The sequence below is a fragment of the Pleurodeles waltl genome, chromosome 12 (assembly GCF_031143425.1).
Source record: "Pleurodeles waltl isolate 20211129_DDA chromosome 12, aPleWal1.hap1.20221129, whole genome shotgun sequence".
Taxonomy (NCBI): domain Eukaryota; kingdom Metazoa; phylum Chordata; class Amphibia; order Caudata; family Salamandridae; genus Pleurodeles; species Pleurodeles waltl.
The window spans coordinates 15,943,078-16,015,166 of NC_090451.1; the positions used below are offsets into that span (position 1 = coordinate 15,943,078).

Below are 72,089 nucleotides of genomic sequence, written 5' to 3' on the forward strand. Positions count from 1 at the left end.
CCCTCTGTGTAAATGTCACAATACATCCAAGGCAGGCATCAGCCTGGGTTTATTAAGACAAGGTGTTTGATACCAGACACCATAGGGTTCAGCAAAGTTATTATGTGACTGGGTCACTCCGGATGACCGAGTGTCCAGCATGTACCTTAACATGGCTTCCTTGTCCATTTGCAATGCCCGGCAATGGGGCTGCACATCGCAGGGTCGTATCTGCTCATGCAGATAGGACCACACATTGGATATAATACACCCTGCCTTAGGGCTCCAAGGCCTACTGTAGGGGTGACACCTATATTTAGATTCAGTATGGGTGACATGGCACACAATAGGTGTGCCATGTTGTGTTTTTGCCTGGCTCGCATCAGGACACGCAGACTGCAAAGGCAGCTGTGTACAGCTTGTTTTAGAGGGGTCCATGAGGGTGGGTGAATACATGCTGCAGTCCTTAGGGGCCCTCTTGTTGTAGTTTAGCAGTGATTAGATTAAGCATTAGCAGAAGACATCTTGTATTTAGCAACTATTGTGAACATTTCACGGAATCCATTTTGTATTCATGGCAGCCATTTTCTCTGCTACATGCTGCCATGTGCTCACCATGTGCTCTGTCCTACCTTTCTGTTAACTGCTCTTGAAAACCTGCCTAGTGACAAGTTATATTTAGCATCTCCCACTTTCGCACATGCTCAGTAAGGTCTGCAGCTCTTAGTCCTTGAAACTGTTAGCCCCTCCTACATGTCGACTGTGCATTTTCACATGACCTTATATGTATACAAGTCTTGTTTCTATAATTGTACCACCTCCTTTTAGCCCCTGCGTGGGTATAAAAGGACCATGCTCTTTTAGTTCAGTGTGCTACTTCAAACATTACCGAAGGGTGCTGTTTGAACTGCAGTACCACCTCATGAGGTTAATAAACTTTGTCTTTTATTTCAGTTTCTGTGCCAACTTCTTCCTATATGGTCTGAGGACTTTGTGCAGAGAAGGGCGAACCCCTTGCAATAGTAGGCCTTGCTGAGGCTTACTTCAACACTCTCTCCTGCCCATGTCCTAGCTACCAGGGCTACCACTTACTAGGGACTTACACAGGTAGAGGAGTGTGCCAATTGTAATTGAGAAAGTGCACTGACACTGGGGACCGGTTTAGCAGGGACCCAATGCACCTCAGTCGAAAAACCTCAGTAACAGTGTGCAAAAAGGGGGGGGGTGACTGTGTCAAAAGGGGCACTTTCCTACACCCTATATAACTTACTTTTGATTAGTTTTGTTTTGGGTGTATCATCACCTCTGCATGACACCACTTTCTAGATTAAGGCCCTCATTATGACTTTGGTGGTCAGCGGACCACCACGCCGACAATGGCAGTAGTACCGCCGCCAGGCAGTGATCCCTCCTACTTACAGCCAATGCACCGCTTGAACCACCAGTGCAGTCCGGCCACCGACCACAGCAGTTGCCATCTTCAGGCCGGCGAAACTCCATTCACCGCCCACCATATTACAACATAGCAGACCACCAGGATTTCCGGAATGGGACCACGCCACGAGAAGCCTGGTGAAAACGAGCCATATAAAAGGAGGCACACTTTCAGGGACACAGAGGAGTCCGTGGCCACCATGGAAGCCGTACTGGAAGTCCTGCCGATGCTGTGCCTTGCGATGGAAGTCCAGGAGCAACGACGTCTACGAGGACGACAACCGTGAGTACAGCCACCTAGCACACAAGACAGGGAGGGGAGAGAGGCACACTCACACGCACAACACACACATACCACACACATGGAGAACAATCTGCTGAAAAATACAATTACATAAGCCAGAAAAAAATAAAGGAAGGACAAATACCTGTGATTCAAACAATGTATTCTGGTGGGAAAAGCGCCCACAACAAAACAAAACCTTCAAACAAAGGGCCATTGGCCAGTCCAAGTGTCCATGCCAATACACAGGGCAACGTTATTGGCCCAACTTAACTCCTGACAGCCCAAGTGACTCCACTGGGCAGAGGCATCAATGTGGAAGGCAGGCACTTCATGGGGCAGGGAGTGGGGGGGGTGGGTGAGATGGTGTTTCCTCTTGGATGGGGGGTGTTTGAACTTTGGTTTGGGAGGGGGTGGGGTCTTGCTCTTCTGCTTAGGGGTCAGGGGAGTGGGTCTGGAGCAGGAGGTAGGAGTGGCTGCCTTGTGCTCTGTAGTGGAAGGTTTCTTAGCGGGGGATGGACATTTGAAACACTAGGGGAGCCATGGGAGGACTTGGAGCTGGAAGCACTGGGCTGGGGGAGCAGGACCTTACATTTAGGGAGAACACAGGGTGGGTCAGGAGGAGAGAAGAGGGCAAGGCGGGCAAGGAAAGGTTGATTAGGTACTGTGTGGCGGACTGTGGGAGCAGGTTTGGGAGTGGAGGTAGAGGGAATGGTTCTAGGAGGTGTAGGTGTGCTGGGCTGGGTTATAGGTGCATACAAAATGTGCTTGTATGAGGCGGATGACTTGGGTGTCTGAGTGGGAGCATTTATGTGTTTTGGGAGGAGGGAGGAAGAGAGGGAGGGAGAGGACAAACAGGTCGTGTGAATGTATGTTGGGGTGGTGTCTGCAAGTTAGGTGGGTGTGCTGCATGTGGTCGTGATGGTGGTGGTGGTGACTGCACATGTGGTGGATGGGGTGCTAGTCTGTATGTCTGCTGTTGTGGTGACTGCGGGCAAGGCTGAACTGGTGGAAGGATCTGGAACTGAAAATGCAGTGCTTGCAGGTGTGAGTGCTGATGTGACTGTGAGGGAGGAGGGGGAGACAGTGGACACAGTGACTGTTGTTGTGTGTGCTTCTGTGTGTATGCTTGTGGTGTGATCTGTGGGCCTTTTGCTTGACTTTGGAAGCCCTGTCTGTTGTCTTAAGTGCATGTTCATCTGATTGTGTGCTTGGGATGGGTGGGGGGAGAGGGGTCTGGGAGTAGGTATAGGTAATTGGAGGGTGTACGGAAGAACTAGGGACTCTGTCTGCTGTCAAAGAGGAGTCCAGAGCCTGAAACGATCTATGTAGGCCAGCCAAGCCAACGTGAATGACCTCCAGGTAGGCATTGCATTGCAGCATCTAGGATGCCAGCCCCTGGATGGCATTCACTATGGTTGCCTGCCCTACAGAGGTGGCTCTCAGGAGGTCAATAACCTCCTCAGTGAGGGCAGCAGGGCTGACTGAGGCAGGGGCTGAGGTGCCTGCGGCCAAGCAGATGCCCACTCTCCTGGGTGAACGGGCACGGGCAACTGGGTGGGGAGCTACTGGGAGGGCGGTGCTGGAACACGAGTTGTCGGAAAATGATGATGCTGGGGTGGTCCCAGAGGGGTCCGCCACTACCAGGGAGCTCCCATCGGAGGAGGAATCAGAGTCAGTAATATCAGCTCCTGTCCCCCCGTTATGCTCCCCTCACCCTCCAACCCATTGGTCCCCTTGGTGTCGGTGGACACTGCCTCCTGGGTCCCGTGAGCTGCAGCTCCCCCACTTGCCGATGCCCCTGCTCCTTCGCCAGATGATGCTAATGCACACAAGGACAGGGAGGGTGGGGGAGAAAGAAAGGGAGCACAGGGTCAATAACAGCAATAACAGGCACAAAAGGCATGCACATCACAATGACCCACTGGTAATTTACACCATGCAGTGACAACCACAGTACCACACCGTTGCCTGGGAACAACAGCTGAAATGAACTCTGAAGAAACGAACATCTGCACACCTACTGAGACTCACTAATCCATGTCTGCCTGTAGACAAAGGCACAGCTACACTTTCTCCGTTACAGAGTCTGCACAACGTGCAATTGTCATGTCACACCACCTAGGCAGCGGACATTGGACCATCACTTCAATACTGGTGACTCAGGATGTAGGCCCTTACTGGAGCAGAAATCCCAGCAAATGACTAATACCAATTGTACATACCACTCATAATAGCAATGCAGAACTATACAACATTACCTACAAGGGCATACTGAGGCATACACTGACTATTACCTTGGCATCCAAAGACCATGCCAGGCACTAGGGAACAAAAGTGCACAGTACTCACCCCCTTGTAGCTGCTGTGCTGCCCTCAAACACCCATCCCACTCTGGGCTGGCCACTGCCAGTATGCAGGCCATCAGGGGGGTCAGGGTCTGACAGGCATCCTTCCCTCGCTGGGAGAACTTCCCCAGCTGGGCCTCCATGGTCTTCTGGGCCCAGCATCTCAGGTCCTCCCACCGCTTTCTGCAGTGGGTGCTGCACCGGCTATGGACCCCCAAGGTCCGTACGTCCTTGGCACACCATAACCCTTTCTTCTGATGGGTGCTGACACAGGCAGAAGGATACCATTAACTACACAATATAGTCAGTTACAGCAATGGACTACATACTACATAGAACCCACAATCATCATACACATCACTCGTACCTCTGTGTACATATTGCATGCAGCAGACAACACTCCCTAAAGGACACACTGCATGCACAAACATACATCAACATACAGCCATGTCGCATCGAAAATACCTAAAAGGTGATCACTTGTTGATCTGGAGGCTCATACAACTGTCCATACAAAGGTAGGGCACCATCCACAAGCTTCTCCAGCTCTTCGGATGTGAAGGTTGAGGCCCTATCCCCTGTAGTATGGACCATTGTGGCTTCCAGACACAGGACACAGCAGCTCACGCAGTGGAGTTTTTGATAGGGTGAAAGTCAGGAGTCACATGACATGAGCTTCTGAAAATGGCGGTCAGGTCCGGGCCGGTAATCATTGTCACCGCCGGTGGTGATCATCATTGGCCCCTGTGCTCCATAGACTTCAGTGTTAACCAATGAGGATTTGCACAGCGGTTCAGACCGCCCTCCGCCATGACGTCAACCGCCGGCGGAGTGAGGTCACTTCCACCTGTCCTCTGCATGCAGGACAGGCGGGGGCCCTTTTCTGATGATTGTTATCATGGTAGTCAATTAAATGTGCGTCATAGGTACTTATGGTACACACCAAGGCAATTCCTACACGTTTACATTATACGTTTGGTGGGAGAATCTGTCTCTTCAATAAGAGCTCACACCAGTGCACTGCTTGCAGAAGAGTAGTTGACACAAATGTTAAATGTGATGGTACAACTCACGGCTCACAACTTAGACTACATGTGTGAAGCAGTATGACCATATAATGAAATTGTATAGTATCAGAAGTCCGTTTGCATGTTGACGCAACCAGAGCAGGTTCCAAACACTGGTTGCCTGAAATGTGTGAGACAGCTCTATTTACTGTGATTTTGTGTGTTTCTATCCTTCCTGCTTTCTCACACTTGTGATGTCTGGTTTGTTCAGATACCAACCACTGCGGAGGAGGAGGAATGCACCCGTGTACAGACCCCTAGTTGACTTGGCTACAATGGAGGAACGCCATATAGTTCTCACCTATCGTCTGGACAGGGCCGTAGCCAGGTCTCACTCCTGCTCTTCGTAGTCCGACTGCGATACCTCCTACAGTACAGGTGCTGTCAGTGCTCCACTTCCTGGCCGGTGGGTCATTTCAGGTGACAGCGGGCTTGACTGCAGGTGTGTCTCAGCCAATGTTTACTAAAGTGCTGAGAAGAGTTTTGACTGCCTTGCTGAAACACATGAGCAGCTATGTCACATTCCCCAAAGTGATGATTTGCCCACTGTTAAGGCTGCTTTCTATACAATGGGACACATTCCACATGTGATTGGGGCCATTAATGGGGCCCATACTGCTTTGGTCCCTCCCAGGATAAATGAGCAGGTGTTCAGAAATATGAAGAGTTACCATTCTATAAATGTGCAGATGGTGTGCTTTGCTGATCAGTATATTTCCCACGTTACTGCCATGTTTCCAGGATCTGTGCATGATGCCTATGTACTGAGGAACAGCAGAGTCCCACAGATGATGGCACAACTACAGAGGGCGAGAGAGTCTGGCTCATTGGTGAGCATGATGTTTCATACTGTGTATGTCACTGTATGCCACCTGGCATTGTCCTCTGTGCTATTGTACGGATGTAATGTGAGTTTCTCACTATTTCCAGGTGACACCGGCTACCCAAACCTATCCTGACTGTTGACACCAGTGAGGATACAGAGGACAGAGGCAAAGAATCAATATAATGAGGCACATGGACGGACCAGAAGAGTCATCGAAAGAACATTTGGCCTACTGAAAGCCGGGTTCAGGTGCCTACATGTTTCTGGTGGATCCCTACTCTACTCCCCTGTAAAGCTCTGCCAGATAGCCGTGGCCTGCTGCATGCTTCACAATTTGGTCCTCAGAAGACGTGTGCCATTCCTGCAGGAGGAGGGGGGAGAGAGTGCACCTGTGGCAGCAGAGGAACCTGAGGACAGTGATGAAGATGAGAAGGAGGAGGAGGATGTGGACAACAGGACACATCTGATACACCAGTACTCCCAAAGACTCTCAGGTAAGACTGTAGTTCTGTTCCTACCAACAGTTGAATGAAGAGCTGTGTGGCAGCAATGATGTACCAAGCTCTAATGTGCGCATGATGAAACCTGACACTGTTCCATCTGTGGTTAGCGTTGCCAGTGGTATGATGATTGGTTAGAAATATAATTCTGGCTATGCAATCTATCAGCTGCTTTGCAGTTTCACATACATGTCCGTGTCCAACTGTGTCCTCAGTCCATACAGTACTCAGCATTTGTTGCTGGAAAAGTAGGGTGAGTTTGAATGTGCTTACACACCGCTCTGTGATTTCATTGCCCCTGACAGTTTGGCTTGGACTAGGTGTTATAGAGGGATTGTCTTACTGAGAACATGGCATAGCTCATACTGTGGTATCTTGTCTTCTCTAAGGTCCTTACAAAAGTTGTGTATTGTCACAACTAGTGTTTGGAGTTAATTGCAGTTCAAAATAATAAGTTGCTGTGACCAGATGTATGTAGGCTGTCATGTTACAGGGGTCGATGTTGCTTTACTTCCCTTTACTGCTAATTTGAATGTCACTGAAAATGTACCTTTTTTCAGATGTTGGTGTGGTCGCTACTGTGTACTCATGGAATGCCTACAGACTGCTTGCACACAGTTTGGTGGATGGTGAATTCTGGCAAGCACTTACACTGGTAATGTGTACCCCAAGCTGACTGTACATTGGATGGATTCATACTTCACATGATATTTTCACATGAAACAAAGGTCACGATATTGCAATAAATGCACAAATCCTTCTGTTGTGTTAAAGAGTGTTGATTACAATTACAAAAATGAAGGGATAGTGGAATCGAGTGGGGTGATGGTGGATGAAATCTTCAGTATAGTGGCCCAGTTAGTTTGTAGCACAGGTCCAGTTTCCATGGGGTCATAGGACAAAGGGGCAATGACAGTCCAAAGTTAACAAGGTGTCTCAGCAGCACACAAGGGAGACATGTTGGTGAGACTCACTTCCTGGCAGTGGTTTTGGTCTTATCTACAGTCTCTGGAGGATGTCTGGCTCGCAGGGAACGTTTGCGGGGCCGTTCCTCTACTACAGAGGGAGGGATGCTGGTGGGCTGTGAGTCCTGTGGCAGGTCCTTCAGTCCACTAGCTGCAGCAGATGTAGAGGGCAGGTCAGTACTCTTGTCTCGCTGATGTGTTGTGGACTCATGCAGATGGTGGCAATTTTACGCCAGCAAACACGTCTTCTTCAGCCACGCCTCCGCCCTACCCTGGACCGACCACAGCTGCGTCCACTTCACATTCCGACGCGAGACCCGCCACCTCCGCACTCAACCCATCCCTCGTCGACAGTGGAACAAGATCCCCGAAGAGCAACTCTTCTCCGCACTCGCCGCCAACCAACCCACCCTCACCACCGACCCCAAGGACGCAGCCCTCAGCCTCACAAACTGGATCTCCAACTGCGCAGACAACCTTGCTCCCCTCAAACGCACGCATCGACAGACCAACACCAAAAAACCTCTCTGGTTCTCTGACACCCTCAAAGAATCAAAGAAAACTTGTCGCGCCCTTGAGAAAGCCTGGCGCAAGGACCACACCGCTGACAACATGACCGCCCTCAAGAACGCTACCCGCGAACACCACCACCTGATCCGCGCTGCCAAAAGGAACTTTTTCACCGACAGACTGGACAAAAACAGCCACAACAGCAGAGAACTCTTCAGCATCGTCAAGGAGTTCTCCAACCCCAGCGCCAACGCCGTCACGCCCTCACAGGATTTGTGCGAATCCCTCGCCACTTTCTACCATCGCAAGATCAGCGACCTCCACGACAGCTTCGGACACCAGACCCAACCAAACACCACCGAACCAGCATCCCCGGCCATCACCCTCAACAACTGGACCCACATCAACACGGAAGAAACCAAATCCATGATGAACTCTATCCACTCCGGCGCCCCTTCGGACCCCTGCCCGCACTTCATCTTTAACAAAGCCGACGACATCATTGCCCCGCACCTCCAGACCGTCATCAACTCTTCTTTTTCTTCTGCTACCTTCCCCGAATGCTGGAAACACACCGAAGTCAACGTCCTACTAAAGAAACCTACGGCTGACCCGAGTGACCTGAAAAACTTCCGCCCCATCTCTCTTCTGCCTTTCCCAGCCAAAGTAATAGAGAAGACCGTCAATAAACAGCTGACCACCTTCCTGGAAGACAACAACCTGCTCTACCCCTCACAAACCGGATTCCGAACCAACCACAGCACTGAAACCGCCCTCATCTCAGTCACAGACGACATCAGAACCCTGATGGACAATGGTGAAACAGTCGCCCTCATTCTTCTCGACCTCTCGGCTGCCTTTGACACCGTCTGTCACCGCACCCTAATCACCCGCCTCCGCTCCACCGGGATCCAAGGCCAGGCCCTGGACTGGATCGCCTCCTTCCTCGCAAACCGTTCCCAAAGAGTTTACCTCCCTCCGTTTCGCTCAGAACCCACCGAGATCATCTGCGGCGTACCTCAAGGCTCATCACTCAGCCCGACACTCTTCAATGTCTACATGAGCCCCCTCGCCAACATCGTACGCAAGCACGACATCATCATCTCCTCCTACGCCGACGACACCCAACTTATACTCTCCCTCACCAAGGACCCCGCCAGCGCCAAGACCAACCTACAAGAGGGTATGAAGGACGTCGCAGATTGGATGAGGCTCAGCCGCCTAAAGCTGAACTCTGAAAAAACGGAAGTCCTCATCCTCGTCAACACCCCGTCCGCCTGGGACGACTCCTGGTGGCCCATGGCCCTCGGCACCGCACCGACCCCCACAGACCACGCCCGCAACCTCGGCTTCATCTTGGACCCTCTTCTCACCATGACCAAGCAAGTCAACGCCGTGTCCTCCGCCTGCTTCCTCACCCTCCGCATGCTCCGCAAGATCTTCCGCTGGATCCCCGGCGACACCAGAAAAACCGTGACCCACGCCCTCGTCACGAGCCGCCTGGACTACGGCAACACCCTCTACGCCGGGACCACAGCCAAACTCCAAAATCGCCTGCAACGCATTCAAAACGCCTCGGCCCGCCTAATCCTCGACGTACCCCGCAGCAGCCACATCTCCGCACACCTGAGACACCTGCATTGGCTCCCAGTCAGCAAAAGGATCACCTTCCGACTTCTCACCAACGCACACAAAGCCCTCCACGACAAGGGACCGGAATACCTCAACAGACGCCTCAGCTACTACGTCCCCACCCGCCTCCTCCGCTCCTCTGGCCTCGCACTCGCTGCTGTCCCTCGCATCCGCCGCTCCACGGCGGGTGGGAGATCTTTCTCCTTCCTGGCGGCCAAGACCTGGAACTCCCTCCCCACCAGCCTCAGGACCACCCAGGACCACTCCGCTTTCCGGAGACTCCTAAAGACCTGGCTGTTCGAGCAGCGATAACACCCCCTTTTCCCCTAGCGCCTTGAGACCCGCACGGGTGAGTAGCGCGCTTTATAAATGTTAATGATTTGATTTGATTTAGCACCCCTGCAATGGAGGCCATGTTGGCTGTGGGCCTGCAACTGCTGCATGACCTCCTGGTTGTGTCCCCTCTGCAGCCTCTGGTTCTCCCGCAAGGTGGTAAGTACCTGGCCCATCCTGTCCTGGGATTTCTGGTATGCTTCCAGGACTTGTGACAGTGCCTCCTGAGCAGTCGGTTCCCTGGGTTGGGCCACCCCTTTGTGCACAGATATCCTCCCACTGGCCCTGGCCCCCTGTGCCGGTGGCCTCAGAACTGTGTGCCCACTCCCACTGACACCAGGACCTTCTTTGTCTTGCCTGAGAGGTGTTGACTCCAGTCCCTGTACAGGTGGGCATACTGTTGATTGATGTGTCCTGGCGACGTTGGGTGGCTGCTGTTGTCGTGGAGTCCAATGTGGGCTGCTCTGGGGTGGACTGGGTGTTGCTTGTGGTGTCTGACTGACCAATGGTACCAGATGGGCCACGGAGATCTTCCAGATGCAGACATCCAGAGTAGCTGTCATCACTGGGGCCTTCTTCTGGTGGAGGACTGGGTAGATGTGGTACATTCTGCCGGCCTACATTAGCTGGGGTACCTATGTGTGATAGTTGTTAATTTCACACTCAGATACATGTTCAGCATTGAAGGGTTTCCATATGGGTTGGGTGTCTTTTTTTCTACATTTGGTTTGTGTATGGTGATGCATTGTGGGATTGGTAGTGCTTCATGCTAACCATGCCTTACTTACGTGTGTGAATGGTGATGTTGGAGAGGTGTAATTTTAGTGGTTTGGGCATGCAGGGGAAAATTGTTGAAGGTGCTTATGGGGGTGGGTATAAGTTTAAGATGGAGTGGGTTGAAGGGAGATAGGGTGACGGGAAGACATGCCATGCACGTGTACGTGGTGGTAGAGAAGTATGGTGCTTTACCAGTGTCCAATCCCCCCATGATTCCAGTGAGGCCCTCGGGATGCAGGATAGCCAAGACTTTCTCCTCCCATGTTGTCAACTGTGGGGGAGGAGGTGGAGAGCCACCGCCAGTCTTCATGACGGCAATGTGGTGCCTGGATGCCATTGCACGCACCTTCCCCCATGGGTCGTTCCACCTCCTCGTCCCTTGTGCGTGGATAGCATCCCACAAAGTTCACCTTGTCCACGATTCTCCGCCATAGCTCCATCTTGCTGGCAATGGATATCTGCTGGACCAGTGCACCAAACAGCTGTGGCTCTACTCTGGCGATTTTGTCTACCATGACCTGTAACTCCTCATCAGTGAAACAGGGGTTCTTTTGTGGGGACATGCTGACTGTGTGGTGGGTGTTAGGCAGAGGGTGATATGTCTGGTGGGGGTGCAGATTGTGTGAGTATGTGGGATGCTGTGAAGTAGTGATTAAGTGCAGTGGTGTGTGTGTTTGGTGTAGAGGTATGATGTGTGGTGTGTGATGCGTGACAGGTGTATAGGTGGCTGTGGTTTGTGTGTGCAGTTCTAGTGATATGTGGGCTTGCAACATGTAGCAGAACTTGGGATTTTGCAAAGAACTGTGGATTGTGTGGGGGGTGTTTTATAGTGCTGTTGGTGGGTGTGTATGGTATGTGTATCAAGTGTGTGTGTGTGTATATGTATCAGGTGTGGGGAATTCATTCTGGCCAATGTTGAGTTCTGTTGTTGTGGAGTGGCAAAATCGACTGTGGCAGTCTGCACTGCCAATGGGTTACCGCAGTAGATGGACTGTTGTGGTGATTCATTGGTCGTAATTTGGAGGGCGGTTTGTTGTTGGTGTGGTGATAAGGTTGGTGGGACCGACTCTCTCCCGCCTTCATTGGATCTGGTGGTTTTAAATCTATGGCTTCTTTCTGGTGGTTTGTGTTTGTGACTCATGATACGGTGGCCGGATTACCGCCCTGCGGCAGTCTTTTGGCGGCCGTAACCATGGTGGTCTTCAGTATAGACCGCTAACGTCGTAATGAGGGGCTAAGTGCCATATTTATCCTGGGCTGGTCTGCCACCGAAGTACCACTGTTGTGGAGGCAGCATCTCTGCAGTGCTCGCAGTGGTTTGGCTGCCAAAGCTGAACTTTTCTGCCACGCAAGCAGACTGCTTTTGTTGAATAACAGTCTGTGGTGACAGGCATCATGCCAGCTTGACCATCCTATAAGTTCTGTAACTCCCAAAGGTAGGCCCCCGAAGCAGGAATCCATATTCAAGATTAAAACATAAAAAATATCCCCAAGTGCTTGAAGTTTGCTTCCACCTTGTGGGGGACATGTAAAGAATTTTAACGCTGAAACCATCTTTTGCTTTATAAGGCACTTACGGACAAACAAGATACCAGTGGAAATGGCATAGAGGGTATTCCTATACTTAGCAACCCCTCTGATACTCTTTCCACTAGCACGGGTTTGACGAAAAGTGGGGTTCCCTTGAGGCAGACCTGATGGCAGCTCACTTATTGTGAACTGTGAATTCACTGACTGTCTAAATGATGTGGGGCATAAAGAGGGGGGAGATAGGATATTCGTCCTATTTGCCCCGCGCCATCTGATTAAGGTTCTAAGCTGTAACTGTTGGCGCTTGTTCCTCCGAAAGGGAAACCTGTTAAAAGGAGCTACCTGGCTCACATGAGCTCACAGTATCTGTTTCCTGAGGTTCTAGGGACGACAGGAAACCACTGTCACAAGAATTGACTACCCTAGAAGGTACTAAGTTCCAGAGAACCTGGGCCACAAGTATAATAGTCTACTGTGTCGAAACAGCATGATTCAAGTGGCGCAGTGTTAGAGAAATGACTCAAGATCTGTTCTGGCCACCTTGCAGTAGACGAAACATCTTGACCAATAATCAATGGACGTATCAATAGTTTTCCCACATGTCTCTTGTATGTCTTTTTAAATCTCGAAGGGTCAATGAGACTAAAGGTGAACTAGGTCAGCCTTCAGGTCATTTTATTTTCATTCTTTCTGGATCCCTTTTACATGCATATTGAAAAGCACCTCTTTCCAATGGACCACTGTTATTAACAGTTCATGACAAGCTCTGTTGGAGCTCGTTCGGATGGATAAAATGCCAGTTCTGACTGAGGAAGGATCCAGTGATGAAGCATGCCACCAATGGTCAGTGAGGATTCCTCAGCCTAAGAAAAGGAGGTTGAGTGTAGTAGATTTCCTGATTCTCTCTTTCAGGAAGAATCGTTTTACGTCTGCTTTGTTTGTCTACTATAGATTCCCCTGAAGGAGAACTAAGACTACAGGTAAGTAACTATTCCTTCTTCTCTGGTCGATCTTCCTTTTTGGTCATAAGCACAGAACAGAATGGTACGCCCATGCCTATGTGGAAAAAGAGGCAGAGACAAAGAGCCAAGACTACACTGACCAAAGAGATTCTGCAGAGACGTTTGAACCTCTTGGCTATCTGCTCCTGAATCTGTGGTGAGACAATAAACTCTTCTAAAAGTATGGGCAGACTTCCTTGTAAATGAAATAAAAAGCAATTTGTACAGTGCACATATACCTAAAGGCGTCAAGGCGCTGAGCCTAACAAACCCACTATACCCCGGGGTAAAAAAACAAATCCAACCTTAAAGATCCTAGTTCCGGTCAAAGGTGAAAAGACATGTTTTCAGGTATTCCCTAAACGTCTGATGAATTTTGGTTCCTAAAATATGGCAAGGTGGTGAGTTCCACAGTGTTGCTGTGGAAACTGAGAAAGTTCTGCCACCCCATCTGGCGCAGTAGATTCTCAGTACCGCCACTAGTCTGCACTTAGATGATGCAGCCTGGCGGGAACACACCAATAACATTTGGGTCTGACCTGCTACGCCTAGCACCCAGACTACAGAGGGCTTTATGAGCGACACAAAGACTTGAAAATGTTTCTTTTTCTCACTGGAAGTCAATGAAATTTTGAAAGTCTGCAGAACCCGATTAAAATTTGGGAACAACCAAAATAAGCAGATGCATATGGACACTCTGAAGTTTTATTAAAGAGGCTTTGTTAATATTAAGATAGAGACCATTGCAGTAGTCAAGCCATGATGAAACCAGGGTGACTCTTTGTCCTTAGGGCTCTAATAATGCTGAAACATGAGGACGTTGTGCGGCTCAGCTGCAAGTCAAATGAAAGTTGCTGGTCAAAGATAACCTCAGATTTTTCCTGACCTCAAAAGGGAAAGGAGGAAAGACCAGCACATCAGGCCACCTGTTGTTTCACACAGAGGAATGGCAGCTAAAGATGAGTACCTCTGTCCTATCAACATGTAAGTTAAGACAGATTTTGGATCTGCCAGCTCTTGGCGTGGACTATGTGTGCTTGTAAGTCAAATGCTACTAGTGGGCCTGCAGCACTGCTTGTACTTGTGAGAGAGGGCCTCTTTTTGACTTGATTAGCCCCCACTTTTTGCCTGATGCTGATGTGTCCTAGAAATTGTAGTGCCCAGGGCCCCTGCTAACCAGGTTCCCTGGGCCAGAGCTCTTTCCCTAAATCTGTTGTGATGCATTGCCACAATGCCACCGTTAATGATCACTATAAGTCCCTAGTAAGTGGGCACCTATGTGCCCATGGCATGGGGTACTATGAGTAGGCCCCTGAGGGCAGTAGCACTGATTGTCTCACCCTCTAGGGCCCTGCATCCAGACACACCCAGCACTGCCATTGCAAGCTGAGTGTTCTGCTGCACACCTAAAACTCAAACTCGACATGGCACACTGTCTGTGCGCCTGTCCAACATACACTGCATTTACTGTGGGTAAGACACCCCTCTGGCAGGCCTTAAGCCCTAGGGTAAGGTGCTCCATATTATATGGGAGGGCATAGCTGCATGAGAAATAGGCCCCCACTGTGTCCATGCCAAACCTGGGACATAGTGTGTGAACAGAGCAGCCATTTTAATGTATGTGCTGGACACTGGTCAACACGAGTTTCCCAGCTCCATGATGGCCACTCTGCACCCTGGGTTGTTTGGTATCAAACAACTCAGGATGATAAATCCAAACTGGTGCCAATATTGGATTTAACCCTAAATGTACCCAGGGGTCACCTCATAGATGCCCCGTGCAAAAGCTAACTATCCTGGCGTTGTTGCTGACTGGTTTTATACAGCTGCCACCTCAGACAGCCTATATGAAAACCTTGGGGGAGAGGCCTGCCTCTCCGGTATGTAAGACAAAGCCCTTCCTGGGTGGAGGAGCTAACACCTCCTCCCTCAGGAATGTGCACTGTCCTGGTGGTGAGCTTCAAAGGGCCTACTGCCCTTGAAACTATAGCCCCCAGACCTGCTGCTAGCAGCAGAAGGCCTCCCCATATCTAAACCCCCATTTTTGGCAGGAGTAAAGGTGGGAAACGTAACAAAGGGTAGGAGGAGTGGCCTCACCTGGCATGCACAACCCCTAAGTTATTGCCTGTGAGGTGGACCCTATCTTTCATTTTCCTCCATCTTGCATGGAGAAAAAATAGCCAATGAGGTTTAGGGAAGTGACCCTTCCCACAGGAGGTGGTCACTATATTGGGTGTAGCCACCGAAGGGTAAGTGTCCCATGGACACTACCAGGTTCTCCTTAAAATGCCCACTAAATTCAGTATCTAGGGGCACCCCTAGACCAAGATTTCAGATTCAAAAGAAAGAAGAGAAGACAGCACCAAGAAGAACCAGAGCCCAAGAGTTGTGGTCCTGCTGCACAAGAAAAGGTGCCAAACCCTGCCTGCTGCACCTAGGACCAGACAATCGCCGCTGCGAAGGAGCTGACCACTGGACTGACCTCGACCAACCCTGAGGTCCTCCAGGCTTCGCCAATAGCCCGAGATCTCCCTTCAGAGTGAAGGTATCACTCTACAAGCAAGCAAGAACCAACAAGCCAGTGAAGGTCACTTCACTGACCGGCCGATATCTCCTGAACCAGAAGTCACGGCTGTACCCGACGACAGACCGATGACCACCAGGACAAACCCCGCAAGTCTGTCAAGTTTGGTGGCACTGCACCCTCCAGTGGCTGAGTCGTGCCAATACCCCAGCTACTGGTCAGTGGACGTTGGACACCAAGAAAACCAGCTCCCCCAAAGCTTAAAAAGGATCCGTGGACCAGGCCGGTGGAACCCAGGGTAGGATTCCAGACATGGAGGAACTGAAAAAGAAGAGGACAGAGTCCAGCACCCTCGGAGGTGCCCAGGTGGTGCTGGTGGCAATGCCTACACTCTATAGATGAAGTTCCTGCAAGTTGGTGAAGGAAGAAGTCCAGCTGTGGGGTCCAGAAGCTACAGAAGATCCTAGAAGTTGCCTACTAGCTGTCTCTCAATGGTCACCGGATTGCAGTAGGGTCAGTGACCGGTCAGATTACCAACAAGCACTGGACAAATGGAAGCAGGAGCTGAAGAGGTAAGTTTTGGGCACCAGCAAGATCCAAGAGACTCTACCCTTGAGGGGGAGTCAGGGTGGGTCCTCAGCATGCAGGCAGGCCAGCATAAGTCATTGGAGCCCCCACGACTGACCAAGAGGCGATGGACACAGGGAGTCACACGGAGGCCATAGCAGCACAACAAAACAGAAGCCCCACGTCGCAGGAGTTGCAGGACAGGGGCTGATCTTCGAGTTGATGAATGCTGGAGGCCGAGGCTTCTTGGCGCCTAAAGATCTCCTGAGGGGAGAGTCAACAAGCCTTGGCAAGTGCAACAGTTGTGGTGCAGGTTCTAGTCCAGTGGCATGAGCAGGGGCAGACAGTCTTCCAAGTTAGTCAGAAGTCAAGTAGGACCCAGAGGAAGCCACAGACTCACCTGTGGAACAGCAGACCCCACCAGCTGGTCGTTGTCTTGAGGTGCTTGCGGATTCAGGGGAGTGACTCCTTCAGTCCAAGGGAGATTCTTTCCTGTTTCCAGGTGCAAACAGAGTTTTTGTGACCCTGGAGGATGCACTGCCTTGGATGTTTCAGAATTCTTTCAGGGTCCGGAGAAACTATGTTGCAATGGGAGCCGTCCCACCAGAAGCAGAAGTGTTTCGGTTCCAAAGCAGACCAGCAGCAGCTCACGGATACCAGGAGCAGAAGATGTCTTGCAGAGAGTTCCTTTGAGAGTCTTGCTCAACAAATCTGAGGATCCACACACGGGGAAGCCCTCAAATAACCCTAAAAGAGGGATGGTCAATCTCTGAAGTGACCTACCTATCCGAAGGGGTCATGAACGTGTTCTACCTGGCCTAACCAGTCAGTTGCTCCCAGGGGCCTTTGCCCGTTTTGTGTCTAAGATGGCAGAATCAAGTGGCTACCTGGCAGAGCTCTGTTCACCTCCCTAGGGAAGGAGCTGGACGGAGGGGTGGTCTCTCCCCTGTCATTTGTGCAGTTTCGCACCAGAGCGGGAACCGGGGGTGTTCCGGAACTGGTGCAAACCGGATTATGTAAGGAGGGCACCAAATGCGCCCTTTAAAGCAGTCTAGTGGTGCTTAGAGGCCACCCACTCCAGCCATTAGACACCTAATACACAGGGGAAGGTGGTCACCCCTCTCCCTTGCAGGAAATCCTTTGTTCTGCCTCTCCGGCCTGAGCCAGGCTCTCCAGCAGGAGGGCAGAATAGTGTCTGGGGTCAGCATCAGGGCGGGCTGGCAGCTGTACCCAGTAAGGCTGCACAGGCAGAACTGGGGAATGCTCTAATGAACCCCCAGAGTACATGGTATCATGCAACTAACACTGGAATCTGTGTAGTTGTACGATTCCAACATCAGCATGTTTTGATACCAAACATGCCTAGCTTCGGAGAAGCGATTATGTAGTTGGACCACTCGTGTTGATCAGTGTACACTACTTACCTTAAGATGGCTTCCCCGCGCTTACAGAGTCCAGAAAATGGGGCCTGGGGTCTTTATGGGTACCCTCACACATAGGGACATGCAACCAGCCCTTGGGCTAAAGGGCCTACCAGATGGGTGACTTATAGTGTCTAAGTGCAGTGACTAGGATATAAGGCAAGCCTTGTATCTGTGGTAAAAGGGTGCATGCAGCATTTCACGCAGGCTGTAATGGCAGCCCTGCAGACACATTCTGCACAGGCCCCATGGGTGGCATAATACATGCTGCAGCCCATGGGGGACCCCTGGTGTACCAATGCCTTGGGTACCTAGGTACCATTTACTAGGGACTTATAATGGCAGCTAAAGGTGTTGCCAATTGTGCTAATGCACCACAACAGTTTTAGGGAAAGAGATCCGGCCCAGGGAACCTGGTTAGCAGGGGCCCTGGGTACTAACAATTTGAGGCTACATCAAATACCAGGCAAAGTGGGGTTAACCATGACAAAAGTGGCCTTTTCTCACACTAACCCCCTCCCCACAAACAAAAGAGGAAGAAACTACACTTTCCCTAATGAGTCTTCATCATCTAAGTGGAAGAACTTGGAAAGGCCATCTGCATTGGCATGGGCAGTCCCAGGTTTGTGTTCCACTTGAAAGTCCATACCCTATAGGGAGATCGACCACCTAAGCAGTTTGGGGTTTTCACCCTTCATTTGTCGTACCCATCTGAGAGGCCTGTGGGCAGTCTGACCTATGAAGTGAGAGCCAAACAGGTATGGCCTCAACTTCTTCAGGGCCCAAACCGCAGAAAAGACTTCACTCTCTATGACACTCCATTTTTGTTCCCTAGGGAGTAGTCTTTTGCTTATAAAAGCAACAGGCTGGTCGTTGTGTCCCTCATCATGTTTCTTGGCTAGGACTACAACTACCCCCAGTTCAGAGGCATGTGTTTGGACAATGAACTGCCTGTAGTAATCTGGAGCTTGTAGGACTAGAGCAGATCACATAGCGTTCTTCAGATGGTCAAAGGCCCTTTGATACCTCACTGTCCTGTGAACCTTTTTGTGGCATCTTCTTGGAGGTTAACTCTATGAGGGGGGCAACTATAGTGCCATAATCCTTCACAAATCTCCTATAGTACCCAGTCAAGCCAAGGAATGCCCTGACTTGTTTCTAGGCTGTGGGAGCTTCCCAAGCCAGAATGGTCTGAATCTTGGGTTGAGGTTGCACTTGGCCTCCACCAACCAGCTGGCCCAAGTAAACAACTTTATTCTGCCCTATCTGGCCCTTACTGACCTTGATAGTGTGGCCTGCCTTTTGTAGAGCCTCAAGGACCTTCCCTAGGTGGACCAGATAATCCTGCCATGTGGAACTGTAGACAGCTATGTCATCAAGGTAAGCAGCACTAGAAGATTCTAGTCCAGCAAGGACCTGGTTCACCAACCTCTGGAAGGAGGCAGGCACATTCTTTTATCCAAAGGACATAACAGTGAACTGATAATGCCCACTAGGAGTAGAAAATGCTGACCTCTCTTTTGCTATTGGGGTCAGGCCGATCTGCCAGTACCTTGATGTTAAATCAAAAGTACTCAGATATGTGGCTGCCCCTAGTCTGTCAATGATCTCGTCGGCTCTTGGGATTGGGTGTACATCAGTTTTTGTTACAAAATTGAGGCCCCTGTAATCCACATAAAACCTCATTTATTTCCTGTCACCCTTAGAGTAGGGTTTGGGGACTAACACTACTGGGCTATCCAAGGGGCTCCCTGGGGGTTCAATGACACCCAAATCCAACATTTCCTTGACTTTAGCTTGTATGCTCTCCCTGACATAGTCTGACTGTCTGTAAATTTTGTTTTTGACAGGGCAGTTGTCACCACTGTCTACATCATGGGTACACCAATCAGTCTTTCCAGGGGTCAGGGAGAATAACTCAGCATACTGGTTGAGTAAATGCCTGCAATCAGCCTGCTGTTTTCATATGAGGGTGTCTGACAAGACCACTCTATGCACAGAACCATCTTGTGGGTTGCTGGAGAGGAGATCAGGGAGAGGTTCACTCTCATCCTCCTGTCCCTCATCTGTGACCATGAGCACGGTCACATCAGCTCTGTCATAATAGGGTTTTAGGAGGCTGACATGGATTGTAATTCTAATTGTATTTATATAGCGCTTACTACCCCTGACGAAATGTCAAAGAGCAGACGATATGTGAGTTTGTTAGTTGGAATGACTAGAGTAATGTAGGGATAGAGGAGGGAAGAATCCAGAAGTGTTAATTGGAAGTTTATAGTAATAGGATGAGGCTTGGGATGAGTAAAGGAGAGATGGAGGAGGGAAGAGTCTGTGGAAAGGGTTAGGGAGATCATAGTAGCAGGAGGGGATTTGGATGAGTCAAGGTGAGATAAATGAGGGAGAATTTAGTAGGGTTGTTTGGGAGATCATGGCAGTAAAGTGAGGTTTGGGTGAGCTAGATGTGAAGAGGAGGGAAGAGCTTAGTCAGGGTTATTTTGGAGAAGAAAGTAGTAGAATGGGTTTGGGATGAGCAGAGTGGGGATGGAGGATATATTGATAGAGACATAGGGTGATGGGGAGACAGAGTAAAGCTTACAAGAGAGTACATTTATATTAGTTGTATTTATTATATTATTTATATATATCTTTTTATTTTTATTTTTATTCTATTTATTAATTTATGATTATTATTGTTTTAATTAATAATTTATAATGTGAATTTTATTTATAGATTTTATTTTATACAGTTTTATTTTATTTTTCTCTAGTACAGTAGGAGTATAGTAATAAATAAATAGATATGGAAATACATAGTCAGGGAATATATGTTCAAGGAATATAATAATGGAGTAGGAGAGGGTCAGAAATCGAGGACCATGCTTGTCTTTGTTATATTGATTTATTAAAGTAAAGTAGAGCTTTACAGTTTCATAATAGTTTTATTCTTGGTGTGTCTTGGCTCTTTGCCTTCTCTTTTAATCTTCAAGGTTTCTCATCTTGTTGTTCTTCTCTTGTCCAGGGCCAACTCAGGAGGAGCATGGAAAGGAAAAGGGAGAACACAGGGGTTGGTAAGTATGTTCTCTTTTTGTTAAATGTTCCCTCTCTTTCCTTTTCATTTCTTTATTTTTCTCTCTACCTTTTCCTTTCTGGTGCTGGTCTTTCTTTGTTTTCCTCTCTGCTCCCTTTCTATTTCTATGCTTTTCTTAACTTCCTGTTGTGTTTCTTCGCTTTCTCTTCTTCTCCGCTTATCTTTCTGTCTCGCTTTTGTTGTCCTGTCTTTACTATCTTTTCCTGTTCTGCTTGTTATTGTTTGTCTTCTTTAACCGTCTCCAATTCTCACAAAACTGATTTGTGTCTCTGAATTAATAAAGATAGTAACCCACTGTTTCTGTAGATTTTTTTATTAATTCCTGGCATTCTGTTGTGGGCTGCTCTATGAATATATACTAAATCTCAATCCAACTAAACACAACCGTCTGGTTAAACAAACCAAAAACAAATAAACAAAACCAATTCAGATCCTGTTCCGGTCTCTATTCTCTGTGGCCGGTTGGAGTGGTAAAATAATGAAAGGAAAAAAAAACTAAAGCGCGAGAAAACTAACGTTCCTTTTTACGCCTGCCCCCCTTCCCGTACCTGGTTTAGGCCACGCTCTCCTAGACCGTGGCTGGCTTCAGCGTTTTGCTGCTGCTGTGCCTCGCTCGTGAGGAATCTTCGTTGTCGCGGTCGGCTCATCCTTCGTCTTCGGCTCTATTGGTGACGGCGTCAGCTGTGGCGGCCCCCTCACCGTGATCTCCCGGGCTTTTAAAGAGCCCTTCCGTATGTGGCATATCCTCTTTTCGTCGTCCCCCTGAGGTTTCTTCCGGGTCAACCAATCCTGTCCCGGAAGTATTCCCGGGGCCGTCAAAATACGTGGACGTGCCCCGGGGTACCTGCAGGTTGCATCTATGGAGGACGGACGGCTACAAATGGGTATAATAATATGAGAAGAAACGTAGTATTGTATAAGAACAGACTTACTTTCAAGATTTTAATATTTGAAGTGAATTAATAAATGTACTTTTCTAACATTCATTTATCTTTCCTCAATTTTTGAATAACGAAATGCTTATGATAATAAAACATTTGATCATTGTGATATAAAAACGAAAGCAGGCATTCATACGTATCTAATGCAACAACTTATCTAGTAGCTATGCAATGACCTATGAACATGTTAAGCATAGAATAATATATACATATTTATAAAACCGTGAGTAAATATACATTTGTTAAACCGGATTAAAGAGTATGGGGGTCATTCTGACCCCCGCGGGCGGCGGAAGCCGCCCGCCTGGCGGGAACCGCCAGAAGACCGTACCGCGGTCAAAAGACCGCGGCGGTCATTCTGACTTTCCCGCTGGGCTGGCGGGTGACCGCCAAAAGGCCGCCCGCCCGCCCAGCGGGAAAGCCCCAGCAACGAGGAAGCCGGCTCCGAATGGAGCCGGCGGAGTTGCTGGTGTGCGACGGGTGCAGTTGCACCCGTCGCGATTTTCAGTGTCTGCCAAGCAGACACTGAAAATCTTAATGGGGCCCTGAAAACCGCCAGAAACAGGATGGCGGAAAGGGGGTCGGAATCCCCATGGCGGCGCTGCTTGCAGCGCCGCCGTGGAGGATTCCCTGGGGCCGCGGGAAACCGGCGGTACCGGCTGTACCACCGCGGTCAGAATGGCCCCAGAAGCACCGCCAGTCCATGACCGCCAGGGTCAGAATGACCCCCTATGTGTATAATGTATTATTATGAAATAGAAACTATATATATTTCTTAAAGAACTATGCATATCTAGAATATACACATAATCAGATTAAAAATATTTATCAACACAGGCATATGCAGTCCATTGCTGTTTCAATATGGTGGCTATGAAGGAAAGAGCCAACTCCTGAGTAGTCTTCTAAAGGCAAGATTGTTATCTGTGAATCCTACATTTGGGGGAATGAATTCCATAGTTTGGCTGCTTGAACGGAGAAGGGTGTACCACCTATTGTCTTTTTCTTGTATGGTGGTGTCCTAAGGCGGGGTGCCAATCTTGAGTGGAGCTTTCTTTGTTGAATGTATTTGGTTATTTTGTTTCTAATGAAAAGCGGTCCTGTTCCATGTATAGCTTTGTGGGTGATACAAACCAGCTTGAAGGTGGATCTTCTGGCAACGGGTAACCAGTGTAGTGCTCTCAAGGCAGGGGAGATGTGGGCTTGTGGCTTTACATGTAATAGTAGCCTGGCAGCTGAGATCGGAATACTTTGTAGTTTTTTCATAATAGATAGAGATAATCCATGGTAGAGGCCATTGGCATAATCCAGTTGGGATAGTACAAGAGAGATAGTAGCTTGCACCTTGTGTGGGTGTGGAAATCCGAGGTGGGGGAAGATGCATCGTAAAGTCTTCAAGGTGATGAAGCTTGTTTGTGCTAATTTGTCCACTTGGGCATTCATAGTTAACTTGGAGTCTATGGTAATTCCAAGGTTTTCAACTTCCTTGGATAGTTGAGGAGGTGGTCCGAGATCATCAGGCCAGGGGCACAGTGGGTCATAATTTTTCCAGTCACCACATGTGAGTATTTCCATTTTGGAAGCATTTAGTTTGAGATGGCTCCAAGTCATCCACTGATCAACGGCCCTGAGGCAACTGAATATTTGTGAGTTTTCCATGGCTTTGGGGCATTCCAATTTAAGTAAAATTGTGTGTCATCTGCAAAGTTGTAGCATGTGAGTTGAAAATCACTGATCAATTCTGGTAATGGCATGATGTAGATGTTGAAAAGCATAGGTGAGATGCTTAATCCCTGGGGGATCTTGGTTTGCCAGCTTTACCTTTCAAGGGCCCAGGAACTGGACAGGGCACCACTTGGCAGGGCAGGAGTCTCAGCAGAGAGTCCAGGTGCTGGCAGGGGAAGTCTTTGATGGCCCTGAGACTTCAACAACAGGAGGCAAGCTCACTTCAAGCCCTTTGAGAGTCTTCTCAAGCAGGACTGCACAACAAAGTCCAGTCTTTGTCCCCTTGCACAGGCAGAAGCAGCAACTGCAGGATAGCTCCACAAGGCACAGTCACAAGCAGGGCAGCACCTCCCCTCAGCTCTTCTCCAGACAGAGGTTCCTCTTGATGTCCAGAGGTGATCTCATTTTTCAGGGGTTTGGGTGCTCTTCTTATACCCATTTTGGCCTTTGAAGTAGGCTTACTTCAAGGGAAAGTCTCTCTTGTTTGTGAGATCCTGCCTTGTCCAGGCCAGGCCCCAGACACACATCAGGGGGCTGGAGACTGTTTCAGGTGAGGGCAGGCACAGCCCTTTCAGGTGTAAGTGACCACTCCTCCCCTCCCCTCCAGCATGGATGGCCCATCAGGATATGCAGGCTACACCCCAGCTCCATTTGTGTCACTGTCTAGAGGAGAGGTTCAAACAGCCCAACTGTCAAACTGACCCAGACAGGGAATCCATAAACAGACAGACTCACATAATGGTTTAAGCAAGAAAATACCTACTTTCTAAAAGTGCAAAAACAACAGGTGATAGACGGAATGCAGAACATATCTAACATTAACCCTTAGTCACAGATCTGGGTTTGATCCATCAGTTTTTTTTGCTTGCCATGCCATTCCAGTTTAGACTGAGCCATATGCAAATCAGTCTTGACCCTGTCCCCTATGGGAACAGTCCAGCCCGAACTGCCAGGCCTTCCCTGGACCAGAAACAAGCATCCTGGGACCGGTTTCAGGGTATCACCCTTCATCAGCCAGGCTAGCTTGAATCTGGTGGCATAGCAAGCAGGGGACCCACGTCTGGGCATACCCTTCCCACTTCGGGCGACAAATGCAAAAACAACAGATGATGGACAGAATGCAGAGCAAATCAAACATTCACCCCCAGTCACAGATCTGGGTTTAATCCATCAGTTTTTTTGCTTGCCATGCCCTTCCAGTTTAGACTCAGCCATATGCAAATCAGTCTTGACCCTGTTCTCCATAGGAACAGTCCAGCCCAAACTGCTAGGCCAGGTCTTCCCTGGACGAGAAACGAGCATCCTGGGACCGGTTTCGGGGTATCACCCTTCATCAGCCAGGCTAGGTTGAATCTGGTGGGATAGCAAGCATAGGTCCCACGTCTGGGCATACCCTTCCCACCTGGGGTGACAAATGCAAAAACAACAGATGATGGACGGAATGCAAAACAAATCAAACATTCACCCCCAGTCACAGATCTGGGTTTAGTCCATCAGTTTTGTTGCTTGCCATGCCCTTCAGTCTTGACCACGTTCCCCATGGGCACAGTCCAGCCTGAACTGCCAGGCCAGGTCTTCCCTGGACCAGAAACAAGCATCCTGGGACCGGTTTCAGGGAATCACCCTTCACCAGCCAGGCTATCTTGAATCTGGTGGCATAGCAAGCACGGGACCCACATCTGGGCATACCCTTCCCACTTGGGGCGACAAATGCAAAAACAACAGATGATGGACGGAATGCAGAACAAATCAAACATTCACCCCCAGTCACAGATCTGGGTTTAATTCATCAGTTTTTTTGCTTGCCATGCAATGCCATTCCAGTTTAGACTCAGCCATGAGCAAAAAAATGATGGATTAAACCCAGATCTTTGTGAATGGGGGTGAATGTTTGATTTGCTCTGCATTCCGTCCATCATCTGTTAGTTTTGCATTTGTCGCCCCAAGTGGGAAGGATATGCCCAGATGTGGGTCCCATGCTCCCTGCGCCACTGGATTCAAGCTAGCCTAGCTGATGAAGGGTGATACCCTGAAACAGGTCCTAGGATGCTTGCTACCAGTCCAGGGAGGACCTGGCTTGGCAGTTCGGGTTGGACTGTTGCCATGAGGAACAGGATCAAGACTGATTTGTAAATGGCTGGGTCCAACCTGGGGTGGTGTGGTGAGCAGCCCTGGCACACAGATAAGTCCCTTGCAACTGGCACCCCTGGTATCAAGGGCCCTGCGGCCAGGGAAGGACTCGAAGGGCTGCAGCATGTATCATGCCACCCTGGGTACCCCTCCCTCAGCACATGCACGCTGCCTCACAGCTTGTGTGTGCTGGTGGGGAGGAAATGACTAAGTCAACATGGCACTCCCCTCAGAGACCCAGGCCCTCAACCTACTGCCTGTGGCATAGGTAAGTCACCCCTCTAGCAGGCCTTACAGCCCTAAGGCAGGGTGCACTATACCACAGGTGAGGGCATAGTTGCATGAGCACTATGCCCATACAGTGTCTAAGCCAAACCTTAGACATTGTAAGTACAGGGTAGCCATAAAGAGTATATGGTCTGGGAGTTTGTCAAACACGAACTCCACAGTTCCATAATGGCTACACTGAAATCTGGGAAGTTTGGTATCAAACTTCTTAGCACAATAAATCCACACTGATGCCAGTGTGCACTTTATTGTAAAAATATACCCAGGGGGCATCTTAGAGATGCCCCCTGAATACCAGTCCGACTCCTAGTGCTAAGATGACCAGTTTCTGACAGCCTGCCACAACCAGACAAGCTTCTGGCCACATGGGGAGAGTGCCTTTCTCACTCTGTGGCTAGTAACAAAGCCTGTACTGGGTGGAGGTGCTTCTCACCTCCCCCTGCAGGAACTGTAACACCTGGCGGCTGGCCTTTTGTTACAGCACCCCAGGTCTCCACTGACCCTTAAGATGTCTCAGTAGATGGAGTGATCTGTTCAGACACACTCTCTGGCCAACAGCAATCTGACTGCAGGCAAGTCCTCCAGCAGTTTTCTTTGACCCCTGGCCAGACACACCTGTGTACCCATGATGTGGACACAGGAGACAGCATGCCTGTCAAGAATAAAATATTCAGACAGTCTGACCAAGTCAAGGAAAGCATCAAAGTGGATGTCCATAAGATGCTGCGGGTGGAAGTGATTGAGCACTCTTGACAGTCCCTGGGCTAGCCCAGTGGTCTTAGTCCCCAAACCTCACACAAAAGAGGGCAAGAGAGAGATGAGGTTTTGTGTGGATTACAGAGGGCTCAACTCTGTCACTGTAGGAAGTTGGCTCTGTATGCACTATTTCAAAGTAACAAATAGTGTGCACAGAGTCCAAGGGTTCTCCTTAGAGGTAAGATAGTGGCAAAAAGAGATAATTCTAATGCTCTATTTTGTGGTAGTGTGGTCGAGCAGTAGGCTTATCAGAGGGTAGTGTTAAGCATTTGTTGTACACTCACAATAGCACGTACAGTTTTGACAAAAATGGCAATAAGCTATTTCAAAAAGTGGACACTGCAAAAATCAACAGTTCCTGGGGGAGGTAAGTAAATGTTAAATTCACAGGTAAGTAGAACGCTTACAGGGTTCAAAGTTGGGTCCAAGGTAGCCCACCGTTGGGGGTTCAAGGCAACCCCAAAGTTACCACACCAGCAGCTCAGGGCCGGTCAGGTGCAGAGGTCAAAGTCGTGCCCAAAACACATAGGCTTCAATGGAACCAGAGGTGCCCTGGTTCCAGTCTGCCAGCAGGTAAGTACCCGCGTCCTTGGAGGGCAGACCAGGGGGGTTTTGTAGGGCACCGGGGGGGACACAAGTCAGCACAAAAAGTACACCCTCAGCGGCACGGGGCGGCCGGGTGCAGTGTGCAAACAGGCGTCGGGTTTGCAATGTAGTTCAATGGGAGACCCAGGGGTCTCTTCAGCGATGCAGGCAGGCAAGGGGGGGGCTCCTCGGGGTAGCCACCACCTGGGCAATGGAGAGGGCCACCTGGGGGTCGCTCCTGTTCTGGAGGTCGGATCCTTCAGGTCCTGGGGGCTGCGGGTGCAGTGTCCTTACCAGGAGTCGGGTTCTTAGAAGCAGGCAGTCGCGGTCAGGGGGAGCCTCTGGATTCCCTCTGCAGGCGTCGCTGTGGGGGCTCAGGGGGGTCAACTCTGGCTACTCACGGGCTCGCAGTCGCCGGGGAGTCCTCCCTGGGGTGTTGTTTCTCCACAAGTCGAGCCGGGGGCGTCGGGGGCGTCGGGTGCAAAGTGCAAAGTCTCACGCTTCCGGCGGGAAACGTGTGTTCTTTCAAAGTTGCTTCTTTGTTGCAAAGATGCTTCTTCCTTGGAGCAGAGCCGCTGTCCTCGGAGTTCTTGGTCCTTTTAGATGCAGGGTAGTCCTCTGAGGCTTCAGAGGTCGTTGGACCCTGTGGAACGCGTCGCTGGAGCAGTTCTTTTGAAGTGGGGAGACAGGCCAGTAGAGCTGGGGCCAAAGCAGTTGGTGTCTCCGTCTTCTCTGCAGGTTTTTCAGCTCAGCAGTCCTTCTTTGTCTTAGGTTGCAGGAATCTAGTTTCCTAGGTTCTGGGGAGCCCCTAAATACTGAATGTAGGGGTGTGTTTAGGTCTGGGAGGGCAGTAGCCAATGGCTACTGTCCTTGAGGGTGGCTACACCCTCTTTGTGCCTCCTCCCTGAGGGGAGGGGGGCACATCCCTAATCCTATTGGAGGAATCCTCCAAAATCAGGATGGAGGATTTCTAAAGGCAGGGGTCACCTCAGCTCAGGACACCTTACGGGCTGTCCTGACTGGTGGGTGACTCCTCCTTGTTTTTCTCATTATCTCTCCTGGACTTTGAGGCTCACTGATAGGTGTTACAGTTCCTGCAGGGGGGAGGTGTGAAGCACCTCCACCCAGAGCAGGCTTTCATTTCTGTCCTCAGAGAGCACAAAGTCCCTCGCCACATGGGGTCAGAAACTCGTCTCTCAGCAGCAGGCTGGCACAGACCAGTCAGTCCTGCACTGAACAATTGGGTAAAATACAGGGGGCATCTCTAAGATTCCCTCTGTGTGCATTTTGTAAATAAATCCAACACTGGCATCAGTGTGGGTTTATTATTCTGAGTCCCTGTTGGATGCGTCGCTGTTGCAGTTTTCGTCGAAGTAGGGAGACAGGCCGGTGGGGCTGGGGCCAAATCAGTTGTCGTCTCCGTCTTCACTGCAGGGCTTCAGGTCAGCAGTCCTTCTTCTTCTTTAGATTGCAGGAATCTGTCTTCCTTGGTTCTGGGGGGCCCTAAATACTGAATTTAGGGGGGTGTTTAGGTCTGGGAGGGCAGTAGCCAATGGCTACTGTCCTGGAGGGTGGCTACACCCTCTTTGTGCCTCCTCCCTGTTGGGAGGGGGGCACATCCCTTATCCTATTGGGGGAATCCTCCAAAACTAAGATGGAGGATTTCTAAAGGCAGGGGTCAGCTCAGCTCAGGACACCTTAGGGGCTGTCCTGACTGGTGGGTGACTCCTCCTTGTTTGTCTAATTATCTCCTCCAGCCTTGCCGCCAAAAGTGGGGGCAGTTGCCGGAGGGGCGGGCATCTCCACTAGCTGGGATGCCCTGTGGCACTGTAACAAAGGGGGTGAGCCTTAGAGGCTCACCGCCAGGTGTTACAGTTCCTGCAGGGGAAGGTGAGAAGCACCTCCACCCAGTAGAGGCTTTGTTCCTGGCCACAGAGTGACAAAGGCACTCTCCCCATGTGGCCAGCAACATGTCTGGTGTGTGGCAGGCTGGCAAAACTAGTCAGCCCACACTGGAAGTCGGGTATGTTTTCAGGGGGCATCTCTAAGACGCCCTCTGGGTGTATTTTACAATACATTGTACACTGGCATAAGTGTGCATTTATTGTGCTGAGGAATATGTGACAGAACAACTATAGCCTAAACCACTACTGCTAAACAACTAAAAAGTCTCTACAACTAAGTACTGAACAACTACTGTCTGAACAACTACTGTGTCTGAATCACAATTGCCTGAACAACTAATATATATATATATTCTAAACAACTAATAAACCATAAAAACCTAAAGGAAAACCTTACCTTAAAATTAGTTGTTCAGGCAATTGTTATTCAGGCACAATTGTTGTTTAGACAGTAGTTGTTCAGTACTTAGTTGTAGAGACTTTTTAGTTGTTTAGCAGTAGTGGTTCAGGCAAGTAGTGGTTTAGACCTAGTTGTTCAGGATGTTTCCCGTGCTGAGAAGTTTGATACCAAACTTCCCAGTTTTCAGTGTAGCCATTATGGTGCTGTGGAGTTCGTTTTTGACAGACTCCCAGACCATATACTCTTATGGCTACCCTTCACTTACAGTGTCCATGGTTTTGCTTAGACACTGTAGGGGCATAGTGCTCATGCACCTATGCCCTCACCTGTGGTATAGTGCACCCTGCCTTAGGGCTGTAAGGCCTGCTAGAGGGGTGACTTACCTATGCCACAGGCAGTGTGAGGTTGGCATGGCACCCCGAGGGGAGTGCCATGTCGACTTAGTCATTTTCTCCACACCAGCACACACAAGCTGGCAAGCAGTGTGTCTGTGCTGAGTGAGGGGTCCCTAGGGTGGCATAAGACAAGCTGCAGCCCTTAGAGACCTTCCCTGGCATCAGGGCCCTTGGTACCAGGGGTACCAGTTACAAGGGACTTACCTGGGTGCCAGGGTTGTGCCAATTGTGGAGACAATGGTACATTTTAGGTGAAAGAACACTGGTGCTGGGGCCTGGTTAGCAGGGTCCCAGCACACTTCTCAGTCAAGCCAGCATCAGTATCAGGCAAAAAGTGGGGGTTAATTGCAACTGGGAACCATTTCCTTACACGTCTTGGAAGGTGCGTCAACATTTTGGAAATTGTGCGTGGATTTTCAGTCTTGGTCTGCCAGCTTTACCTTTCAAGGGCCCAGGAACTGGATAGGGCACCACTTGGCAGGGCAGGAGTCTCAGTAGAGAGTCCAGGTGCTGGCAGGGGAAGTCTTTGATGGCCCTGAGATTTCAACAACAGGAGGCTCAGGGCAAGCCCTAGGAGATTTCAACACAAGCAGGACTGCACAACAAAGTCCAGTCTTTGTCCCCTTGCACAGACAGAAGCAGCAACTGCAGGATAGCTCCACAAGGCACAGTCACAAGCAGGGCAGCACTTCTCCTCATCTCTTCTCCAGACAGAGGTTCCGCTTGATGTCCAGAGGTGATCTCATTTTTCAGGGGTTTGGGTGCTCTTCTTATACCCATTTTGGCCTTTAAACTAGGCCTACTTCAAAGAAAAGTCTCTCTTGTTTGTGAGATCCTGCCTTGCCCAGGCCAGACCTGTAGGAGGCTGGCCTGGTTTGTAGTGGGTACCCTGGGTACTTACACCTTATACCAGGTCCAGTTATCCCTTATTAGTGAATTAGTAGTGGTCTAGCAGCTTAGGCTGATAGAGGTAGCTATAGCAGAGCAGCTTAGGCTGAACTAGGAGACATGCAACGCTCATGCAATACCATTTATAGTTACACAGTGCTTATACACAAGTAAAGACAATACTCCTTCTGGAGGTAAGTATTATACACAATATATACACTAGACACCAAAATAAGGTAAGTAATTAGACATAGGATAGTGCAAACAATAGGAAATACTACAGAATGCAATGGGAGAAAATAGGTCTAGGGGCAACACAAACCATATACTAAGAAAGTGAAATGCGAATCATGAATTCCCCCCTAGACAAGTGTAGTGTGTGCAGAATCACTGGGAGGGTAAGAATACAGTACAAGTAAGTAAATTACCCCACCCCAGAGCCCAGAAAAGCAGGAGTAAAGTACTGTAAGTTTCCTTAGGATACACTACACCTCGTGATATGGATTATTGCAGTAACCAACCAAGTCTGCAAACAACAACTGCTGGATTCCTCGACCTGAAGACCTGCAAAAGAAGGGTACCAAGTCCAGAAGTCGAAAGAAGTTCCAGGAAGGACAGGAGCTCCTGCCAACCCAGAAGAGGGTGCAAAAGAAGAGTCCCCAGTTGGACGAAGATTGCAGAAATGCACCCTAGGAAGATGCCAGCGGGTTCCTGCATGATGCAAACAATGTCGTACGACATGAAGATGGGTGCAGACATGATTTCGTGTTGGAAGTTGCCAACAAGGCTTGGTTACGAAAAAGTTGCATGTTACGTCAAAATGGCGCTGGCTGGACCCAGGAGGGACCTGGGGGCCTCAACTCTGTGTAAGGAGGAAGAGGGGGCTCTCAGCACTTCAGAGAGCCCTCAGAGCACCAGTTAGCATCCACGGAAGTCCCAGGACACGGGGACAAAGGAGGTGCAAAACGCGGTTGGTGCAGCACAACAAAGAAGAGTCCCACGCCACGGAGGTCAACTCAGCGAGTTGAGCATCGCAGGATAGAGTGCTGGGACCTGGGCCAGGCTGTGCACAAAGGAATTTTGCAAATAGTGCACAGAGGCCTCAGGAGGTGAAGAAGATGCGGTGCACAGGGGTACTGTCGCTCTCAGGGAAGGCAAGGTCTTACCTCTTCCAAATTGCATCAGCAGCACCTCAGGACAGTCTGTGTCGACGGGGTACACCCTCTGTGTTTCTAGGAGCAAGCTCGTTGCTGTGAGGAGTCCAGGAGTACCAGTCGTCGTCTTGGAAGGTGCCTGCGTGAGCAGGGGAGTGACTCCGTCATTCCACAGGAGATTTGTTTGGTCCTTCTGGTGCAGGATGAGGACAGGGAGTCCTCAGAGCGTGCACACCATAGAAACTGTTGCTGGCTGGAGCTGAAGTTGCAGAAGAAAAGTATCCTGTGTGGATACTTTGTTGCTGTTACAGCGGTTCCTGGAGCAGGCTGCGGTTGATCCGAGGTCAGAGAATGGAGTAGTAGTTGCAGAGGATTCAAGCTGGAAACTTGCAAGTAGAATCGGTAGAGAACCCACAGGAGGGACCCTAAATAGCCCTGAGAGGGGGATTGACGACCTTAAAAGGTATGCATCTATCAGGAGGGGTCTCTGACGTCACCTGCTAGCACTGGCCACTCAGAGCTGTCCAGAGTGCCCCCACACCTAGCGAAGCAAGATGGCTGAAGTCTGGGACACACTGGAGGAGCTCTGGGCACCACCCGTAGGGTGGTGATGTACAGGGGAGTGGTCACCCCCCTTTCCTTTGTCCAGTTCCGTGCCAGAGCAGGGGACAAGGGGTCCCTGAACCGGTGTAGACTGGCCTATGCAAGGAGGGCACCATCTGTGCCCTTCAAAGCATTTCCAGAGGCTGGGGGAGGCTACCCCTCCCCAGCCTGTAACACCTAATTCCAAAGGGAGAGGGTGTAACACCCTGATCTAGGAGGAAATGCTTTGTTCTGCCTTCCTGGGACAGAGTTGCTCATACCCCAGGAGGGCAGAAACCTGTCTGAGGGTTGGCAGCAGCGGTAGCTGCAGTGCAAGCCTCAGAGAGCTGGTTTGGCAGTACTGGGGGGCCATAGTGGAGCCCCCAGGATGCATGGAATTGGCTCCCTAATACCAGATTTGGCATGTGGGGACAATTCCATGATCCTAGGCATGTTACATGGCCATATTCGGAGTTACCATTGTGAAGCTACATATAGTTATTGACCTATATGTAGTGCACACGTGTAATGGTGTCCTCGCACTCAGAAAGTCCAGAGAAATGGCCCTGAACTATGTGGGGGCACACCTTTGCTAGTGCCAGGGTGCCCTCACACTTAGTAACTTTGCACCTAACCTGCAGCAAGTGAAGGCTAGACATATAGGTGACTTATAAGTTACTTAAGAGCGGTGAAAATGGCTGTGAAATAGAGTGTGCACTATTTCACGCAGCCTGCAATGGCAGGCCTGTGGAAGGGTTTGTCTGAGCTCCTTATGGGTGGCAAAAGATATGCTGCAGCCCATAAGGATCTCCTGGAACCCCAATACCCTGGATACCATGTACTAGGGACTTCTAAGGGGGGTCCAGTATGCCAATTGAAATTTGTAAATTAAGTCACTAGCTATAGTTACAAATTTAAAAGAAGAGAGAGCATAAGCACTGAGGTTCTGATTAGCAGAGCCTCAGTGACACAGTCAAGCACAATACACACACATTAGGCCACAAACTATGAGCACTGGGGTCCTGACCAGCAGGATCCCAGTAAGACAGGCAAAAACATACAGACATATAGGTAAAAATGGCGATAGCATGCCAAGAAAGATGGCACTTTCCTACAAGGACCCAGACAAACACCACTGAGTTGGAGACTGCATTGTGTGAGGGCAGGCACAGCCCTTTCAGGTGTAAGTGACCACTCCTCCCCTTACTCCTAGCACAGATGGCCCATCAGGATATGCAGGCTACACCCCAGCTCCCTTTGTGTCACTGTCTAGAGGACGGTGCAAACAGCCCAACTATCAAACTGACCCAGACAGGCAATCCACAAAGGCAGAGTCACAGAATGGTTTAAGCAAGAAAATGCTCACTTTCTAAAAGTGGCATTTTCAAACACACAATCTCAAAACCAGCTTTACTAAAAGATGTATTTTTAAATTGTGAGTTCAGAGACCCTAAACTCCACATGTCCACCTGCTCCCAAAGTGAATCTACGCTTTAATCATATTTAAAGGCAGCCCCCATGTTAACCTATGAGAGAGATAGGCCTTGCAACAGTGAAAGACAAATTTGGCGATATTTCACTGTCAGGACATATAAAACACACCAGTATATGTCCTACCTTAAACATACACTGCACCCTACCCATGGGGCTACCTAGGGCCTACCTTAGGGGTGTCTTACGTGTAAAAAAAGGGAAGGTTTAGGCCTGGCACGTGGATACACTTGCCAAGTCGAATTGACAGTTTAAAACTGCACAGACAGACACTGCAGTGGCAGGTGTGAGCCATGATTACAGGGCTACTAATGTGGGTGGCACAACCAGTGCTGCAGGCCCACTAGTAGCATTTGATTTACAGGCCCTGGGCACATCTAGTGCACTTTACCAGGGACTTAGCTGTAAATCAAATATGCCGATCATGGAAAGCCAATTACACATACATTGTACATGGGAGCACTTGCACTTTAGATTGGATAGCAGTGGCAAAGTGCCCAGAGTAACAAAAAACGCAAAAACTGAGTCCAGCCACATCCACAACCTGGGAAACAGAGGCAGAAAGTTAGGGGAGACCACGCCAAGGATGGCAAGTTTAACAGTATCATACTTCCATTTACCTCCCCCTGTCTGACCGGTCTGTGACCTTCATATCGACCTTGGGTAATAGTGCCTTCCCCCTTGGAAACTGTCCTGAAATGCCATAAAGAGTTGTCTCTTCGGTTCCTTCCGCTCCTGGGGACACCCGGCCCTGTGTGGCAGCAAAGGCCAAGTCTATTTCTAGTACCCGGATCAGTCAATCAGTCTCACCTATATCCCTTCCCCACAGCCTGCTGGCCAGCTGCCTGCATGCCCATTCCAAGTCCCTGGGCATGACACTGGAGCGCACAAGGAGTTGCCCGGCTACTGCCATGGCACTGCGATCACTGCAGGAATCTGATAAGGGTGTTCAGTCTTGGAACTCCTCCCTAATCCTCTAACCATCTCTGACACACAGACACAATAGGGAGCTGGGAAATGTGGGGCCCCTTCTTGATCCAACGATTCAAGGTGAGTCATGGACACAACTCCTGATTAGTTTCAGTTTGATCTTCGATAGATTACGTAATAGTTTAATCGTATTCACAAGATTGACCCCAGGAAGAAAATGCCATTAATCCACCTCTAAATGCCCCTGCTGGCTCTGGTAAGGACGCTTGCCTTGTAACCAGGGCATCCTTTCTGCTGTCCATGCTTTCTGCCGCTGTTCATGGTCTCCCTGCCTGGGAGTAAGATGGCAAAGCTGTCAGGGACAGTGGTAGCCTGGTGCCACATAAGGTGGTGCACAGAACAGCACTGACTGGGGAGAGAAGGGCGAAGTGAAATGAGCTGACATCATCTCTCCAAGTCTCACCTACCTCCTGGACTGAGAAGGAGTCAGGCTTGGCCAATGGGCAGGAGGAGATGTGAGGAGCGGGACATGCCTAAAGGGGTTCCTGCTCTTGTGTAGGACATGTTCCATTCCTGGACCTGACTCCAGCCAAGATTACTCATCCTCTTCCAGGGGTAAATGTTTGCTTGACCTGGTGCCATCACATTTCCAGAGATTATTTCCCCAGCGACGATACTGGGGGAGATGCTTGGCACTGTCACTGACAGGGGAGGCGTTTGTCACTGTGCTGGGTGTTGAAAGATAACTACTTACCCCAAAACTTTTCTTCTAAAAAAATGATAAACGAATGTCTTGTGGTGAGATGGGGTCTCCATAGCTATGTACACCCGCCAGCTGGTGATTCAGCCATCCTGGGACTCTTGTCGCACAGAGTTAGACCTGAAGTGGATGCTCGCTTCACTAACAGGACATGCAGGACGGATGTGCATCAGCTGATGTGAACGGTCTGTGTACACTTCCCGTGGCTTGAATCCAGAATGGCCCTCGGCTGCCAGAGGAACAACCAGCCAGACTATGTGTAACAGAATGGAAGGGCGCGCAAGAAACAGCTCCCAGTCCACAGCTCTGAGTAGAGGAAGGGGTAGTAGGGACCGTGTGCACATGCAGTCGGGAAGGGAGCACGTCCGCAAATAAGCTGTGAGCATCTTTCAGGAGGTGTCTTCTGTCCCTGCACTAAGTAGCAGGGACTCACATGCTGCGAACGACAAAGACTTAGGAAGTATGAGCACACGGCATGCAGAAGAAAATGAGTCACTTGCTTGAAACTACCATTCTCCAGAATTGGTACCTTTCATACATTCGCTTGAATCATTCCCCGTCGTCGAAGTGGGAGTCCCACGGTAACTTCTGAAGCAGAACAAGAAAGTACACACAGCTTATAACGGCTAAAAGACACTCATTTGATTAGCTTATCCAGATCATTCATAAGGAACCAAACCCCAGCCAATCAGGTGACAGACCCTCTAAAACACTCCCCACAGAGGCTTCTCACCTTTCATTTGCAAGCACCAGTGGGAACTAAGGGCCAGATGTAGCAAACTCCGATTTTGCGACTTGCAAATTGCGAGTCTGAGCGACTCGCAATTTGCAAGTCGCAAAATCGGATGCAGAATGGTGTCAAAGACCCACCTCATCAATATTCACGAGGTGGGTCGCATTTTGCGACCCCATAGCGAGTCCCTGCACTCACAGGGATGGTGGCCTGCTGTAGTCCGCAGACCTCCATGTCTGTGACTGCTTTATAAATAAAACAGATTTTTTTTTTCGTTTTGCAGCCCGTTTTCCTTAAAGGAAAACGAGCTGCAAAATTAAAAGTAAACCGAAACCATTTGTTTTTGTTTTTTTCAGAGTAGGCAGTGGTCCATAGGATCACTGCCTGCTCTGAAAAAATATTTTTGTCAACATTCACAAAGGGGAAGGGGTCCCATGGGGATCTCTTCCCTTTTGCGAATGAGTTACCACCAGTGTGACACTGGTGGTAACTGCGAGTTGGTTTGCGACCGCATTCGCGGTCACAAAGCAACTCTGAATTGTGATGCGAGTCGCAAATAGGAAGGGAACACCCCTTCCTATTTGCGAGTCGCATTCCCAAATTGCGAGTCGGTACCGACTCTCAATTTGGGAATGAGCATCGCGTGAGGCCGTTTGCATGGTGCAAACTGCGATTTTCGCAGTTTGCGACATGCAAACGGCTTGCTACATCTGGCCCTTAATCCCTCTCTAAAAGGGTGAGCCTCTCAGGAGATGAGGGTGGGTCTCATGTGAATCTATGAAAGGTACCACTACTGAAGAGTTGCAGTTACAGGCAAGTAACTCATTTTCTTCTCCAGGTTTGGATCTTTCATAGATGTGCATGCTTGCATCAGAATAGATAGCAGTTATAGTATTTTTAGATCATCATGGACAACACAATATTGGACTGTGGGTATAAACATAATCAAACAAGGCTCACCTTATTGAAATAGATTGCGTAATACTGTTTGTCCCACAACCGCATTGTGAAGATTGTAGACAATGAAGTTGCGTGAATGTATGCATATCTACATGTTTTTCCATGTCGCTGCTCAGCATATGCTTTCAAGAAACACCCCAGTAAATGAAGCAGTGGAAGTTCAGACTGCTCTAGTAGAGTATGCTTTGACCTTATTTGCCAAAGGTCTTCTGGCCTTGGAATGGCAGAATTGGATAGCAGCTGAGATCCACAGAGCTCTGCTCACCTTGGGAATTCGACCACCTCTGTGATGATTCTCATATGCTGCTAACAGGGGAGGAGGGTGGGTGGTGTGTGTGTGTATGTGTGTGGGGGGGTGCATGTATGTGTGTGCGTTAATGCGGGTGTGTGTTGAGTGTTGATTGCATGTGTGCATGTATGGAAGTGTGAGTGTGTGTATGTTTGAAATTGTAATGCATGATTGAATGTATGCATGCATATATGTATGTGGGAATGAGTGTGTGTCTGTGTGTGTGTGTTTGAAGGGGGTGTGGATGTAGAGGGGTGGGGGGTTTGGAAGGTGGTGGGATGGGGGGCCTATGGAAAGGTAGGGATGGGGTGGGGGGTCTATGGAAAGGTAGGAGGGGTGGGGGGCACCTATCAGTGACAGGGAACTAATTCCCTGTCACTGATAGGGCGTACCGCCATGGTTTTCGTGGCGTTACGAAAGCCACGAAAACAATGGCGGTAGGTGGGCTCATAATCCCGCAGGTGGCACAATGGCGGCCGCCGGGCTGGAGATGGATATCTCCAGCCTGGTGGCTGTTACTGCCATGGCGGTCGGAGTGGTACATTGGTGGATTGGCTTCAGCCAACCCACCAATGTCATAATGTGACGGTAAGTACATCCAGCCTGTTGGCGGTACTACTGCCACATTATCGCTGACCGCCGAGGTCATAATGACCCTCCTGGTGTCGGTGTGCCCCACTGCTGGAAGATCTTGTTCAAGGTGTACTTGTTCCCATTCGCAGTACTTGGTTCTGCTCAATGTGTCCACCAAATTGTTGTGCGCACCTGGAACATGTTCTGCTCCTAATGTTAGATGATGAGAAAAATCCCATTCCCAAATTCGTGGGGCACCCCAACCCTCTAAGAATGCATCTGTGATAATTGTGTAGTCGGGGACCTGGGGTAAGAATGTTGGCCCCAGTGATAGACGGTCAACTTCTGTACACCAAGGAAGAGCCTTCATCATGCTTGGAGTGATCTTGAGAAGATTGTCGAGTGATCCTTCTATTTGAATCCATTGCATGTCCAGTTCTCTCTTTAGAGGCCTCATTCTCAGACTGGTAAAAGGTACTAGTGAGGTGACAGAGGACATCCTCCTTAGAAGCGTTTTGAAAAGCTGTACAGAAACAGACTTTCTTTGTGCCTTTTCTGCCTTTCGTTTGATAAGAGTGCTTTGTCTAGGATTCTATGTAAAATTGTTCCCAGGAACATTATCCTTGTTGATGGATAAAGCAATGACTTCTGATGATTGGCGGTTAAACCCAAGATTTCGAACAATCCCAGACAAGCCACTGTTGCCTCCAACGCCCGATGGGCAGTTGGTGCTTTTATCAGCCAATCATCATGGTATGGAAATACCTGGAAACCTTCCTGTCTTAGGTGGGCTGCCACTGGAGCTAGACATTTTCTAAAAGATGTGGGGGCTAATTTGAGCCCAAACAGGTGCACTTTGAATTGATAGTGTGTGCCAGCTACCCTGAATCTGTGGAATTTGCGATGTTTTGGATGAATGGGGATATGAAAGTAAGCATCCTGTATATCTAGGGTTGTCATGTAATCTCCATGGTTGAGGAGATGCAGGATGTCTTGAGGGGTAATCATATGAAAGGACTGTTTCTTCAATATTTGTTAATCTTCCGGAGATCCAAAATGGGTCACCATTCCCCTGATTTCTTTTTTATTAAGAAAGAATGGGAGTAGAAACCTCATTCCTTCTTTTGAGAGTGAGGTACTTTATTGCTCCTTTCTGTAGCATTGTGAACACTTCTTTTCAAAGTAGATGGAGATGAGGTGGGTGCACGCCTTTTGGTGGAGTGTGTGGTGGCGTCTGTATTAATTCTAAAGTACAATCATATGTGATCAGATCTAACACCTATCTGTGCAATGTTATTTGGCGCCTTTGATGGTAAAAGGTGGAAATGTTTGCTCCTAGAGGCTGGTGGCCTGTAAAGGGTACAACTGACAATTCTGTTGTGTCACTGCTTTCCGCCCATGCCTCTTGCTTGAGATGTTTGTATTCTCCTAGGTGCTAGTTACGCATAAGCGGCGGCTAGCAGTGATCTATACAGCTGCTGTTGGTAGGAAGGCCTATATTGCTGCTGAAAGGGCTGATAGTGTTGATTCTTTTGGTAGTCTCTGTGAGGAGTGTTTTAGAGGGTGCTGTCGCCTGATTGACTGGAGTTTGGTTCCTTATGAATTATGTGGATAAGCTAATCAAATGGCTGTGTTTTAGCCATTATAAGCTATGTGTACTTTCTTGTACTTCTTCAGAAGGTACAGTGGGACGACAGGGAATGATTCTAGCATGTGAATTTATGAGAGGTCCAATACCGGAGAACTAGATTTAGAGATTGCCCAGACAGGGACCGAAGGATTCTGGGAAGGAATTTTACACCCCACAGCTGGTTGAACTTCACCAGGATGAATGAATGAGTACTTTATTGTACAGATAATAAAATCCTATACAATTAAAACAGAAAAAAGAAGAACAATCAGAGATACATTTAAAATAAAAAAATAAATTCATACTAAAAACACTCCATAATTTAAACGCACATACCATAATACAAAACATTCCTGCGTAATAGTGTAAAATCATCAATGGGAAAAAAAATAAGGCCAGACCACCTTAGCCCAGGACCCCACATGATTGATAATAAACAGAGGGGCTCACAGAACACAAGCTCTAAAGTGCTTTAGTGCATTGAATGATCGATAAGTTAGATGTCAGTGATGGTCAGAGCCCTAGATGCAACGGTAAAGCTCAACAACCTAACGAATTACAAACCTATGAGGCAAGAGCGGGGGAAATTCCAATCATACTTATCCACTGCTCACAGTGCCCCTAAATTTGGTTTGGGTGATTTAAGAAATGTAGTCAATAACACATTCAGCATTAAATTTGCTGGATCCAGGGACTTAATAATGGCCTGTCTGAAGCAGAGATCTACATTCCTTAAGTAGAGCCGGACACAAACAGTCCACAGGTTCAATAGTTTTGTCCGCTTTACCACAACCTCTGCACATCACACCCTCCCAGGGGTTAACCGCTATAGGGGTAGATGTTTCAAGAAACCCCAAACGCCCATCCTTAAGGCCATAAAAGCCTCTTTCAAATGAAACCTGTAGGATCAGGAGAAATAGCTAGATGGAATGCCTGGCTTAAAGGAATTAATTACTGACCAGAGGTGCTTGCGTTTAGCAAGGAGGGAGCGATCCGAATGGTATGAGTATAGTTGTATGATCTTTTTAATACCTAGTTTAAACAGGGAATGTGAGGAACCAGGAAAGATTAGACCCCCACCCGGGGTCTCCTTCCCAGCGGTGGAGGGACACCCTTGTCCTCAGGGTCAGTTTAGCAGAGAGTTCACAAATCAGACGGAGTCACCAACTGAAGGAATAAAGAGAAGTTTATTATATGGATTTATAGCTCGAGCTAAAACAGAGTCCCAGGACAGTCAAGTGACTATCCTACGGAGGCTGGCCCTTCACTCTGGGGCACTCAACCTTATATACACACAAAACTGCTTAGTCAGAGGACAACTCCACCCCTATCGTATTCAAGGTCCTCTGCGGCCTTCAGAATATTTCAGGGATACACGTGTGGTGAGAGAAGGTACAGATGCAGCTGGCAGGAGATGGCAATGACCTGTACAAACCTGTTCTGGCAGTTACTGATTAAGCATGACAATTCTCGGAACTGTAATTAGAAAAAGTAATATGGCAGCGATAAGCAGATTGCAGCCCAAGGCTGCGAGCACAAGATCAATCATCAAAGTTCAGGAGGTTCGTTGAGCACATGGCAACATAATAAAGATAAAGAGAAGCCTAGCAGCTATGGTGTATGATTAACTTTATGTACATTTTCTCAATCCCTCCTTTTGCCATAGTGAGGCAAGTTTGAACGTCATTCAGTGTCTATGTTAATGGACATAAGGTCTTTTATCTCCTGCTCAATGGACAGCATAGCCGTGTGTTGAGGAGGGCGAACAGGCCAGGGGGCAATGGATGCCATACATCAACTGCACAAAGCAGGTAGGCACTGTACCCAAAGACAACAGGTGAGGAATACAGCAGCAAGCACAAAAAGGAATATTAGTATCTTCCAGCCCCATTGGGAAATCAAGCCCCAAAACCAGTCGGTTAAGGACCATGTTCCTTCGTCTTGGTGTATTGTGGAAGCTATCATATGCAACCTTTGAATAGCTTTATACATTGAAGGGGCATTGTCTGGTATGTAAATGCAGCAGATCGATCCGATCAAAGTACAAACTCCACCACGGTCTGCCAAGATAATGTCAAGAACCATTCTGTTTTGAAGAGTAACAAGGCGGTCAGCAGCGAGCTCTGCAGTGATGTTACTCAGAGCTCCTGATGTTTCATTTATTGTTGCTTCCACGACTCGTGTGAGATGTCTGATATCCCTACTGTTCATCATAGGGCCCCAAAATGGAAGGACTCCTTTAAAGTAGTCCAATGCTTCTTGTGCTGAGGTATCTTCTGCAGATATTACCCCTCTCCGAGTCCTGTGGTGTTGAGGGCCAGCTGTGTAAGTTGGTGGTAGTAACCAAGCAATGTAACACGTGCCGGTCCAGGTGGGTACCAAGGAGGTGTAGGCATTATTACCACAAACAAAATACGAGTTTCGTGATGGTATCATGGTAGGCCAATTAGTTCCATTCAATATTACTGTAGCATTACAGTTACTGGCACCTGCACATCTATTACCACTTTTCTGAAAACAAAGTGGAGCCTTGACCTGTGTTACAAAAAATCTTCGGCCAATCTGGGGTGTGGTATTAAAGGATAATAAATATATGTCAGTAGACCTATTTCGTCGGTCAGCATATTCTGACTTTTCTTCCTTTGTTCCATAAACTCTCGTTCCGGTGGGCCAGCATAACCGGTGTAGGTGGGTGACCAATAGTCCGGAATTAGTAGCATCCATTGAGGTAGCCCAAATGGCTGATAGTTCGTACCAGGCGCTGCAGGAGCCATCAAAAGAAAAAGGGAATGCAATATATGGCAACCTTCTTTGCACGGAACTCGGTAGCAAGCCACATATCCAACAATTTGTTCTATTTACAGCCAGCTGATGTTGATGTAACATAGATATGAAGGTATTGTTTTCATATTCCTTACGTCGTCCTTCCTCATGGGGTGGTAAGGAAACATGGCTGTGTTCTAGAGGCAGTGGCGTAGTTGGTGAGACCTCTGAGTCAGAATCATGTATTACCCACCCAGTGCAAGACAGAAGTACCAAAAATAGTATTGTTATGGTGAGACAAGCGATACGTTGGCCTAATAGTCTTTTTAAATTACTTATTTTCTTCTTTTTCCTCTTGTCTTCTTGTATATCACCCATTTCTCTTTATTGCTTGTCCCACTAGCAGTTCAGTCCAACCTAGGTGCTGCCCGTGACTGGTGGTTGCTTCACTGTGGGGTGATTCCAGCAGTCTTATTGACACACTCTGGTCCGCCTCGACTGTCAAAATCACGGCCCTGCAGCTATCGTCAGACTTAATACAGGGGACAAGCAATCAGTTCATTGTTCTTTTTTTTATTTCCGTGGGCGGAAATCATATCTTGTGGACTGTGGTATGGTATGGTCAGGAAACAATTGTTCAGTGTGACCAAAATCTGAGGGAACCTCCTGCAGCACACTGTTGTTCTGTTTATTATCACTCTGCGTAGTGTGGTCCTCAGTCGTCGGGTGGTCACAATTTTTTCTTTCATCAGAGGGTACGAGTAGGGGTACTTTCTTACAGTGGGATGCATGTATCCAATTCTTAGCTCCCTCGACTTTAACTGCTGTTCGAGTAGCAAGAAGGACCTGTCGCGGACCTTTCCATCGAGGTTCGAGACTCTTTTTTCGCTGGAAATTATTTGTGAGGACCCAGTCTCCAGGTAGTATCTTGTGGCCTGGATCAGTGGATACAGATGGGAGTGCTTCACGCACCTGTTGGTGAATAGAACGCAAAGAATTAGTGAGTTCATTTAAATAGTCCATCAAAACAGGATGTTCTAGTTCTGAGTACTTGTGAGGTCGAGAGACTCCCCAGACATTTGCTGGCCTTCCCATCACTATCTCATGGGGTGACAACCCTGATCTAGAGTGAGGCGTCATCCTGACAGACATTAAAGCCAGGGGCAACACGCCCGGCCACCGTATACCGCGTTCTGCGCATATTTTTGACATCTTCAATTTAAGTGTGCCATTATATTTTTCTACTAGTCCTGCTGACTGGGGGTGGTTAGCTGCATGAAACTTCTGGCGGAGGCCCAAACCTTCACACACCCTTTTCATCACCTGCCCTACAAAATGACTCCCATTATCTGACCAGACACATCTTGGGACCCCAAACCGTGGGAAGAACTCCTTCAGAAGTACCTTTGCGGTGGTAAGGGCAGTATTATCTTTAGTAGGGTAAGCTTCTACCCACTTACTAAACATACAGACCACAACTAGGACATATTTCAAGTTGTTACACCTTTCCATCTCAATATAATCCATTTGTAGTACTTCAAAGGGATACGTTGGTGGGGAAAAATGCCCAGTGGGGACTTAGGCACCCTTCCCTATGTTATGTTGTAAACAAATCATGCAGGATTGAACCAGTTGGTCAGCTACTCTTCTTATATTTTTATTAGACCAAACCGGATCAAGCAAATCACAGATGCTTTTCGCACTAACGTGTGCAGGACCACGGGCCATAGTCACTACTGGCAGCACGAATGCATCGGGTAACATCCATATTTCCCTCTGTGACAGATCTGTTCAGCACAGCGTATTTTCATCTAACTTGGCCTTCCCTTCTTCCCATACCTTTCTCTCCTGTTCAGTTGCCTCATCCTGTATCTTCCTGACACTCTCTACCGTGTTCCCAAATATTTCATGGGGACGAACCTTCTCTGTACTATCTACCACATACATGTGTCCTGTCTTTGCATACGCTGTATCTTTTGCTGTCTGATCGGCTAGGGCGTTGCCCTGTCCAGTTTCATCTGTCACCTTTTTGTGTGCACTACACTTCATGATAGCCATTGTTTTGGGCAACGCCAGGGCAGAAAGTAAGTTAGTTATAAGGGTCCCATGTTGAATACGTGTCCCATGTGAAGTGAGGAATCCTCGTTCTGCCCACAAGCGACCAAAATTGTGTGCTACGCCAAATGCATACTGACTGTCCGTGTAAACATTCACATTAAGTCCTTTACTTAACTCACAGGCTCGTGTTAGAGCTATTAATTCTGCGGCCTGAGCAGAGTTATGTGGTATTCTAGCTGCTTCAACTACAGTGGTAGCTGTTGTAACTGCATAGGCTGCAGAGGTAGTGCCATCGGGTAGCTTGATGCATGAGCCATCTACGTATAATATGCCATCAGGGTCTCTCAGTGGAGTGTCCTGTAAGTCCACTCTCCCTTTTGTTTCATCCTCCGTCCAGAGAATGCAGTCATGTATGTCATCATAAGAATCTTCAGTTTTTTCAGCAATTGGCAATAAAGTGGCAGGATTGAGCGTGTTGCACCTTTTTAATGTTATATGACTATATAAAAGTGTCAGTTCATAAGTAGTTAATCGTGCATTAGTAAGATGCTGTGTTTTTGTTTTGTTTAATAGTGCGTCAACAGTGTGTGGGACCAACAGGGTGAGGGGTGAATCCATGACTATCCCAGCCGACTGGCGCATTGCGACCGATGCAGCGGCTACTGCCCGTAGACAGCTCGGGAGTGCACGGGCCACTGGATCCAGAAGGGCCGAAAAATAAGCACAGGGGCGTTGTTTGCCGCCATGCTCTTGGGTTAACACTGATAGTGAACATCCATTTCTCTAACTCACATATAACTGAGGATCTTTACGATAATCAGGCGTACCCAGTACAGGTGCTGTGCAGACTGTATTTTTCAATTCATCAAAAGCAGACTGAAAATCATCATTCCATTCAATCTTTTCAGGACAATCTTTGTGGGTGAGATGCAAAAACGGTTTTATCAAAAGAGTATAATTAGGAATCCATTGACGACAGAAGGAGGTAATACTTATAAAGGCCCTAACGTCTCTCTGTGTCCTTGGAACCGGTATGTCTCGTATAGCTTGTATTCTCTCAGCCGTCAACGTACATCCCTCCTTAGACAGGAGGTGTCCTAGGTATATAACCTCCTGTCTACAATACTGCAATTTGGAGAGGGAGACCTTATGGTGATGGTGTGCAAGATGTTTCAATAAGGCTACAGTATCTGTTTTACAATTTTGTTCTGAAGTGGATGCTATTAAAAGGTCATCCACATATTGAACCAGCGTCGAGGAGCAAGGAAAAACAAGGGTATCTAATTGACCCTTGAGGGCCTGGCTAAAAATGCTAGGCGATTCAGTATCGCGTTGTGGAGCGCGACAAACCCGGAAACTGCGACCACCCAGTGAAAACCCAAAGATGTGTCTACTATCTGGATGAATGGGAATGCTAAAGAATGCATTCTTAAGATCGATAACAGAGAACCAAGTAGCGGAGGCAGGTATCATTGTTAATAATGTCGTAATGTCAGGAACAACAGGGAACTGGGGTATTCCAATCTTATTGACCGCCCGTAAATCAATAACAAATCGGAGTCCTGGAGACGCTGTGCCATCAGATAATTTTTTATGAACAGGAAGGACAGGACTGTTACAATCATTACCACGCGTTTCTTCAATGACACCCAAATCAATCAACTGGGTCACAATATTTTTTAGTTGAGACATCCAACATCGTCCTTATGTGTGGCCCATAAAATGTCTGGCAAACCTCGAAGTTCGGGTGGAAGTGGTTTTGACAAAAATTGTGACGGGGAAATATTTGGACCTAGAGTGACATGAACTCCATCCGGAGAGCAATAAATGGTGGCGTACAATTTCTTTAATAAGTCCAAACCCAATAAATTCTCACTACAGGCCGAAGTAAGAATGAGAGGGGAGCTAATTGTGTAAGGACCTACAGCAACATGCAGCGGCTGGGAGACGGGGTTAGCCACCGGAACAGCAGAAAAACCCATAGAGACGTTAATATTGCCAGACAGAGGGACCCCTTGGACCTCTTCCTGTTTAACAGAACTCTTGGTGGCCCCAGTATCTACCAAAAAATCATGTGGAGTACCGTCTAATTGTACCTCAACGTGAGGGCCATTCTGCCTAAGAGGAATAGAAACTGGTCCCACCCCCCTCTGTCGAAGGCTGCCCTAGTCAAAGGAGGACCCCAGACCTTCATACGCATCATAGTCGTCATTAAAATATTGACGCTGGGATGAAGCATCAAAATAATTTGGGCGGGGTGTACTGTGGGACCGTAAAGGGGCCTGCTGGCGGAGTCTGTCTGCAGGACCAGAACTACTGCGTGGTCTGTAGTCCTGTTGCGGTGGGGGCATGGGGCGGCGTGTGGAGTTGTCCTTATTGGGGCAGTCACTCTTCCAGTGGCCCTCCTGCTTGCAATAGGCGCACTGATTGTAGGAGAGGGAAGAACGGGTAGGGCGTTGGGACTGCCTTCTGTCATTGGGAGGTCCTTGTGACCTTGATCTGGACTGCTGTTTACGGGGCTGAGGGTAGGCCTGCTGAAATAACACCTTTGTTTTCAACTCCTTCATTTTTTTCTCGTTCTTTTCTTGTTCTTCTATCTCCCTGTTCTCATAATATTGGGCCATTGTCAGTATTCCAGTGGCAGTAGAGACTGGCCACGTACTTTCACACAATTTCAATTTTCCCTTTATGTCTGGTAATAAATTGTCCATGAATTTGTCAACAAAGAGTCGTATCCCCCCTTCAGTAGTCATGTCTTGGCCGCTGTAATCAGAAAAGACACCCTCAAAACTTGTATAAAAGTCTGAAACACCCTCGTCCTTTTTCTGTTTACAGGCGGCCAATTTATCCTGTGTGGTGCAAGTATGGTCTTCATTAAATCCAGAATACGCAGTGGGAGAGCCAATTTAAGTGCGTCTGGTTTCGCTCCCCCAACCCTATCTCTTTCTGCTGCTTGCAATTGGTCCCACGTGCCCCCTAGTTCAGCATGGTTGGGCCTCCGTACTTTTGACCATACTTCCTGCGGGACTACTGCTGCCATTAACATGTCAATATCGGACAACTTCATAGTACATGATTCAAGAATTTGTTGCAATTCTTTATAATATCCTGCAGGGTTCTTACGGGGGTCAGGTAAGGCGGCTTTTAGGGTATATGTTTCAGATCTTTTCCATGGGGTGTGTACCCACATTTGTTGAAAATGCCCTGTGGTAATAACTTGGCCAGCGTCATCCGTCACCGGTTCTCGCCAAACCGGCGCAACCTCTCTCATGGGAAACATGGATGCCCTTATAGAAGGGCTACATGTCCACAGGCGGTCCCTATATACAAGAAGAGTAACAACATAATCATGTAGACCAGAACCAAATGGCAGCCCAGTAGAGGCGCGTTTTCGGAGGTCCACCAGTCCCGCGGGAGCTGAGGAACCATCATCCTCATATTCTTGTATTATAATGTTGCACATAAGGGTGGCTGCATGTAACTGAACTAAACTATCCCATTGTTTCAAAGTGTGGACAATGTCCCTGACCCCATAGTCATTCCAATTAGTCATCCACCTCCGTGTCATTTCTTCAATGACATCTTCCTCTTGTGAATTAGAAAACAAATGTCCGCGCAGGGTGTGCTTTCGCAGGGTCATGGGGCGGGGGTATGTGTGGTGTCTAAACAGGAGTCAGGGATGGGCCAAACGGGGGCCAGTCGAGGGGTGGGTACAGTCGGGCGGGGTGTATCCTCTATAGGTCTGGTGACAGGAGGGGTGGTGGTGGGTGGCGGAGCACTCTCCTGAGATCCAACCGGGGGTGGCACAATAGGGTGCAGGTTGAGGATGTAGTGTAGGATATATTGGTGGAGTATATAACGGGGGTTTATCTAACATATCGTTTAAAAGGGGGTCTTCCTCTTGTGGCTTATCCACTACTGTCCTGGAAGGGTAACACTTATCAGTTTGTAAGTGAAGCCTTCGGTCATGTTCTAAAATTTTCTGTTGATGTTCAGCTACGTCAGAGTCATAGACCTTTTCAGTCACCGTCCTGGTCTTATGTCTCTGTAATTCTTTCTCTGCCTTCCTACGTCTTTGGTCTGCTTCTGCCAAGTCCGTAGTGAACCAAACATCCCTGGTCTACTTTTTGTCACAAACAAACGTTCCTGTAAATAGTCTAATTTATCTTTATCAAATGTCCCCTGAATAGGCCATTGTAAATCAGAGCTACCTTTGGTTCTTTTTCTCCATATATCAGTCCAAATAATCGGACCAATGCCATATTTAATATATATATCATGATTCGGAGTCCCGGCCGGAGGAGCGGGGCATGTTTCCTCCAGGCGGGAGTCCCTACTGCAAAGACAACAACACAATTTCCTGAAACAACTGAACGCTGGCATTCTTCCAGTATTTAAAAAAAGAAATTCTTACACCAGTGGTTTGAATACACCAAATGAGTGGCAAATATGCCTTTTGCTTCCTATATACTTAAATGACAACTGAGGTCAGTCTTACCATTGACGTCAATCTTTGCAAAGAGCGATAGAAACCGTACAATACTCACAGACCTATTTTTAGACAGGAATCTTTCAACTCCCGTCCTTACCTGACACTTCTGTTATAGTCCAACAGTTGGGGACTCCAGTAGTTCACGGAAAACAGAGACCCGAATTCAGACAGCGCCAGGAGAAGTCGAGCCGGCTGGAAGACACACAGTCGAGATCCGCAGGTCCATGACAGAGAATGAAGCTCAGAATCTGGTGTGGGGCGCCTTCCTTGGAAATCCAATCGTGAGTCCTCCGTCACCTGGTCGGTCCCCTGGATGCCTGACTCGGATCCCTGTTCGGGCGCCAACTGAGGAACCAGGAAAGATTAGACCCCCACCCGGGGTCTTCTTCCCAGTGGTGGAGGGACACCCTTGTCCTCAGGGTCAGTTTAGCAGAGAGTTCACAAATCAGACGGAGTCACCAACTGAAGGAATAAAGAGAAGTTTATTACATGGATTTATAGCTCGAGCTAATACAGAGTCCCAGGACAGTCAAGTGACTATCCTACGGAGGCTGCTCCTTCACTCTGGGGCACCCAACCTTATATACACACAAAACTGCTTAGTCAGAGGACAACTCCACCCCTATCGTATTCAAGGTCCTCTGCGGCCTTCAGAATATTTCAGGGATACACATGTGGTGGGAGAAGGTACAGATGCAGCTGGCAGGAGGTGGCAACAACCTGTACAAACCTGTTCCGGCAGTTACTGATTAAGCACGACAATTCTCAGAACTGTAATTGGAAAAAGTAATATGGCAGCGATAAGCAGATTGCAGCCCAAGGCTGCGAGCACAAGGTCAATCATCAAAGTTCAGGAGGTTTGTTGAGCACATGGCAACATAATAAAGATAAACAGATGCCTAGCAGCTATGGTGTATGATTAACTTTATGTACATTTTCTCAAATGGGGGGTTGCTTGCCCAAAGGTCATCAGCTTCCAGTCGCCGTTTACATTCAACCATAAAATGTGAGTAAAATCCCTTTGTTTTTGACACACTGATTTCTTGCCACACACCTGTCTCCAGGGAACCTTCCTTGGCTCGACACAGCTTATGACAGAGCTTCAAGAATGCACCGGCACCAACTGCCAGCTGATCCGGAAGCCCACATTCCAACCATACCTGCGCGGGTGAAGCGAGTTCCGATACATGGAAGACTCTCTTGTAGATCGTATTTACCAGCCTATTTAATAAGCAAGAGCCTTTGCCCAACAAAATTTCTTGACCATAGGACAATGAGGGGATAATCTTTGTTCTCATAACTTCCATTAGGGGAAGAAAGTTTGGCCCCTTTAAAACTTTGAATAATTCAGAGAAGGCCACCTGCAATGCCATAGCTTTGAGTTTGATCTCCTTCTTATACTTAACAAAGCTGCCCCTTGAGTCAAAGTGCACCCCTAAATATTTGTAAGACTGGTCTAAAACGAGTTTACTGCTTTTGTAATACCAACTGGATCCCAAATGTTTTTTTCTTCCGAAGGAGACCACATTGGTTTTAAGCAAATTAACTTGCAATTGATTTGCAGGAGTATAAGATGCAAGTTGGTTAAGCAGCCGTTGAAGGCCAATCTTAGTTTAACTGAACAATGCAAGATCATCAGCGTACAACATATGGCTGAGCCTAAGACCACCAATCTTAGGGGGATGAGAGTTAACAGCGCCAAGAGACAATGACAAATCTGCAATGAACAGATTGAAAAGCAGGGGCGCAAGCACGCAACCCTGTTTCACACCACGACCAGTGACATTTATTCTGGAAAGAGAGCAATCATCACCAAGTTTAATACAGACCCAGGTATCCGTATGTAGTTCCAGAGTGACAACCAGGAGAACTGAAGGAATACCCCAGTTTTGGAGTTTGGAAGATAGGACGCTCCTAGGGATCTAGTCAAATGCTGCCTTGAAGTCAACAAAACAGCAAAGCAGCGTAACGCCTGATAGAATCGCCCTATCGATCAAAATAGAAAGGGCTATTAGGTTCATTGATGGGCCGGAAGCAGAGGAGAACCCTGTTTGAACAATAGGGATTAGTCCCTTTGATTCAGCCCAGGCACGAAGATCTTGCATCACAAGATGCATAAAACTTGGCCTCATTGTCAAGCAGGGCTATCATCCTAAAATTAGCAGGATCCGACCTTGAACTGCTTTTATATAGTGGATGAAGAATGGCACCACGCCAGCACTCAGGAATTCTCGAGCTCAGAAGGCAGTACTCAAACAGATGGGCAAGGTGAACTGCCCAAAAGGAAGAATCCTGTTTGAACAGCATCTGTGGAAGGCCATTGGACCTTGGACTCCATCACATTTGACCCTTGAGATGATATGAGAGAGATGTGATTGTAAAGAAGGCTTCACTCCATGAGGGAGAAACGCAAACCCAGTGGACACAGAGCAAGACTTAACCAAAGCAGCAGTGGTGCGATGAGCCCCCTCATTCGTCAGTTTCCAATCCTGCTCGTCTGCAGAGACGTGAGTAATCAAATAGGACGTCCAAACTCCTTCAGAAATATTGACAGTGCCAATGCCCCTTTGATTGCTTTGTAGGTTATTAATAAGGGACCAACATTTCTTAGAATTTGGATCTTTACTCGCACTTAAAAGTTTAGCTCTTCCTAACTGCCCTTGCTAATCTGTTACGCGCTTTCTGTAAACTCCTAGTTTCCCTAGAGATAGCAAAGGACTGGGATGGGGTGCAATTACACGAAGGTTGATGAAACTTTGACCATAGGAAGCAAGAACATTTGTCCCATATCTTAATTGGGGACACACAACCAGATCCCTTTGAGTCAAAGAAATTAATACATTCAGCCAATACTGTGCCACCAATCAAATTCAATTTTATTTCTACAACCCGCATAACATTGTGCGAATGAAAACTGGATTTTATGGTTACAATTTGGAGATGGTGAGCACCCTCACTCTGGAAGGAAATCAAAAACTTCAATAAGGGGAAACGATTCAATGTTGCAAATAGTCATGTGCTGTGAAAGGTGTGGCAATCCTTATTAAGAAATCTGTACGGGTAAGTGTAACAAATGTTGTAAGGGATCCCAAGGGTAAGTGGTTGATTGTAGAGGAAGGCTTGCACTGGGTTTGGTTTACGATAGCTGGTTATTACAGGCCTAACGTGGATGATTAAGCACCTTTTCAGGAACTGTATAGTCATTTATTGGTAGCAAAACATCCAATTGTAGTAGGTGGGGATTTCAATGTTTTACTGGATCCAATGTTAGACAAGTCTACCTCAAGACCGACGGTGAACTCTCCTAAAACCCGGTCTTGGGTAAAACAAGCAATGGCAGATCTTGGTTTGATTGATATATGGCATCAGAAATGGGGGGGGGGGTCAAGGTTCACGTTTAATAACAAAAAGTACGGCCACTGTTCTAAGATAGATTTTTTTTTTATACAGAATAATCTAAGTGACATGGTGAGATGCTCCGGCTCACCTTTCGGATCATTTGGCGGTAAAGTAACATGTCTCCCTTAATATTCAACCATCTATTCCCAGGTGGACAGTTAATCGAGCTCTTTTTTTGGATGAGCTGATTATTGATGGTTTGAGGTGGGATACAAAAGATTTTTTTTTAACTAATTACAGTTCTACTACGTTGCAGATGAAGTGGGATGCATATAAAACATTTATTAGAGGAAGGCTTGTGGGTTTGGCTACCTATAAATACAGGGAGGAAAAAAATCAGTTAAAGCAACTTGAATCCCAGGTAGCCTCCGTGCAGGAGGCAATCTCTAATATCCATCAATGCGTGGAGAATCAGCTAGCTAGTTTAGATGCCCAATTAGAATCTGCTAAAACAGAGCTATTTCTATTCCTTGAGAGGAAAAATAGAAGGAGATGGGACAGTAGCCGGTATGCTCATTACGAATATGGGGAAGGTTGTGGCAAGCTTTTAGCGTGGAAAACCAAAACAGACCGTTCTAAGAATTATGTTGCGTCAATCAAATCAGAGATTACCGGAGCTTTATATACAGTCGCATCTGAGATAGAGGAGGCTTTTGTAGCCTTTTATCAGAATCTTTACACTGGTGATCTGAATATTTCGGAAGAGGTGGCCAGAGGTTATTTGGAGGAGACTCACCTTCCCCACTTAGGGGAAACGGATCAGTTACAGTTGGAGAGGAAGATAGATCATTGGGAGGTGGAGGTAGCAATAAAAAAAATAAAAAGGGGGAAGGCTTCAGGCCCGGATGGCTTGCCTAATGAATTATATTGTGTACTATGTGATGAGCTGTTGCCAAAGTCCTGGGATGAGGCCGTAATAAGCCTTCTTCTAAAACCCAGGAAAGACCTGTTACTATGCAGTTCATATCAGCCGATATCTCTGTTGAATTCAGATTATAAATTCTATACTTATGTTTTGTCTAAAAGACTTCAGGATCCGATTAGTAGCCTGATTCACGAGGATCAGAAGGGGTTTATTAGAGGTAGACAATTGCATGAATTTACCCATGATTTATTAGGTGCAGTTGATATGGCAACTTTAGTGGGTGGGGGCCATTAACGGTACTCACTTTCAATGCTGCTAAGGCCTTTGACCGGGTGAACTGGTGTTTTCTTACAATTTGTTATGTAGGGATATAAGTTTGGACCGAAATTTGTTAGAGCAATTCAGGCTATTTATAAATGCTACTAGCATTTTGGTTAATGATAAGATATCCCGGAGATTCAGGATCGAGAGAGGAACGTGTCAGGGTTGTCTACTGTCCCCCCTTCTCTTTGATTTATATATTGAGCCGCTGGCCGCAACAATTAGGGCTGATAGCCAGATTCCCCCCTTTCAATGTTTGGGCTGGATAAAGAAGGAAACTCTTTATGCTGACGATCTTATGATTTATGCTGGTGACCTGACCCAAGTTTTTTCTAGAATTACACAGCGGTTAGAGGACTTTGGCAGGGTGTCGGGTTATTCCGTAAATCCGGAAGAAACCGAGATTATGGGGGTCATTCTGACCCTGGCGGTCATTGACCGCCAGGGTCAACGACCGCGGGAGCACCGCCAACAGGCTGGCGGTGCTCCCAAGGGCATTCTGACCGCGGCGGTATGGCCGCGGTCAGAAACGGAAAACCGGCAGTCTCCTGCCGGTTTTCCGCTGCCCTGAGGAATCCTCCATGGCGGTGCAGCTTGCTGCGCCGCCATGGGGATTCCGACCCCCTCACCGCCATCCTGTTCCTGGCGGTTTTGACCGCCAGGAACAGGATGGCGGTGAGGGGTGTCGTGGGGCCCCTGTGGGCCCCTGCAGTGCCCATGCCTATGGCATGGGCACTGCAGGGGCCCCCGTAAGAGGGCCCCTAAAAGATTTTCAGTGTCTGCCATGCAGACACTGAAAATCGCGACGGGTGCTACTGCACCCGTCGCACCCTTCCCACTCCGCCGGCTCCATTCGGAGCCGGCTTCCTCGTGGGAAGGGGTTTCCCGCTGGGCTGGCGGGCGGCCTTCTGGCAGTCGCCCGGCAGCCCAGCGGGAAACACAGAGGGGGTCATTCTGACTCCTGCCGGCCACGGTAACCGCGGTGCCGGCGGGAGCCGCCAGAATACCGCTGCGCGGTCAGAAGACCGCCGCGGTTATTCTGTGTTTCCCGCTGGGCTGGCGGTCAAAACCGCCAGGAACAGGATGGCGGTGAGGGGGTCGGAATCCCCATGGCGGCGCAGCTTGGAGGATTCCTCAGGGCAGCGGAAAACCGGCGGGAGACCGCCGGTTTTCCGTTTCTGACCGCGGCCATACCGCCACGGTCAGAATGCCCTTGGGAGCACCGCCAGCCTGTTGGCGGTGCTCCCGTGGTCGTTGACCCTTGCGGTCAATGACCGCCAGGGTCAGAATGACCCCCAGAATAACCGCGGCGGTCTTCTGACCGCGCAGCGGTATTCTGGCGGCTCCCGCCGGCACCGCGGTTACCCCGGCCGGCGGGAGTTAGAATGACCCCCTATGTGTTGGAATACCATGTACAATAGCCCTCTTGTCAAGCAACAGATTAGATATTTTGGGATTCAAATTATTTCTAGCCTAAAGGAATTAGCTAAGGTTAATTTTGATAAGGTTTGCATGGAAACTCGTAGACTGCTTAAAACTTGGGCTGGCCTTCCTCTGTCTTTTATCGGAAGAGTTAATATTCTTAAAATGATAATTCTTCAAAAATTTACCTTTTTGTTTAACGCAATGCCATTGGAATTTAAGAGGTGCTGGTTTAAAAAGATACAGGGGTTGACCTCATTTGCGTGGTCATCTAGGGGGGTTTGGATTGCATGGCAAAAATTATGCAGGAAAAAAAGAAAAAGGTGGGATCGCGGCTCCAGACTTTTATAAATATTATTTAGCTTTTCATCTGAAAAATGTGCGGATTCCGGCACGTGATAGATCTGAGTATACGGTATTCTGGGATGCAATTACTCAGGAGTTACTAGAGGCTGGTAGATATTTTTTGTAAAAATTTGGTCATCCAAAATATTTTAAAAAGATTTGTCTGAAGTTACTTAAGGATGCCGCCAGTCTGGTGGTTGGTTCGACAAGCATTAAAAGATTAAGTACTATAGTTCTCTGGCCCTGGTTTGGGACTCACCTGGCACGCCTGATTGTTTTACATATAAATTGGCACTTCTGTTAAGGGTTAAGGGGGTGGCAAGGTAGGGACAAATTCTGGAGGGTTCCAGGTTGGTATCTTGGTCTAGGTTTGACAAACCAGCTGGATACAGGATTTCAAAGTTTAAATATTATCAGCTAGCCAGTTGGGCTACTACTCTCCAAAACGAGGGGGCTGTGAAGAATGTTTGGGAGGAGAAATTAGTTCAAGTTTCAGTTTATAAAGAAATTGCTGTCTGGTATCAGGCTTCCTTAGATGCTTCAGAGGAAGTGTTGCCTCTTCCTGTGAAGAAATGGGGAGAGGCTCTACCAGCTTCAGGTGTGGTTAAAATCTGGGAAATTTCATGTTCTATGCTTTGGTCCGTCATCAGATCGGCTTTGCTGAAGAAAAAACACTTGTTTACGTTGTATGGGATCTATTGGTCCCAGCAGAAGTTGTCAGTCATGGGGAAGTCAGAGAGAAATTGCCCACGCTGTGGCAAGGCAAAGGCAAATGATATTAACGTGTTCTGGAGCTGCTACAAGATCAGTGATTTTTGGGTCACCGTAGAAAGAACACTTAAACATATTATAAGCTCTGATGTGGAGGTAATTCTCTCATTAGTAATTTTTGGAGTAGCATCTGGTTTAACATGGGATTCTGAGCTTTCTAGATGTTATAAGCAATTGATGTTCTTACTGATACTTTTGGCTAGACGACAGATATGCTTCAGGTGGATTTTGTCATTACCTCCCTCAGCTTCTGGTTGGTGGGCATCCATAAATAATTTTTGTACCTTGGAGCGTATGGGCCCGCTTGGTAAAAGAGACGATTGTTGGGCTATATGGGAAAATGTTCAGCAAAGTGGTGATTTTTCTTTTGCATAGTCCAATGATTATTGGCTCCCTGTTTTCAGGGGGTTAATTGCACAAGTTTGGCTGGTTTAAGCACATGTGCTTGATCAGCGTGGCCGCTATAACCGATCAGGACCGGGAGAGAAGAAAACATATGTGCCCTTTTGTGTTGACCAACTTGGAGGGGCCGTTCCTGATGGGCGCAGGTTGATGACCCTCGATCGGAGATGTGGATCTTTATGAGGGCTAATTAAAATATATTTAAAAAAAAAGTATTGACAGTGATAAGGCACTCTCTGTACAGACGTGCCCCTGAAGTAGAAGTGTGTGTGAAGCATTTCATGCCATAGTAGAGCTGCAGTGAAAACACATTGATAGAGGCTTGATACAGATACCTTGATATGAATGTAAACAGGCACCCCTTAGACCTCTCACTCACAGTGTAGTACACTGAGCTCAGTACACCCTAGTGCACACCTTTAAGGCGGGTGGGATGAATGTAGGTACATCATGTGCTTTAGGGGTACTTCGGCTTTCAATAATGAACAGTTATGAATGACTGGATGTAGGAGGCTGGCCTGGTTTGTGGTGGGTACCAAAGGTACTTACACCTCATACTAGGTCCAGTTATCCCTTATTAGTGAAATGTAGGCAGTGTCTAGAAGGCTCTCTAGGGATAGCTGTAGCTTAGCAGCCAAGGCTTATCTAGGAGAAATGCAAAGCTCTTGCTGTACCACTGTAGAGACACAGTACTCAAACACATGAAAGAAAACACTCAGTGTTACAAAAATTTCTAGTGACACAATGCCAAAAATACTTTAGAGACTATACTCCCTTAGGCGGTGGGTAATATACACAATATATACAGTAGAATGCAGAAATGGCTGTAAAATGGCTAGAAAACAGTACAAATAGTGAAAATCACATTAGGTTGCAATGGGCCTCGGGGGAACACAAACCATATACTAAAATAGTGGAATGCAAAAGTCGGTCTCCCACCTAGGCAAGTGTAGTGTGTAATAGGGGGCTGGGGGTGTAAGAAAGCACCAAAGGTAAGTAATAGAACCCACCCCAGAGCCCAGGCAAGCAGGAGTGAATCACAGCAAGTTTCCTAGAACACACAAGAACACGTGATAGAAGATAATGCAAGAACCAGAAGAGACTGCAAGACACCAATGATGGATTCCTGGACCTGAAGACATGTGGAACAAGGGGACCAAGTCCAAGAAGCACTGAAGAGTCCAGGGAGAACAGGAACCCCTGCTAACCCGGATAAAGGGTCAAAAGAAGAACCACCGGTGAAGAACAGTCAGTACTGCACCCAAGAAGATGGATGCGGGTTCCTGGGTGGTGCAAATGATGTCCCACGCTGGATGAAGATTGCAGTCTGGTTTGTGTCGCTGGATCCACCCACTTCGTCAGGAGAGGGGACCCACAACGCCGGTCGACACTGCAGAGGGGTGCCTGCTAATGCAGGGAAGTGACTACTTCACTGCAAAGGAGATTCCTTCGTTCTTCTGGTGCAGGCTTGTAGGAAAATGCCACTGTTGGCATGGTTACACCCCTTAACTTTTTGCCTTTTGTTGATGCCAGCTTTGATTGAAAGTGTGCTGGGACCCCGCTAACCAGGCCCCAGCACCACTGTTCTTTCCCTATAAATGTACCTTTTCTTCCACAATTGGCCCCGCCCTGGCACTCACAAGTCCCTTGTAACTGGTACCCCTGGTACCAGGGACCCTGATGCCAGGGAAGGTCGCGAAGGGCTGCAGCATGTATTATGCCACCCTAGGGACCCCTCACTCTGCACATGCACACTGCCTCACAGCTGGTGTGTGCTGGTGGGGAGAAAATGACTAAGTCGAAATGGCACTCCCCTCAGAGAGCCATGCCAACCTCCCACTGCCTGTGGCATAGGTACATCACCCTTCTAGCAGGGGTTACAGCCCTAAGGCAGGGTGCAGTATACCACAGGTGAGGGCATAGGTGCATGAGCACTATGCCCCTATATTGTGTAAGCAAAACCTTAGACATTGTGAGTGCAAGGTAGCCATAAAGAGTATATGGTCTGGGAGTTTGTCAAATACAAACTCCACAGTTCCATAATGGCTACACTGAAAACTAGGACGTTTGGTATCAAACTTCTCAGCACAATAAACGCACACTGATGCCAGTGTGCACTTTATTATAAAATACACCCAGAGGGCACCTTAGAGATGCCCCCTGAATACCAGTCCGACTCCTAGTGCTAGGCTGTCCAGCTTCTGCGAACCTGCCACAACCAGACGAGTTGCTGGCCACATGGGGAGAGTGCCTTTGTCACTCTGTGGCCAGGAACAAAGCCTGTACTGGGAGGAGGTGCATCTCACCTCCCCCTGCAGGAACTAACACCTGGTGGTGAGCCTCAAAGGCTCACCCCTTTTGCTACAGCCCCCCCAGGGCATCCCAGCTAGTGGAGCTGCCCGCCCCTCCGGCCACTGCCCCCACTTTTGGCAGCAAGTATGGAGGAGATAATGAGAAAATCAAGGAGTCACCCACCAGTCAGTAGAGCCCCTAAGGTACCCTGAGCTGAGTGACCCCTGCCTTTAGAAATCCTCCATCCTAAGTTTGGAGGATTCCCCCAATAGGATTAGGTTTGATCCCCCCCCCCGTCAGGGAAGAGGCACAAAGAGGGTGTAACCACCCTCCAGGACAGTAGCCATTGGCTACTGCCTTCCAGACCTAAATACACCCCTACATTTAGCATTTAGGGGCACCCCAGAACCCAGGAAATCAGATTCCTGCAACCTGAACCAAGGACTGCTGACCTGAAAGCCCTACAGAGAGGACGGAAACGACAACTACTTTGGCCCCAGCCCTACCGGCTGGTCTCGAAGAAAACGCCAACAGTGACACATCCAACAGGGACCAGCGACCTCTGAAGCCTCTGAGGACTGCCCTGAAGCAAAAGGACCAAGAAACTCCTGTGAGCAGAGGCTCTGCTCAACAGAAACAACTTTTGCAACTTTCTTACAACTTCTAAGGACTTCACCTAGCTCGAACTCCAGAGAACCAACACCACAGGGAGGACTACTCGGCGACTGCGACCTCGTGTGTAGCCCGAGACGACCCCCTGAACCCGACGCCTGGACCAAGCACTGTACCCGCAGCCCCCAGGACCAGAAGGAACTGAACTTCAGGAGTGACCCCCACAGGCGACCCTCTGCCTAGCCCAGTCAGTGGCTGGCCAGAGAAGCTGTTGATTTTTGCACTGTGTCCACTTTTAAAATAGCTTGACATTTTTACTAAAACTATGCTATTGCTCTAATTCAAAGTTCCTAATTTACCTGTGTGGAGTAACTTGCATTTGTATGTATTTACTTCAAATCTTGAACTTGTGGTTCTTAAAATAAATTAAGAAAATATATTTCTATATAAAAACTATTGGCCTGGAGTTAAGTCTTTGAGTGTGTGTTCCTTATTTTACTACAAATGCTTAACACTACCCTCTGATAAGCCTACTGCTCGACCACACTACAACAAAATAGAACATCAGAATTATCTACTTTTGCCACTATCTTACCTCTAAGGGGAACCCTTGGACTGTGCATGTTATCTCTCACTTTTAGATAGTATATACAGAGCCAACTTCCTACAACCAGGGACCACCCTACTGAAGGGGAAGACCTCCCCTCAAATGGGGAAGAAGTTGGGGATCAGGAAGAACTCCCCCTCCTACCGCAACATGGGAGACAGGGTTCCAAGACCCCTGTTTCCACAAATCAGAGATTCAGAGATGCTGTTCTTCCACAGGGGAGTCCAACCCCTCTGTTCACATTGAGGACAGACTCAATGAACATGACATCCTTCTAGCAAGGATGGCCAAAAGATTAGCTTTGGAGAGACAGCTCCTAGCTATAGAAAGGGAGAGAAAAGAAATGGGGTTAGCACCCATAAATGGTAGCAGCAACATAAATAGGGTCAGAGAGAATACTGACATCATAAAAATCCGTAAAGGGATTGTTTCTAAATATGAAGGTGAAATCACATCACCAAATGGTTCATAGCTTTATCTTGTGCAACCAGGAAAGTAAGCAGATCTCACTGGTGAGCTCTCCAGTGGGAAATGTTCAATTGAAAGTGTAGGGATAGACTCCTCACGCTCTCTGGTAAAGATGCAGAATCCTATGACCTCGTGAAGGCTAGCCTAATTGAGGGCTTTGGATTCTCAACTGAGGGGTATATAGTTGGGTTCAAAGGGGCTCACAAAACCTCAAGCCAGTCCTGGGTTGATTTTGATGACTTCTCAAAACACTAGATGGTTGGATAACTGGCATTGGAGTGAATGACTGATGGGCTGTATAATTTAAGAACATCTGTTAAGGAATTGCTTCAATGATAAGTTGCATCAACATGTGGGAGACCTAGGTCCAATTTCTCTCCATGAATTGGGAAAGAAGGCAGACCTCTAGGTCAAGACTATGGTGACCAAGATTTCCACAGGGGGGTGACCAAGATTTCCACAGGAGGGTGACCAAAAGAAGGTGGGGTCACAAAGCCTCCCCAGGGGAAGGGTGGTGAGACATCCAAGGACAAAACTAAAGAGTTCAAGGGACCCAAAAATCTGCTTATGGGGGTGGGCCACGAGCCTCTTCAGTCCACAAATGGGTACAAGGGTAAACACTTTGATCCCAAGAAGGCCTGGTGTCACAACTGTAGACAGCATGGACACCAAACTGGAGACAAAGCAGGTCTCAAGATACGGACAACCCAGATGTATGGAGCTAGGGGTCCTTATAAGCTGCTCAGTGAAAGACTCAAGTTGGAAAAGGAAGCTGCTACTGAATACTTCTGCTCGAGTTAGCAGAGATCTACTATGACTTCCATAAACAATCCCAATTAGGATGAACCACTCAAGGAGTAACAGTCAAACAGGTGCCAACAACCAAAGCACCAGACCAATATTATCAGATGTAAAAATAAGAAAATAAAGCAATCCCATACTAGGGTCCAGGTATCCCCCATTACTGAGGTGTACAGGGTTTAGGAAGCCAGGCTCTCTGGAGGTAGCAGTGGATGAGCAGCCAAGACTTATCTAGGAGACACGCAAAGCTTGTACAATACCACTAGTGACAGCACTTACAGACAAGAACCACTGTTACAAAAAAAAACGACAAATACTAAAATGCTGTATAGGCAATACTTCACTACATTATGTACACAATAGAAGTCAGTTATTAGCATAGAAAGCTAATAGTAAGATAGCAAAGAAACCATATACTAAGCAAGTGGAATGTGAACGGCAGCACCCCCCGCCCCCCAAACCTAAGGAAGTGGAATTGGTAGAGGGGAGTTGGAGGAACTAAAAAACTAAGACCAGGGTGCACCCCTCTCCAGCAAACAGGAGAACACAAGTAACTGGTTTTCCCACTAAACACCCAGTAGGACTGTACAACACTCAGAGAAGAAAAAATGGGATCCTGACAGAAGAGGACCTGCAAATAAGGGGACCAATTCCAGTTAAGAGTTTTGAGTGTCCAGCTGGAGCAAGAAACTACCCACCCTGGGCATGAATGTGTTGAATAAACTAAGAAAAAAAAAGTAAGTGAGAGACCTTACCAATAGCAATGCACTGAGAGACCATTGCATTTTTCCCCCCCATCCAACTATTAGAGACAGAACTGAGAGAAGCACTGCATGTTATGCGTGTAGGGAAGACATGAACTCTTGCTTTGTCTCACTTGGAGAAAGCAGTTTGAGACAGTTACGAGCTGCGGTAGACAGACCAGGATTCCCCCCCTTTATTACCGGCTCTTAGGGGAGTGTGTGGTCCATTTAAACTTTAATAGCCCCAGGCAGGTGGGCAGACCCTCCCAAAATGTGCCAGGCCAAAAAAGTGTTCAGTCTTCTGCTACATCACAAGTAGACGTACTAGGGCGACAAGGATTGGAAGAGCCCCACCCCTGCCTGGACACCTGGGTCCCCAATTCACCTATGGACTGCGCCCTGTTTGACATCATTGGAGCAGAGACCGGAGGATCCTACTTTCCATAAAGCCATGGGGGGTGGGAAGAGTGTGGGGAGTCCCAGGGCACCAGAAATTCTTGGCCAACACCAGATTTTGTCCAAGTTGAGCAGACAAGCCGTAATCCGTTGTCTTTGCATGCAAGATAAATTTCACCCGTTTCAGATAGTAAATTTGGGCTTTGATGTTTATAGTTTTTAGAATGTATATGGAAGAGACCAATGCTCGTGTGGCAGATTATACGTCGTCCACAGGGTGTAAGCGCCTCGAGGCAAGGGCGTTTAGCAAGCGTTACAGGTGTTTTGGTCAGTAAAAATGACAAGCTAGAGCAGACAACCCAAGGAACTTTTACCATACTCGACATTAATGCTAAAATCCCTAATGGCATGTCGATCACAATAACACCTAGACTAAAGGCATTCCCAGCTGCGAAGGGGACCAACGTTCAAACTCACAGGGTCTTGTTCTGCTGAAGACCAGCGCTGGCACACAATGTAACTGCTTAAGGCATTTATTTTGACGTTCTGGGAGGCTCCTTGAACCCGAATTGCTAACTGGCCATAAAGCGTGCTTCTGCTATAACTAAGACAGGGCGAACTATGTAAACACTTAGGGGGTCATTCTGACCTCGGCGGTAAAAGGCGCTTACCGCCGGTCAGAAGACCGCCATAACACCGCCGCGGCCGCGGTAAACCGCCACGGTCATTCTGACCCGCAACTTGCAAACCGCCAAAAACCCGACATCCACAAAAGTCCGCCACACCAAAGGTCAGCGAAAAAATGGCGATGACCAAACCTCCACCGTCACGCCAACAGAAATACGCCCATACCATTCCGACCCACGAATCCACGCGGCGGACTTTCAAACGCGGTATTCCATTGGCGGTACACACCGCCGCGGTCAAAATACACACACACATAGAAAACTCCGCCACATTGGTCAGTTTGAAACACACACACCTGATACACATACTAACACCACTCCCACACATCCAACACAATATCAAACACACACCCACATCACCCACAAACCCCTACGACCCGAACTTATTGACGAAGGCTAGAGAGAGAGCACAGAATAGACAATCCCACAACACAGAGGCACACAACACCATCACTCACACAGAATCCACGCACCAAACACCACCACACGCACCACACTCATCACCACAAACGCCACCCCACACCTCATCCACACCACCCCATGGCACCCCAAAGACACCCCAGGTTCACTGACGCAGAACTCAGGGTCATGGTGGAGGAAATAGTCCGTGTAGAGCCCCAGCTCTTCGGGGCACAGGTGTTACACACCACAATTGCCAGGAAGATGGAGCTATGGCAAAGGATAGTGGACAGGGTCAACGCGGTGGGACAGCATCCACGCAATCGGGATGACATAAGGAAGCGCTGGAACGACCTACGGGGGAAGGTGCGTTCCATGGTATCAAGGCACAACATTGCAGTGCAGAAGACTGGCGGCGGACCCCCACCTACTCCCCCAGAATTTACAGCATGGGAGGAGGAAGTCTTGCACATCCTGCATCCTGAGGGCCTCGCAGGAGTAGGCGGAGGAATGGACTCTGGTAAGTCAAATCTTCACTACTGCTTCCCACCCCCACCCCACCTGCATGCCAAATCATACCCCCACCCTCCCCCCCACCCCCATCACACCAACTCCTTGCAAATGGCTCACCATCACAACCCACCCATCCCAACACCAAGCCCTGCATGCGACCACAAAGCATGGACACCCATCACCGAAGCATGCCCACTGCACACACACATCACCCCCACAAGCCACCCTCACAAAAGCCCCCACAAGGGAATGCCTGCACTTGGGTACACGGACACCCACCCATCACATGAAATGCCACACACAGAAGCAATAACCATACCTTTATACCCCTGCAGGACCCGAATGCCACCACACCGCCACGGAGGGTCCAGAGATGTCCATCCCACCCCCAGAAGAGGCCCCCAGCGATGACAGCAGCTCTGTCTCCCTGGACCCAGATGACCAGCCCGGCCCATCGGGGACCTCTGGACAGTCGGTTCCCCACAGACAGCCACAGGCTACACCAGACCCAACCCCCTCTGGGAACACCAGCACAGCCCCCACCCAGCGGGCCCATGCCTCTGTCTCCAGGACACGTCAATCAGCAGTGTGTCCACCACTACAGGGCACCCAGGTTGACCCAACAACAACAGGGACCTGGGGGCAGTGGTAGTGGGCACACCGTCCAGGGGACAGAGGCCCAGGAACACAGGGGAACTGGGAGGGCTGCTGTGCGACAGGGGGGGGACAGGCCCAGGGAACCGACTCTCTAAGAGGCCCTCTCCTCCATCATGGGAGCTTGCCACCACTCCCAGGAGACGATGGCGACGGTACTGGCCCGGTTCCAGGAGATCCAGGCACTGCAGGAGGAACGGTACATGGGGTTCAGAGAGGAACTGAGGAACATCGGTTCCGCAATGGGGACCATCGTCGTGGCCCTTACCCAGATAGTCACCACATTGCGGGACCATGTGGCACCCCAAAGGGCCCCTGTCACTAGCCCAGGCCAGGAACAGCCTACCACCTCCGCCGGCGCTAGTGGACAGGAGGCCCCCACACAACAACAGGCCACCAGAACCCCACCTCCTGCAGAAGAAGAACCACCCCGCAAGTGGAACCTGAGATCTCACAAGAAGACAGAGTAGGATTGCAAGACCCCCGCCAGCCTAAGATACCCCCTGATGTCATCCCACTGTCCCACATTGTCACCCTGTCCAACCTTTAACTGCCCCTGCTCCATCCTTTCACAGGCATATGGACAATGCACCTGTGCGACTGAGAACTGGACTCTGCCATGGACATTACTCCACCCCCACCCATCAGCGTTTTACAATCATGTACCTATATGTAGCACTTAAAATAAATCACTTATTGCACTTAAAATAACAGGAGTCTGCTTGTATTCTTAACAAATGCATTACACATAACGGTGCAATAATGTCCAGTTACTTTGTGATGACAACATACCAATTTCAATAAGCTTTAGTCCATGGGCAAACAAAGCTGAAGTCAGGCAGTGGGTCATACAGCTCTGAAAAGGGAAGGGAAAGTCACAAATCAGTTAACAGGAACTGGGGGGAAACACAGACAGTGGAGACGCATGAGGCCTTAAGTAAATGTAAAATGGCGTGGGTGATTCTTACCTGTGTGCTACTGAAAATATTGTTGTATGACTGTATCCCTGTTGTCCGTGTCGTCCCCGTCGTCTTCCTCCTCTTCACTCTCCACAGGCTCCACAGCTGCTACAAGACCACCATCTGGACCATCCTCCTGCAGAAAAGGCACCTGGCGTCGCAAAGCAAGATTGTGAAGCATACAACAGGCCACGATGATAATGCACACCTTCTTTGGTGAGTACATTAGGGATCCCCCTGTCATATGCAGGCACCTAAACCTGGCCTTCAGGACCCCGAAGGTCCTTTCTATGATCCTCCTAGTTCGCCCATGGGCCTCATTGTACCGTTCCTCTGCCCTGGTCTGGGGATTCCTCACTGGGGTCAGTAGCCACGACAGGCTGGGGTAACCAGAGTCACCAATTAGCCACACACGGTGTCTCTGTAGCTGTTCCATCACATAAGGGATGCTGCTATTTCGCATGACATACGCGTCATGCACTGACCCAGGGAACTTGGCATTTACATGGGAGATGTACTGGTCAGCCAAACAGACCACCTGGACATTCATCGAATGATAACTTTTTCTGTTTCTGTACACCTGCTCACTTTCTTTGGGGGGAACCAAAGCCACATGGGTCCCATCAATGGCACCAATGATGTTGTCCAAGGGCATAGAAATCACCCTTCACTGTAGCCAATTCGCCCACCTCAGGGAAAATAATGTAGCTCCGCATGTATTTCATCAGGGCAGACAACACTCTGGACAAAACCTTAGAAAACATAGGCTGAGACATCCCAGATGATATGGCCACTGTTGTCTGAAAAGACCCACTTGCCAAAAAATGGAGTACTGACAGAACCTGCACCAGAGGGGGAATCCCTGTGGGTTGGCGGATGGGGGACATCAGGTCTGGCTCCAGCTGGGCACATAGTTCATGTATAGTTGCTCTGTCAAGCCTGTATGTAAGTATGATATGTCGTTCTTCCATTGTCGACAGGTCCACCAGCGGTCGGTACACGGGAGGATTCATCCTTCTCCTCCAAGTCCCAGCGGACGGTGCCTAGGGAGGACAACATGGAGCACAGAGTCAAGCAACCCACAGGTTCGTTCACACAGCTTGCACAGTACACGAATCGCTATGCATTGAAAGGCTTGTATGAGTGGCAATGCAAGGCCTAGGCCTGTGTGACGCAGTAGAAATTATGCCATGTGGGCCCTTGAAATGGCGGCTGCCTGACCTGTGAAGTGTGACAGTGGGATGTGAGGTCAATGCGCTGGCGTGGCAAACCGTGGCGGTAGGCGGTCGAAGACCGCGGTGCTAAGCCGCATTGGTTAACATTGCACCCTATGGGTTTCAGTAGCCAATGAGGATGGGCGCCTGCGGTACGCACCGCGGCGGTACGCACCGCCATGGGCGTGACTGCCATTTTCTATCTGATTAATCACTCGAGACCTGATCATCCACAGGAGAGGACCGATACTGCAAGTGCTGCTGTGACCTCGGTCTGGGAGATACAATGGCTGCTGCGACTGAGGAAAGGGCCCCTGCCTTCACTTCCGAAGAATTGGAGAAACTTGTTGATGGGGTCCTCCCCCAGTATGCGCTACTCTACGGTACTCCAGACCAACAGGTTAGTACACAGGGTGCACGTTGAATGGGCTATGCCTGTGTTGAGTGGGGTGTATGTAAGATGGTGGGGAGGGGAGCGAATGAGGAGTGCAACGCACGAAAGATAAGAGCATGTGCCACATGGCAAGGTTGGGGAGGGGGGGCCACTCACATTGACCAGGCAGAAAACTGATGAGATTTCCTTTACCACCCTGTACATGTCACATAGGTCAGCGCCCATCAGAAGATCGACATTTGGCGTGCCATCGCCAAGGACGTCCGGGCCCTGGGGGTCCACAACAGACGGGGCACCCACTGCCGAAAGAGGTGGGAGGACATCTGCCGCGGGACCAGAAAGACCGCCGAGTCTCTGCTGGGGATAGCCTCCCAACGTAGGAGGGGTGCCAGCCGCCAATTGACCCCCTGATGTCCCGGATCCTGGCGGTGGCCTACCCCGATTTGGATGGGCGCGTGAGGACATCACAGCAGACACAAGGGGGCGAGTATCAGCACATTCTGCTATCTTTGCGCGCAGTGAAGGTGTCTGGGTGGGGGAGGAGGGCTGTGGCTATCTCTAGGCCAGGGCGCATTCTGTAGGCTAGGCCCCTCCGTTAGACACGGCCCTGTGCCCCCGCCCCCCACCTCTGTAGGGTGCCAAGTACAGCTATCCATGGTCCGGCCTCACCCATGCATGTGTGCATTTGTCGTCCATAGACCTGTAGGCCTAGTCACAATAACTGAGTAGTGTACCCCGATTGCGCGGCGTAGTGCAGGGGGCTTCTGTGTCTGTCCTCTCCGCCAACGGTGTTGCCAATGCATGCACTCAACCTGTCTTCATTTCTCCCCCCCCCCCATTTTCTTTGTCTTCCTGTTCATGTGTGCATTAGCATCATCAGGCAGAGGAGAAGTGGCATCGGCGCACGAGGGAGCAGCATCTCCCATGGCCCTGGAGGGCCATGCAACAGACTCCGAGTACACCAGTGAGACGGAGGGCGAGTGGAGCTCCACAACGGGGACCCGTGGAGACGTCAGCGACACCGACACGTCCTCGGAAGGGAGCTCCCTTGCGGTGGCGGCAACATCCGTGCCCACCGCCACAACAGGTACAGCCGCCACCCAGCACACCAGCCCCGCCCTCCCAGCAGCCCCTCAGCCTTCGCTCCGTGCCCGCTCGCCCAGGAAGGCGGGCATCTCCTTCGCCCCAGGCACCTCAGGCCCTGCCCCAGTTACCCCTGCTGCCCTCAGTGAGGAGGTCATTGACCTCCTCAGGACCATCATTGTTGGGCAGTCTACCCTTTTGAATGCCATCCAGGGTGTAGAAAGGGAGGTGCATCGGAGCAATGCATACCTGGAGGGCATTCATTCGGGTCAGGCTGCCCATCAGCGATCGTTCAACGCTCTGGCCTCAGCACTGACGGCAGCCATTGTCCCTGTCTCCAGCCTCCCTCTTCTGACTCCCTCCACCCAGTCCCAGTCTCCTGTTCCTCTGCCTATCCCATCCACACCATCAGACCAGCCTGCACACACCTCTACACCCAAGGGCAGCTCATCCAGACATAAGCACCACAGATCCCACAAGCATTCACCCAAGCAACATCCAGATGCAGACATGCCAACAGTCACTACCACCTCTGTGTCCCCCACCTCCTCATCTCCCTCCTCCCTCCCTGTGACGTCTCCACTCACACCTGCATGCACACCACCATCAGCCAGTACTTCCATCACCAGCACACCCTCCATTACAGTCCGCACACGTGCAGTCACCACCCCCACTGCCATTTACACGTCCCCTGTGTCCTCTCCCAGTGTGTCTGTCACCCCCTCTTCCAAACCACACAAACGCAGGCAGCCACCCACCCAACAGCCATCCACCTCACGACAGCCTCCGTCACAAGCACCTGCACCCAAAGACAGCACACTTGACTCTCCTACAACCACATCCTCTTCCTCCACTCCCATACCCACTACACCTACCCGTCCCTGTCCTTCCAAAGTGCTTTTCCTTTCCAACCTTGACCTCGTTCCAACCACTGACCCACCCCCTCCATCTGGTAAGAGTAAAAAAAGCACCTCAGCCACCACCAGCCCTGCATCTACTGTGACCATAGTGCAGGGCTATTGGAGTCCACCAGCTCCTAGGGCAGGAACATCGGCCAGCAGCAAGGGGACAGCCAGCCCACCCCCTGGGAAGAGGACAAAAAAAACTAAGGGCCGGCGTGACAAGCCTGAGACGGCTGCCACCAAGGACAGTAGCCTTGCCCCGTCACCTGCCACATCATCAAAGGGAGGCAAGGGCCACAGAGCTTCAGCGAAGGAGGGCAAGGGCAGCAGGGCGGAGAAGTCAGGCAGCAGGCGAGCTGCCCAGGAGGGCCCCACCAGCCCCATTCCGGTTGTGACGGACGACACCCACGGGCCCAGGACTCCATCACAAGGAGGGTCCCGCGACCGCAAGGTCGGATGGCGACTGAGCGGGAAGTCTTGGCCAGGTCTGGCTCCCTAGAAACACAGGACAAGCACCGCTGAACAGGGCCCCGCCGTGAGAAGCCCCGCTGAACAGGGCCCCGCCGTGAGAAGCACCGCTGAACAGGGCCCGCTGTGAGAAGATCCGCTGAACAGGGCCCCGCCGTGAGAAGAACCGCTGAACAGGGCCCCGCCGTGAGAAGCACCGCTGAACAGGGCCCCGCCGTGAGAAGAACCGCTGAACAGGGCCCTGCCGTGAGAAGAACCGCTGAACAGGGCCGCGCCGTGAGAAGCACCGCTGAACAGGACCCCGCCGTGAGAAGCACCGCTGAACAGGGCCCCGCCGTGAGAAGCACCGCTGAACAGGGCCCCGCCGTGAGAAGCACCGCTGAACCGCTGAACAGGGCCCGCCGTGAGAAGCACCGCTGAACAAGGCCCCGCCGTGAGAAGCACCGCTGAACAGGGCCCCGCCGTGAGAAGCACCGCTGAACAGGGGCCCGCCGTGAGAAGCACCGCTGAACAGGGGCCCGCCGTGACAAGAACCGCTCCGCTGGGCCCTTCATCTCGAGCACCGCTCCGCTGGGCCCTTCCTGTCAAGCACTGCTCCGCTGGCCACTGCCGTCTCAAGCACCGCTCCGCTGGGCCCTTCATCTCGAGCACCGCTCTGCTGGGCCCTTCCTGTCAAGCACCGCTCCGCTGGGCCCTTCCTGTCAAGCACCGCTCCGCTGGGCCCTTCCTCTCAAGCACCGCTCCGCTGGGCCCTTCTTGTCAAGCACCGCTCCACTGGGCCCTTCATCTCAAGCACCGCTCCGCTGGGCCCTTCCTGTCAAGCACCGCTCCGCTGGGCCCTTCATCTCAAGCACCGCTCCGCTGGGCCCTTCCTGTCAAGCACCGCTCCGCTGGGCTACGCCGTCTCAAGCACCGCTGGCCCATTGACAGTGCCGGTTCTGTGTTGAGCAGGGCTTCACGAAGCACTCTGGGCACCATGCCTCCTCCATTAACAGTGGAGTCGGTAATCCATCTGATGGACTGTGGCTTGGCACTTCCCAGGATGGAACAGTGGGCAAGCCACCCACTGTAGAGACTTGAGAGACTGTGGCTTTGCACTCCCCAGGATGGCACAGTGGGCAAGCCACCCACTGTAGAGACTTGTGAGACTGTGGCTTTGCACTCCCCAGGATGGGACAGTGGGCATGGAGGCCCCTCGTGGATCTGGCGTCGTGGACTCATGTGGCTGAGGTGCCCCCCCTTCCCTTCCCCCTGAGGTGCCTGTAGTTTTATCATCTGATGCCCCAGCAGTGTTCTCTCCAATGGTATCTGGTCTCCTGTCTGGGCTTTGCCCATGTGTTTGTGCACATTGGCCCACGGACTATGGAACTTTGACAGAATGGGCAGGACTTATTGCCTATGTATATATTTTTGACTATGTTCATTCCTTATTTTGTATCTTTCATATTGCATATTTCCCATACCTTCAATGGAGCTATTTATACATATATTTTATAGATCATTTTAATTGTGTCTTTGCATTATTCCGGTGGGTTTGGGGGGTGTCACTCTGACTTGTTGCTCTGCATTGGGGTGTAGGTATTTGGGGTGGGGGGGTGGGTGTATGGTGCATGTGTGTGCCCGTAAGCTTTCCTCCTCCCCCCTCCCCTGTGTCGTAGGTGCAGTACTCACCGTTGTCATCTGCGCCGGCGTTCGTACTCCTGGTAGATGAGCAGGTAGACAATAGCTGGTAGGATGTTTAATTCGGGTTCCATGCTGTCCTCCTTCCTCGTGGAGTGTTTAGAGGTGAGCATTTTCCCGTTCGTAGTCTGTTTCCGCCGTGTTTTTATCGGCGGGGCTCCCGCCCCGGAAAAGGTGTCGGATTGGTGAGTTGTGATAGGGTGGGCGGTACATTGTCTGCCGCCTGCCTGTTGGCGGTGACTGCCGAGCTGTTTGTCTGTCCCGCCGTGGTGGTCGGTGTGTTAAAGTGGCGGCCTGTGTTGGCGGTTCCCGCCAGGGTCAGAATTCCATTTTTTTGACCGCCTGCCTGTTGGCAGGTTGGCCGCCGCTTTATCACCGACCGCCAGGGTTGGAATGACCCCCTTAGTGACTTCGCGGTCTAGAGCTTTTTGGGATGTTGCAAGGGAAAAGCAGTCGGACAAATTAAGTGCATCGATACAGT

General features: G+C 49.2%; 1 long non-coding RNA gene across 1 annotated transcript; it reads right to left on the reverse strand.

Moving 5' to 3' along the window:
* Positions 1-20,577: 20,577 nt before the first annotated feature.
* Positions 20,578-35,838, reverse strand: LOC138267877 (uncharacterized). The gene is made up of 3 exons (XR_011199888.1): positions 35,709-35,838; positions 21,334-21,659; positions 20,578-20,722 (listed from the first exon to the last, which is right to left on the reverse strand). It is a non-coding gene; the product is annotated as an uncharacterized lncRNA (long non-coding RNA).
* Between the last annotated feature and the right edge of the window lie 36,251 nt (positions 35,839-72,089).